Raw genomic sequence first — 68,640 nt, 5'->3', positions numbered from 1 at the left:
TGGAGACTCAGCCCTCACTTTCTCTCTTGGAGAAGGTGCCAGGGTAGGCCCCAAGATGAGACTCACTCACAGGCCCTGTCTGGATGACCTGGGAAACCTTGCGGTGTTAACAAAGGGTCATTTGGGCAGGGGGTAAGTATCCAGCCTCTCTGAGTCCACTTGGACAGCACGCAGGGAAGGTGGTCTGGGGCAAACAGACCTTAAATGGGTGCCCAGTCTTCTATCGGTGATTAGCACCAACAATGCAACAGTACATTTAACAATAGACCTTACCTAACAAGTTAGTTATACGTGACCTCACCTCAGCTTCATCTAAAATACCCTTTAGATCTAAAACCTAAAATAGGCTACGCGCCCTGAGCATCTATCAGATGCCATAATATTAAAACCTAATTGGACATGGGACACAAGCCTAGGAATGATCAACCTCAGGCTGGCCGCCTCAGATGAGGGTGTATAGTGTTTAAGGCCGAAACACCTGATGACTCTGAGGTACACTACTGATGATGTGTCCTAAAATTATTAAAAACTTACAAACATCACTAAATCAACAATTAAATCTCCTCACTCTATTCAAGAGAAATTTGGGGATTATACACCGTCTAATTTAAAATAAGTCCACACCTGTTCACTCCCTGCTTAACTGTAGCAGTGGGGAGAGGGAATAGGTGAGCAAACAAGGCCAAGTAAGTCTAGAGGGTGTCCTGCTCAGTCTAGTGGCACACTCCTCACTCTGCTGCCTGTTCCTAACCCTAATCTTAACCTAACCCTAACCTTTACCTTAACCCTAACCCCAGCCCCCAACCCTAATCATAACCTAAGCCCTAACCCTAACCCTAACCTTAATCCTAATCCTAATCTAGTCCTAACCCTAACCCAAGCCTCTAACCCTAACCCCAGCCCCTAACCCTAATCATAACCTAAGCCCTAACCCTAAACCTAACCCTAACCCTAACCTTAATCCTAATCCTAATCTAGTCCTAACCCTAACCCAAGCCTCTAACCCTAAACCCAGCCCCTAACCCTAATCTTAACCTAACTCTAACCCTAAAAAACCCTAACCCTAACCTTAACCTTAACCCTAGCCCCAGCCCCCAACCCTAATCATAACCTAAGCCCTAACCCTAAAACCCTAAAACCCTAACCCTAACCCTAAACCTAACCCTGTTTAGTCTAGCAGTGTGTTCTTCACTCTGCCCTCCTCTCAACAGCTGACTCAATAATCACAGATTTACAAATCATATCAAATCTACTACACCTCAACCTCACACCTATTCCTCATTCTGCTCACATCACTCTAATCATAGGATTTTCAATACACCTCAACCTCACACCTGTTCACTCCCTGCTTTACTGTAGCATTGGGGAGAGGGAACAGGTGAGCAAACAAGGCCAAGTAGGTCTAGAGGGTGTCCTGCTCAGTCTAGTGGCACACTCCTCACTCTGCTGCCTGCTCCTAACCCTAATCTTAACCTAACCCTAACCTTTACCTTAACCCTAGCCCCAGCCCCCAACCCTAATCATAACCTAAGCCCTAACCCTAAACCTAACCCTAACCCAACCTTAACCCTAACCCTAACCTTAACCCTAGCCCCAGCCCCCAACCCTAACCCTAATCTTAACCTAACCCTAACCTTAACCTTAACCCTAACCCCAGCCCCCAACCCTAATCATAACCTAAGCCCTAACCCTAAACCTAACCCTAACCCTAACCTTAACCTTAACCCTAGCCCCAGCCCCCAACCCTAAACCTAACTCTAACCCTAACCCTTAACTTTACACCTGTTCACTCCCTGCTTTACTGTGGCATTGGGGAGAGAGAACAGGTGAACAAACAAGGCCAAGTAGATCTAGAGGGTGTCCTGCTCAGTCTAGTGGCACACTCCTCACTCTGCTCGCCTCACTCTGCTCTCTTTAGGCCTACTACAGGACCAAAAGCCCGATAGCAATGCTTAACAAGCGCTGGCCCGTGCACTACCCTTGATCTTCCTACTCAACCATGCAGTCTGATGGATTGTAATGGGGGAAGTCATTGTACATAACAAAAACCTAACCCCTGCCAGAGCCTTCGGACCAAGCATGCTATTTGAGTCTCAGTGGTCTTCTCATGTGACATTTTAGTCCAGTATTAGCACCAGTAATACTCCAATAAAACCAAATAAACCAATAGATCATTACCCTGACCCAAGCCCCTAACCCCAACAATTTCACACCTATTAAGTCCCCTTTTAACACTAATAGAAGAAGCAAAACAAAGCCTAAAACAAGTGCATTCCTCATTCTGCTCACATCACTCTAATCATAGGATTTCCAATACACCTCAACCTCACACCTGTTCACTCCCTGCTTTACTGTAGCATTGGGGAGAGGGAACAGGTGAGCAAACAAGGCCAAGTAGGTCTAGAGGGTGTCCTGCTCAGTCTAGTGGCACACTCCTCACTCTGCTGCCTGCTCCTAACCCTAATCTTAACCTAACCCTAACCTTTACCTTAACCCTAACCCCAGCCCCTAACCCTAATCTTAACCTAACCCTAACCTTAACCTTAACCCTAGCCCCAGCCCCCAACCCTAATCATAACCTAAGCCCTAACCCTAACCCCTCACTCTGGTGCCTGCTTTTAACCCTAATCTTAACCTAAGCCTAACCTTTACCTTAACCCTAACCCCAGCCCCCAACCCTAATCATAACCTAAGCCCTAACCCTAAACCTAACCCTAACCCTAACCTTAATCCTAATCTTAATCTAGCCCTAACCCTAACCCTAAACCTAACCCTGTTTAGTCTAGCAGTGTGTTCTTCACTCTGCCCTCCTCTCAACAGCTGACTCAATAATCACAGATTTACAAATCATATCAAATCTACTACACCTCAACCTCACACCTATTCCTCATTCTGCTCACATCACTCTAATCATAGGATTTTCAATACACCTCAACCTCACACCTGTTCACTCCCTGCTTTACTGTAGCATTGGGGAGAGGGAACAGGTGAGCAAACAAGGCCAAGTAGGTCTAGAGGGTGTCCTGCTCAGTCTAGTGGCACACTCCTCACTCTGCTGCCTGCTCCTAACCCTAATCTTAACCTAACCCTAATCTTTACCTTAACCCTAACCCCAGCCCCCAACCCTAATCATAACCTAAGCCCTAACCCAACCCTAACCCTAACCTTAACCCTAGCCCCAGCCCCCAACCCTAACCCTAATCTTAACCTAACCCTAACCTTAACCTTAACCCTAACCCCAGCCCCCAACCCTAATCATAACCTAAGCCCTAACCCAACCCTAACCTTAACCCTAGCCCCAGCCCCCAACCCTAACCCTAATCTTAACCTAACCCTAACCTTAACCTTAACCCTAACCCCAGCCCCCAACCCTAATCATAACCTAAGCCCTAACCCTAAACCTAACCCTAACCCTAACCTTAATCCTAATCCTAATCTAGTCCTAACCCTAACCCAAGCCTCTAACCCTAACCCCAGCCCCTAACCCTAATCATAACCTAAGCCCTAACCCTAAACCTAACCCTAACCCTAACCTTAATCCTAATCCTAATCTAGTCCTAACCCTAACCCAAGCCTCTAACCCTAAACCCAGCCCCTAACCCTAATCTTAACCTAACTCTAACCCTAAAAAACCCTAACCCTAACCTTAACCTTAACCCTAGCCCCAGCCCCCAACCCTAATCATAACCTAAGCCCTAACCCTAACCCTAAAACCCTAACCCTAACCCTAAACCTAACCCTATTTAGTCTAGCAGTGTGTTCTTCACTCTACCCTTCTCTCAACAGCTGACTCAATAATCACAGATTTACAAATCATATCAAATCTACTACACCTCAACCTCACACCTATTCCTCATTCTGCTCACATCACTCTAATCATAGGATTTTCAATACACCTCAACCCTAACCCTAACCCTAACCCTAACCCTAACCCTAACCTTAACCCTAACCTTAACCCTAACCTTTACCTTAACCCTAGCCCCAGCCCCCAACCCTAATCATAACCTAAGCCCTAACCCTAAACCTAACCCTAACCCAACCTTAACCCTAACCTTAACCTTAACCTTAACCTTAACCCTAGCCCCAGCCCCCAACCCTAACCCTAATCTTAACCTAACCCTAACCTTTACCTTAACCCTAACCCCAGCCCCCAACCCTAATCATAACCTAAGCCCTAAACCTAAACCTAACCCTAACCTTAACCTTAACCCTAGCCCCAGCCCCCAACCCTAAACCTAACTCTAACCCTAACCCTTAACTTTACACCTGTTCACTCCCTGCTTTACTGTAGCATTGGGGAGAGAGAACAGGTGAACAAACAAGGCCAAGTAGATCTAGAGGGTGTCCTGCTCAGTCTAGTGGCACACTCCTCACTCTGCTCGCCTCACTCTGCTCTCTTTAGGCCTACTACAGGACCAAAAGCCCGATAGCAATGCTTAACAAGCGCTGGCCCGTGCACTACCCTTGATCTTCCTACTCAACCATGCAGTCTGATGGATTGTAATGGGGGAAGTCATTGTACATAACAAAAACCTAACCCCTGCCAGAGCCTTCGGACCAAGCATGCTATTTGAGTCTCAGTGGTCTTCTCATGTGACATTTTAGTCCAGTATTAGCACCAGTAATACTCCAATAAAACCAAATAAACCAATAGATCATTACCCTGACCCAAGCCCCTAACCCCAACAATTTCACACCTATTAAGTCCCCTTTTAACACTAATAGAAGAAGCAAAACAAAGCCTAAAACAAGTGCATTCCTCATTCTGCTCACATCACTCTAATCATAGGATTTCCAATACACCTCAACTTCACACCTGTTCACTCTCTGCTTTGCTGTAGCATTGGGGAGAGGGAACAGGTGAGCAAACAAGGCCAAGTAGGTCTAGAGGGTGTCCTGCTCAGTCTAGTGGCACACTCCTCACTCTGCTGCCTGCTCCTAACCCTAATCTTAACCTAACCCTAACCTTTACCTTAACCCTAACCCCAGCCCCCAACCCTAATCATAACCTAAGCCCTAACCCTAAACCTAACCCTAACCCTAACCTTAACCCTAGCCCCAGCCCCCAACCCTAACCCTAATCTTAACCTAACCCTAACCTTAACCTTAACCCTAACCCCAGCCCCCAACCCTAATCATAACCTAAGCCCTAACCCTAAACCTAACCCTAACCCAACCTTAACCCTAACCCTAACCTTAACCCTAGCCCCAGCCCCCAACCCTAACCCTAATCTTAACCTAACCCTAACCTTAACCTTAACCCTAACCCCAGCCCCCAACCCTAATCATAACCTAAGCCCTAACCCTAAACCTAACCCTAACCCTAACCTTAATCCTAATCCTAATCTAGTCCTAACCCTAACCCAAGCCTCTAACCCTAACCCCAGCCCCTAACCCTAATCATAACCTAAGCCCTAACCCTAAACCTAACCCTAACCCTAACCTTAATCCTAATCCTAATCTAGTCCTAACCCTAACCCAAGCCTCTAACCCTAAACCCAGCCCCTAACCCTAATCTTAACCTAACTCTAACCCTAAAAAACCCTAACCCTAACCTTAACCTTAACCCTAGCCCCAGCCCCCAACCCTAATCATAACCTAAGCCCTAACCCTAACCCTAAAACCCTAACCCTAACCCTAAACCTAACCCTATTTAGTCTAGCAGTGTGTTCTTCACTCTACCCTTCTCTCAACAGCTGACTCAATAATCACAGATTTACAAATCATATCAAATCTACTACACCTCAACCTCACACCTATTCCTCATTCTGCTCACATCACTCTAATCATAGGATTTTCAATACACCTCAACCTCACACCTGTTCACTCCCTGCTTTACTGTAGCATTGGGGAGAGGGAACAGGTGAGCAAACAAGGCCAAGTAGGTCTAGAGGGTGTCCTGCTCAGTCTAGTGGCACACTCCTCACTCTGCTGCCTGCTCCTAACCCTAATCTTAACCTAACCCTAACCTTTACCTTAACCCTAGCCCCAGCCCCCAACCCTAATCATAACCTAAGCCCTAACCCTAAACCTAACCCTAACCCAACCTTAACCCTAACCTTAACCTTAACCTTAACCCTAGCCCCAGCCCCCAACCCTAACCCTAATCTTAACCTAACCCTAACCTTTACCTTAACCCTAACCCCAGCCCCCAACCCTAATCATAACCTAAGCCCTAAACCTAAACCTAACCCTAACCTTAACCTTAACCCTAGCCCCAGCCCCCAACCCTAAACCTAACTCTAACCCTAACCCTTAACTTTACACCTGTTCACTCCCTGCTTTACTGTAGCATTGGGGAGAGAGAACAGGTGAACAAACAAGGCCAAGTAGATCTAGAGGGTGTCCTGCTCAGTCTAGTGGCACACTCCTCACTCTGCTCGCCTCACTCTGCTCTCTTTAGGCCTACTACAGGACCAAAAGCCCGATAGCAATGCTTAACAAGCGCTGGCCCGTGCACTACCCTTGATCTTCCTACTCAACCATGCAGTCTGATGGATTGTAATGGGGGAAGTCATTGTACATAACAAAAACCTAACCCTAACCCTAACCCTAACCCTAACCCTAACCCAACCCTAACCCTAACCCTAACCCTAACCCTAACCCTAACCCTAACCCAACCTAACCTAACCTAACCTAACCCTAACCCTAACCCTAACCCTAACCCTAACCCTGACCCTAACCCTAACCCTTAACTTCACACCTGTTCACTCCCTGCTTTACTGTAGCATAGGGGAGAGAGAACAGGTGAACAAACAAGGCCAAGTAGGTCTAGAGGGTGTCCTGCTCAGTCTAGTGGCACACTCCTCACTCTGCTGCCTGCACCTAACCCAACCTTAACCCTAACCCTAACCCTAACCTTAACCTTAACCCTAGCCCCAGCCCCCAACCCTAACCCTAATCTTAACCTAACCCTAACCTTAACCTTAACCCTAACCCCAGCCCCCAACCCTAATCATAACCTAAGCCCTAACCCTAACCCTAACCCTAACCTTAACCTTAACCCTAGCCCCAGCCCCCAACCCTAAACCTAACTCTAACCCTAACCCTTAACTTCACACCTGTTCACTCCCTGCTTTACTGTAGCATTGGGGGGAGAGAGAACAGGTGAACAAACAAGGCCAAGTAGATCTAGAGGGTGTCCTGCTCAGTCTAGTGGCACACTCCTCACTCTGCTCGCCTCACTCTGCTCTCTTTAGGCCTACTACAGGACCAAAAGCCCGATAGCAATGCTTAACAAGCGCTGGCCCGTGCACTACCCTTGATCTTCCTACTCAACCATGCAGTCTGATGGATTGTAATGGGGGAAGTCATTGTACATAACAAAAACCTAACCCTAACCTAACCCTAACCCTAACCCTAACCTAACCCTAACCCTAACCCTAACCTAACCCTAACCCTAACCTAACCCTAACCCTAACCCTAACCTAACCCTAACCCTAACCTAACCCTAACCCTAACCTAACCCTAACCCTAACCCTAACCCTAACCCTAACCCAAGCCTAACCCTAACCCTAACCCTAACCCTAACCCTAACCTAACCCTAACCCTAACCCTAACACTGCTGATGAATGCGGAAAATACAAGGTGCTCTGTCCTCCTCATCTATCTACTACAAAGCAGGGTCTGTAGTTCAACAGCCTGAGCTTCACTCTGTCTGTCTCCTAGAGTTAGATCTTCACATGGTTTAGAAAAGGTATCTGAAGCAGAACTGAAAATGACACCCTTAAATGTACTATTATTTAAAAGTATTCATTTTAGACACTTAATTGGTCTGGAAGGGAACTCAAGAGAGTGATCACACACCTCTTAAACATGTCCCGTCCTCCACTGCTCAGCTCTCAGTTCCACCATCCTCTGACTGTAGCTCAGACACACTGTATAGAACTACACTGTTCTTTAGCCACATGCTCTCTGTGGATGATGAGGAGTGTGCTGGTAGTGTTAAATTAGTGCAGAAGAACAATACAGATATAAAGATGTTTGTAGGTTAATATAAGCATTAATAAACCACAGGTTGAATATTTCTACATTAATGAGAAAACTCATCAGTAATATCTGAATGTGGAAAGTGAACCGAGTCAGTCCACAGTTAAACACTTCACCCATGTTTCATCAGTCAGAAAAAGAATCTTCTCAACTGACCAATCAGCCACTGCTGGTGCAGGAGGCGGGTTTGCCGGAATACGGGTGGGATGAGAAAAAACGTCCTCAACTTTAAGCTCCTCTGCAGGCCAGCTGGGGGCGCTAGCTGTGTAAGTGTGGTTCTCCTGCAGGCCAGCTGGGGGCGCTAGCTGTGTAAGTGTGGTTCTCCTGCAGGCCAGCTGGGGGCGCTAGCTGTGTAAGTGTGGTTCTCCTGCAGGCCAGCTGGGGGCGCTAGCTGTGTAAGTGTGGTTCTCCTGCAGGCCAGCTGGGGGCGCTAGCTGTGTAAGTGTGGATCTCCAGCCCCAGTAAAGTGGAGAAGCAGGAGATCCGCTCTGGTCAGCAGTCCACGCCTCCGCTTCTACAGTGCTGCTGGAGGAGAGGAAGAGGAGCTGCTCTGATGAAGGTAGGAGGAGGATTCATTAACAGCTGGTTCTGCTGCAGAGAAAAGCTCAGAACACGAGAACCAGTCCAGGAGAACCTTTATCCTCAGCAGAACAGGAGAGCTGATCTAGACCCTGAGGTCCTGTCAGTGGATGATGTGCAGTTTTTTTTATTACTGATTAACTCTGAAGATCCTCTTTATTATTTATTCTTTATTCTTTGGTTTGCCTGGAATTTCAGGTTCTTCAGTAAGAAGCTTAGTGTATAGATACGAGCTAATACTGTAAACACTGTGACAACACAGACAGACTGATGGTGTGTGTGTGTGTGTGTGTGTGTGTGTGTGTGTGTGTGTGTGAGAGAGAGAGAGAGAGAGAGCTGCAGTAATGTGTGTAAAGTTGGTGGGAGATGGCAGCTGGTTCAGGGGTTGGACAAAATGATACCAAGGCTGATTGATGACCACCTTCAATTAGCCTGAGAAAACTTACACTCCATACTTTCAGCTGTCATCATTAAGTATTCTCATCAGATTTAGTTTTAATGATGGAGGAAAATATATTTTGTAAATAGCAGCAAAAAGCAACCAGCTAATATTTAGTCTGAAATTGACGTAGAACATGTTCATCTTTACTGATTGGAGGAACCAGTATGAGAGCTGAGCATTTTGTTTTTAACTGGACCAAGACCAACGTTTGGTCCAAGGCACCTTTTACACCTGCTGTTTTAGACCAAACAAGTTAGGTGTGAAAGCAATCATATATTTGGATGTCATCCGTTTCCATGGAAACAGAGATGAAGGGTGTGAATAATTTGGGTTAATAAGGTTGAGATTGAGGTGTTTTTAAATGATGGGGGGGAAAGCAGACCACGAACAGATCCTTAGGATTGGATAACAGGAGTGGTAGATAACAGTCAATTCAATTCAGTATTTAAATATTTAAATATTTTTCTTCTTTTGTTGCTTATTCAGAAATAAACTGCAGTGAAGGAAGTCTTCTTACTATGAATTCAATTCCACAAAAACATCAGGAGACGCTACAATGAGGAGCACTGAAATCAAATTAGAACATGGCCTCTAAAAGAAAGTCCAGAACTCCAGTACGGTCTCCTGTTATTCTCAACACCAACACCTCCAACAGAGAAGCTCCAACAAATTCAGGCAAGGAGAGAACCCATCACTGCTCAGAGTGCGGAAAGAGTTTTAGAGGAGGGTATAGCCTTAAAACCCACCAGCGCATTCACACTGGAGAGAAGCCCTATCAGTGCTCAGAGTGTGGGAAGACTTTTACTGTACAGAGTCATCTTCAGGTACACCAGTACACTCACACTGGAGAGAAACCGTACCACTGCTTAGAGTGTGGAATCAGTTTTAGAAACTGCGGTTCTCTCAAAACCCACCAGCGCGCTCACACCGGAGAGAAGCCCTATCAGTGCTCAGAGTGTGGGAAGAGCTTTACTGTGAAGAACAGTCTTCAGATACACCAGAGAATTCATACCGGTGAGAAACCCTACAACTGCTTAGTCTGTGGGAAGAGTTTTAAACAACAGAGTCATCTTCGGCTACATGAGCGCACTCACACGGGAGAGAGGCCGTACCACTGCCCAGACTGTGGGACGAGCTTTAATCACCCCAGTCATCTCCGACTACACCAGCGTGTCCACACGGGAGAGAGACCGTATCCCTGCTCGGAGTGTGGAAAGAGCTTTACTACAAACAGTCAACTGAACACACACCAGCGCATTCACACCGGAGAGAAACCCTATCACTGCTCAGAGTGCGGGAAGAGCTTCAGACACTCCAACACTCTGAAGATACACAAATGCATTAAGAAGGAGGAGCAACCATGAGGTCATTGTAAGGTAGCTTCATCAGGAGGCCGGGGAGTGTTTATTAGATGTGTGTTATGTTTTATAAAATAAGATAATAAAGTGATTTGGACAAAAGTTTTAAACTACATTTATAATAATTATTATTAATAATAATAATAATAATGTGGAACGGTGTAAAACAAAGATTTGAAACAACTCACTGTAAAATTATACTTCTTAACAAAAAATGCTACACCTCATTTCCTTTTCTACTTTTCTTTTATTAATTAAACTTTTACCCTTTTTTACAGTCTGTCTGAAGCGCACTTGGGTGACACATGATGACCGCTGATTCAAGGCTTTGTCCTGTGGAAAGGGGCAGTTCAGCCCTGTGCTGCTCTGCTCTTTTGAGGTCTATTCACAGAAGTATGGTGATGGTTAGGTCGGGGGACTGCGAGGGACCTGGCAGAACCTTCAGCTTGCTCCTCCTGAAGTAGTCCAGTGTGGATGCTGAGGTGTGTTTAGGATTGTTATCCTGCTCTAGAAGCTCCGCCTCTCTTCATCGTCAGCTTTTTTACAGTTGGTGAGATGTTTGATGTTTTTAACTGAATCCATTCTTTCCTCACCAGTGAAGTGTTCCCCGTGCCATGCACCCCCACAAACCTCATCAAACACACCACACATTATTTTCAGCAATTAATGCACAACTACTTAGATGACAAGGCTTCAGATCTTGATTAGCAAATTAGATCATTTTTCAGCTTGCTGTTTCTACAGTGTAAATTATTAACAGTGTTATTAAGAAACGGCAGTTTTGGAGAAATCAGAATGAAATCTAGAAGATTCTCGTACAAGTCTGCTTGTGTATGTTGGTAAGGCAAGTAACTCAAATGTGAAGCACTGTGTGGCTTCGGCAGAGACAGTATGAAGCTATGGATACTTAAACATTATTGCAGACCAAGTACCAAGTGCAGCTGTGTAATGACAGTGGCCTCTTTCAGCAGGACAGTGCTCCTGCCACCCTGCATCATGGTCCAGGAATGTTTGAGGAACATGAACAAAAGTTTAGGGGGTGGACCTGGACTCCAAATTCCCTTTATCTCAGTCTAATCAAGCATCTGTGGGATGTACTGAAAATACAAGTCTGATTCATGGAAACCACCTCACAGCTTGCAGGACTTAAAGGATCTGCTGCTAATGTCTTGGTGCCAGATACCACAGGATGCCTTCAGAGGTCTTGTGGAGTCCATTTTTGAACAGGTCGGAGCTGTTTGGGCAAATTTATTTGTGTAGCTTTTTATTACTGTTGTTGTCACAAAGCAGCTTTACACAATCAGTAATTAGCAACAGACAGAAAAAAGAAAAAGAAATAACACAAGAAGACATGAAAGATCTAAGACCCTCAGTGAGCAGCCAAGGAGAATCTCTCTCAGAGCTGGAGGAAGAAACCTTGGGAGGAACCAAAACTCACAAGTGGGGGGGCAATCTTCCAGCAGGTCGGGCTGGGTGACCATTTACTCGGAGAAGTGGGGATCTACACAATACTAGGCAGGTGATGTTAAAGTTATGGCTGATTGGTGTATATACATTTTAAAGATGGCCTTTTTTTGCCATTCTAATTATCATTTTCAGAGATTTGAGTGTGGTCCCACTTCCAGCTGCTGCAGTCCATTATTCTGTGTTGTGTGACTGAACAGCTTCATATAAACAGACAGAAGCAATTAAGTAGAAACCTTTTTTTATTTAGTTTTGTAACTATTAACAGCAGTTAATAGAGTTCTGACTGGTACACATGTAGTAGTAGTAGTAATAATAATAATAATAACAATAATAATCATTTTAAATATAATTTAATGGCAGAACTGATGCCCCTGATAATAGTGACTGTGACTGAGGTCACCTGTTTCACAGGAAAGGCTCTTTTCTTTCCGCTGTGCATGAAAGTTGTGGAGCGTATAATAAGAGTCACTGGAGCTGATGCTCTCAGAGTCCAGTCCTAGTCCCTATTGCGGCCTACTCTGGGCCTGTTACCTCATACATGCTACAGTTTAAGAGGCAGGTTGATTGCACAAGGAATGTAATGTCCCAAAAAAACTGCCTCAAAATCAGTCAATTTACTCCCGCAATCAAACATGCTGTAGTGTTTGTATTCATACTTTTATCATAAATTCAATGTAAACAGGAGTATAACAGCTAATACTGGTAGAAACTTCAAAACATTAGAACTTTAGATTTATGTTTGTTATTTGGGAACTTTTGTGTGTATAAATTCAGTTAGAGTTTAGAATTTCTCTTCTAAATTAATTTAATAGAGGGAACACTTTAAAACAAACAAAAATAAATTAGAAATTCAGTCATGAAAGAATTTTAGTATGTTCAGTTGTCATTTATTAAATTTTATATGCGACAAAAAGTAAAACCTACATTTTTAGGTGTAACTGTTCAGTTCTCATGTTTCAGGAGCTGCTGGAATTCTTAAGTGGAGCTCTTCGGGTTAGGGTTTGTTCAGAAGTCTTGATTCCACACAGAATCTCAATGACAAAAAGCCTTTCTGAACAAAGAGCTCTGGGTCATGGTGTCCTAGTTAATTTCATTTCAAATTCACTCCTCTCGTCCTCTAGTACACTTTGCTGTATGGCAATGGTTGTCAGCCGTTACGGTGATTCAGAAGGGTTTATAAAGTGTGGAAGTTTCAAGTTACATTTAAAATAGTTCAGTTATTTAAAGCATTATCAAATTCTTGCTGGATGAGTTCTTAAGTTCGACCTGGACAGTCTGGTATGATGAAATCATATTCTGCAAAAATGCTGTATTGAATCCATAGTATTTAATGTAATGTATTGGTTGTCTAAGTGAAGTGATTGTAAATGTGTAGCATTACATCAATCTCTGAAATGTACTGTTTTACTCCAAAAGTGGGTTTTTGATAGTGGAACCATTTCTTGTGCCATACAGAACCATCTACAAATGGTTTTCCACTAGTTTGAAGAACCCTTTAACCAGGCAAACAGTCCAAATGATTCTTTTGAGCTGTCATGGTTCTATGTAGAGAACCTTTGAAGAACCCGTTTTTTGTGTGTAATAGTCTAAATCAGTGTCTGATTAGTGCTTGCTCTTTACTGTTGAAACCCTGCAGACATGAATAAACTGGACTCTCCACTGTAAACATCAGTCAGTCTCTTCTGTTTAGATATTAGAAACTGAAAAACCTTCAGCTTGTTCTTTTAGTCGCTGGTTTTAAGTTCTAAGGTTTTGTTCTGACAGCAGTGGTAATGGGCAGCACTTCAGGCGTGTTAATTGTGAAGCTAGTCTATAGTGAGTATTGTGTTGAGGGGACATGAATGAATGACTTGACAAAGAAATTAACACATTATTTACAACTAAAAAAAGTTACTCCAGTGTTCTCCATCTGTAGTCGACACCATGCCGTTTTGCTCATATTTGGAACTCCCGGTCTTAAATGAGAGGAGTTTCCGAAAAACTGCCTCTGTCACATCCTGCAGTTTTGTCCCAAGGACCTTTTTCTGCCGATTTTGGCTTTGGCTTACATTGCTACATGTAAGCTAATGCAACTGCAATGAATTGACAACATTGGGCTGGCAGTCTCTTACATAACTGCACTAGCTAACACGCTTTGCTAGCGTGGGGGTCGAGTGGTGTAGCAAGTTCAAACTGGTCGTTGGTGATGTTGGTCATGCTGATGGACAAGCTAAACCATCAAAGTCAAAAGAAAACATGCACTGTGTTGTCAAGAGGTAACCAGCATATCCAGCGTTTCCCCCTGGGTGACCAGAATTTCACCCATCTTGACCATCAAGGACCAGCTTGGGTCCTCTGCATCCAGTTGCCAGCAGAAGCTGGTGTTACAGTGCAGTATCTGTCTAATACTGAAATACGGTAGCGCTTTCCTTTAGCTTGCTTTAACAGCCCTACCTCTTTAATCCTTTTAGGAGGAGGAGGACAAACCACAGAGTGCTACAACCGCCATAACCAGCAGGGTTCTGAACATACCTACTTCCCACAGAAGATGATCAAAGCTTTTTGTAAGAAATCAAATCCAGCTTACAGTGGCAAATACGGGCATAATGACGACTACAGAATGATGATCTAAACTTCAGCGGTCCATTAAGTCTTTTACCATTTTGATAATTATGACATATTTGTGACTTTACAAACAAATATTTCAGGTCATTGTGACCGGTCTGTGCATTAGAGAAACATGTCAGTAATTCAGTCAGAGAGATCAGAAGGAATAGACACAAACCACCAAGCACTCCATGTGATCCTCCATCACAGTCGCTGTGTTGACCTCTACTTCACAATACTTCACGAGTCCTCATGACCGCCTGCAGGCCGCAGCACGAGACTGCCCCGGGGCGTGACACTTAGTATTAGTAATAGTATTAGTATTGTATGTTAAACACTGAAGACTGCTGACAGTCTGTGTTCAGTGTAAGTTTTGTGAGTTTGTCTTTTTTATTTTTGTAGCTTATTTAAGAAATCAGAATCTCTTTATCAGAATCAGAATCTCTTTATTTCACCAAGTATGTTACCCATACAAGGAATTTGTCTTGGTGAGAGCAACACGCATGACAAGTAACAAAGAAACACAGAACACGGTCTTAAACTAAAGGAAAATGACACTAAACAATAAATAGGGTAGGGGATAAATTAAAAAAAAGTAGAAAGTACTAAAGGTAATAAAGGTAATAAAGAGCTGAAAAATATATTTACAGAAAAGAACATCTGTACAGGTGTGCAAATAGTCATAGTGCAAAATAGGCAGAGTGCAAATAACTGTTCAGTCCGGTTTGGTACAGTTCAGTTGTAAGTTTAGAGGTTTACAGTGGGAGGTGACCACTGTGATTGAGGAGCGCTACAGCTCTGGGGAAGAAGCTGTTAGCATGACGTGTTGTGCTGGTTTTGATGGACCGCAGTCTTCTACCCGAGGGGAGTGTCTGGAAGAGGAGGTGTCCAGGATGTGAGGGGTCAGATGTAATCTTGCCAGCCCGCTTCCTCGTCCTGCTGGAGTAGATCTGCTGAAGTGATGGCAGGTTACATCCTATGATCCTCTCTGCTGTCCTGATGATGCGCTGGAGTTTGGTTCTTTCTTGTGAGGTGGAGGAACCAAACCAGATAGTTATGGAGGCTGTGATAATGGACTCGATGATCGCTGTGTAGAACTGGATCATCAGGGTCTGTGGCAGGTTGAATTTCTTGAGCTGTCTCAAGAAGTACATTCTTTGTTGAGCTTTCTTGATGATGGAGGTGGTGTTTTTCTCCCATTTCAAGTCTCTGGAAATGGTGGTGCCCAGGAACTTGAGTGACTCCACCATTGATACTGCAGTGTTGTTGATGTGGAGGGGGGGAAGGGTGGGTGGATTGCGTCGGAAGTCCACCACCATCTCTACAGTCTTTTCTGTGTTTAGCAGCAGGTGGTTGTTGCTGCACCAGGACACCAGCTGCTCAATTTCCTTTCTGTAAGCAGACTCATCACCGTTGGCTATGAGGCCCACCAGAGTGGAGTCATCTGCAAATTTCAGGATCTTTACAGCTGGATCTTTGGAGACACAGTCATTAGTGTAGAGGCTGAAGAGAAGGGGTGAAAGAACACAACCCTGAGGGACTCCAGTACTGAGTGTCCGGAGGTCTGAATTGTGCTTCCCCAGCCGCACCTGCTGTCTCCTGTCTGTCAGAAAATCCACGATCCACCGACACATGGAGTCTGGCACTGACAGCTGGGAGAGCTTGGCCTGAAGAAGCTGCGGCACAACAGTGTTAAAGGCCGAGCTAAAGTCCACAAACAAAACCCTAGCATAGTTTCCATGGCTGTCGAGATGTTGCAGGATAAAGTGCAGGGTCAGGTTGACCACATCATCGACAGACCTGTTTGCTCGGTACGCAAACTGCAGGGGGTCCAGCAGGGGATCTGTGATGGACTTCAGGTGGGCTAGGATCAGGCGTTCAAAGACCTTCATGACTACAGAGGTCAGGGCGACAGGCCTGTAATCATTCAGTCCGGTGATGGTGGATTTCTTGGGAACTGGAATGATGGTGGAGGTTTTGAAGCAGGCTGGAACAGAGCAGAGTTCCAGTGATCTGTTAAAAATGTCTGTAAACACTGGAGCTAGTTGGTCACAGCAGTGTTTTAGGGTGGATGGAGAGACTGAGTCGGGCCCGGGGGCTTTCCTCACCTTCTGTCTGCTGAAGAGCCTGTGAACATCCTGCCGGTTGATGCAGAGATGAGCAGGAGGCAGAGGTGAGAGGGCCAGTGTGGGGGTGGAGGTGGAGGGGGGTGATGGGTGGTAGACGGTCTGATTGTCTTTTGTGAGTTCAAATCTGCAGTAGAACTCATTCAGGTCGTTGGTGAGGTGTCGGTCGTTCAGGAGGAGGGGGGTCTTTCTCACCTTGTGACCAGTGAGAAGCTGTAGGCCTTTCCAGGCTGAAGATGGGTCGTTAGCAGTGATGTGTCTGTTCAGCTGCTCTGAGTACTTGCTCTTCGCAGCTCTAATCCCTTTCTCCAGTCTGTATTTGGCCTCCTTAAAGACAGTTCTATCTCCACTCCTGAACCCTTCCTCCTTTTCCCTCCGAAGCTGTTTGAGTTCAGCAGTAAACCAGGGTTTGTTGTTACTGTATCTCACCTGTGATTTAGTTGAGATACAGCTGTCTTCACAGAAACTGATGTATGACGTCACAGTGTCTGTGTATTCGTCCAGTCCGTCTGTCGCCTCCTCAAACACAGCCCAGTCTGTGGATTCGAAGCAGCCCTGCAGCTTCTCAGTGTCTCCACTGGTCCACCTCTTCACTGTTGTGATGACCGGCTTGTTGGTTTTGAGTTTCTGCCGGTAGGTTGGAATGAGGTGAACGAGGCTGTGATCGGAGAGCCCGACAGCTGCGCGCGTGACCGCGCGATAGGCATTCTTGATACAGGTGTAGCACTTGTCCAGTGTGTTGCCTTCTCGTGTTGGACACGCGATGTGTTGTCTGTATTTGGGCATCTCCTTCGTGAGGTTCGCACTGTTAAAATCCCCCAGAATGATGAGGAGTGAGTCCGGGAACTCCCGCTCCACCTTCGTGATCTGTTCCGCCAGCTGTTTCAGCGCGTCGCTCGTGCACGCGCTCGGCGCAATGTAGGTGCCGGCTAGGATGAACGAGCTGAACTCTCTGGGCGAGTAGAACGGCCTACAGGTTATGAACAGAGATTCCAGATGAGGGGAGCAGGATTTTAACAGTACCGTAGTGTCTCTACACCAGCGCTCGTTGATGTAGAAGCAGATTCCTCCTCCTCTGCTCTTGCCGCTGCGCTCCGCGTCTCTGTCCGCTCTGTGCAGCTGGAAGCCCGGGAGGTGCAGCGCGCTGTCCGGGGTCAGCTCGGTCAGCCAGGTCTCCGTGAAGCAGAGCGCAGAAGCAGCGGAGAAGTCCTTGTTAGTTTGGTTAAGCAGGAGTAGTTCCTCAGTTTTGTTGCTGAGAGATCGGAGGTTGGAGAGGAATAATGAAGGTAGAGGTGTGCGAGCCCCGCGCCGCCTCAGACGCACGAGCGCGCCGGCTCGTCTGCCCCTGCGCCGGCTTCTCCACAGTCTCCTGGCGAGGCCGAGCGCGGTCAGCGCGGCTGTGGCGAGGATCTCCGCACAAACTGAAGTTTCTTGTACAAATTCCGGGATGTTTTCAGGGGAAATGTTGTTCCTGAAGCTCAGTAGTTGTTCCCTGCTCCAACTAACTGAGTTAGACGTACAATAGACAACATTAACAAACAAAAACAAACACCACACGGAGGAGCTCGTCACCGTGGTCACCGTGGCTGCCATCCTCGGCGCCATCAGAAATAGTCCTGATGACAGTAACTGACACGTTTCTCAACTTCAATATTTAAATTAAATTACTCTCCTGTTCCTATATCGTGTCATAATTTAAAATGGGAAAATAAAATGTTGGTTTTCTGGGTCAGATTGTAAATCATGTCTGTGAACAGAATCACATTCTGCTGATGAAAAGAAAAATGAATAGAATATCGTGTTGGATTGTCTGCTTCTCTTCAAGCTCCACTGGCTTCTATGGCTGATATGAAGACTGTCAGAAGCACAGGAGGCCGGGTTTTCAGCTCCTCCAGTGATCACGTAATTGCATTGTAGTTCCCCTGCAGTCTGTCCAGGTGGGGGCGCTAGCTGTGAGAGATGCATTGTGGTCAGATTATAGCTGCGTGTTTGTGCGCATGCTTGTGCTGATGCTTATTTCCCGGCGGATGAGAGCAGACATACAGAGTTCTCTTGTTCTCTTGTGGAGTTCTGAATAAATCTATTAAACTTTCTCAAAATATGACCTCATGACGTCGGGACGAAAAGAATAATATACAGGTATATAATCTTTACATGCTAAAAAGCTTATTTTGGTAATTAGTTGATTATTTATTTTATACAAATTGACATTTCTATGATCATAAGACCTCAATGATCTCAAACCAACTTTTTGACAAACAGATTGAGGTGTTCTCTGAGGGACGTCTCTTGAAAGGAGGCTCATGACCACTTCAGTCTTTCAGTTGCAGTCATGAAACATCTTATTACAATTAAAAGTACAGTGTGGAGAGTCTGCAGATTCTCAGTGTCCCTCTGCTCCCACTACAAAGAAAAGCCTCACAGTTTAGACTCCAGGTCACATCACATGTTGTACAGTTCCCACATGTGGGACATCGATCACCTAGCCCAAGCGTCATCATAAGAGCTGAAAATCAGCCCCCGCCTTTGCTTAAACGTACATACAGTGGGGTAAAAAAGTGTTTAGTCAGCCACTGATTGTTTAAGTTCTCCTACTTAGAAAGAGGAGAGAGGTCTGTAATTTTCATCATAGGGACACTTCAACTATGAGAGACGAAAAGAGAATGAAATCCAGGAAATCACACTGTAGGATTTTTAAAGAATTTATTTGTAAATTATGGTGAAAATAAGTGTTTGGTCAACAACAAAAGTTCAACTCAGTACTTTGTAACATAACCTTTGTTGGCAATGACAGAGGTCAAACGTTTCCTGTAAGTCTTCACCAGGTTTGCTCACACTGTAGCTGGTGATTTGGGCCCATTCCTCCATGCAGATCTCCTCTAGAGCAGTGATGTTTTGGAGCTGTCAGCGGGCAACACAGACTTTCAACTCCCTCCACAAATTGTCTATGGGGTTGAGATCTGGAGACTGGCTAGGCCACTCCTGGACTTTGAAATGCTTTTCACTGAGCCACTCCTCCATTGCCCAAGCGGTGTGTTTGGGGTCATTGTCATGCTGGAAGACCCAGCCACGTTCCATCTTCAATGCCCTCACTGATGGTAGGTTTTAACTTAAAATCTCACAATACACGACCTCGTTCATTCTTCCCTTAACACAGGTCAGTCGTCCTGTCCCCTTTGCAGAAAGACAGCCCCTGGTGTAGGTCTACAATTTTCTTCCTGGTGCCCTTTGACAGCTCTTTGGTCATGGCCATGGTTAAGTGTGGAGTCTGACTGTTTGAGGCTGTGGACAGGTGTCTTTTATACAGATAATGAGTGGAGGACAGAAGAGAAGTTACAGGTCTGTGAGAGCCAGAAATCTTGCTTGTTTGTGGGTGAAATACTTATTTTCCACCATAATTTACAAATAAATTCTTTAAAATCCTACAGTGTCATTTCCTGGATTTTTTTTTCTCTTTTCGTCTCTCATAGTTGAAGTGTAGCTGTGATGAAAATCACAGACCTCTCTCATCTTTCTAAGTAGGAGAACTTGCACAATCAGTGGCTGACTAAACACTTTTTTGCCCCACTGTATATGGCACCACATTATAATGGAAATGTGTGAAAGGACCGTCCAGGTTCCAAATAAATGATAACCTACAATCAGGAACTCCTCCTTTTTCTACATTGTGAAATAGTTTTTGAATTTATCTTCTCCAGACATGAATGATGACCTCCTGACTTACACACATTAAATATGCATCTGCAAACACAAAGTCAAAGACTGATGAGGAATATGTCAGCAGAGAGAGAGTATCCGTGCTCAGAGTGCAGAAAGAAAGGAACCCTTTTCATTGGACCCCCTGCAATTTGCATATCGTTCCAACCACTCCACGGACGATGCCATCACCACTACCCTTCATCTCTCTCTCTCCGACCTGGAGAAGAAGGACACCTACGCCAGAATGCTGTTCCTAGACTTCACCTCAGCGTTCAACACCAACGTCCCACTGAACATCATCAGGAAGCTAAGCCTGCTGGGCCTCAACACCTCTCTCTGCAGCCGGGGCCTGGACCTCCTGACTAGAAGGCCCCAGTAGGTCTGTCTGCACTGTGTTTCTGTCTGTCTGCACTGTGTTTCTGTCTGCACTGTGTTTCTGTCTGTCTGCACTGTGTGTCTGTCTGCACTGTGTTTCTGTCTGTCTGCACTGTGTGTCTGTCTGTACTGTGTTTCTGTCTGTCTGCACTGTGTTGTACTGTCTGTCTGCACTGTGTTTCTGTCTGTCTGCACTGTTTCTGTCTGCATTGTGTGTCTGTCTGCACTGTGTTCTGTCTGTCTGCACTGTGTGTATGTCTGTCTGCACTGTTTCTGTCTGTCTGCACTGTGTTTCTGTCTGCACTGTGTTTCTGTCTGTCTGCACTCTGTCTGCACTGTGTTTCTGTCTGTCTGCACTGTCTGTCTGCACTGTGTTTCTGTCTGCACTGTGTTTCTGTCTGTCTGCACTGTGTGTCTGTCTGTCTGCACTGTGTTTCTGTCTGTCTGCACTGTGTGTCTGTCTGTCTGCACTGTGTTTCTGTCTGTCTGCACTGTTTCTGTCTGCACTGTGTTGCGTGCTGTTGGAGGACCGCTGTGCGGTCACTGTGTACTCTGTGTGTAGTTGAAATGACAGTAAAGCCTGTTGACGGGACTTGATGTGTACCATCATTCACCTGTGAGAGCTCTGGTTTAGAGCCTTAGGTAATCGCTGCACGTGCAGTTCTGAATTTTGCAGCCTCAGCAGGTTCACATCTTACCTGCTGGGTCTAACTGCTCGCAGAATTACTGATCTGAGCTGAAATATTCATTTATATAAAATACTTTACAGTCATCCAATTTCACAAAAATCAGAAACACTGGAATGCTGGAGTGTAATATTGTAATATTATATATTGTAATATTGTCATTTTTTGGTACTTTTTTGGTACTTTTTTATTCTGAGGTACTTCGGTAAGCAGTTGATGCTCCTCCAGCTCCTCTGGGTTCTGTGGTTATGTTGACGTGAACGACTTTTCAACTGACCAATCAGCCACTCGTACTGCAGGAGGCGGGTTTTCCGCAATACGCGTAGGATGAACACAATCTCATCTCCAGGCTCTGTGATCACGTGATTCCTGTTCTGCTGCAGGCCAGGTGGGGGCGCTAACTCCAGCCCCAGTAAAGTGGAGAAGCAGGAGATCCGCTCTGGTCAGCAGTCCACGCCTCCGCTTCTACAGTGCTGCTGGAGGAGAGGAAGAGGAGCTGCTCTGATGAAGGTAGGAGGAGGATTCATTAACAGCTGGTTCTGCTGCAGAGAAAAGCTCAGAACACGAGAACCAGTCCAGGAGAACCTTTATCCTCAGCAGAACAGGAGAGTTCTTGTTTTGAAATAATGTTGGTGAATCTAATTATCTGTGAATCACTTGATCAGTCCTTAAAACCTGCTGTTGATATATATATATATATATATATATATATATATATATATATGTTTATATTATATAATCCAAAGCTTAATGGCAGTTCTGTGTGGAAATGTGGTTGGAAAATAGCAGCTGGTCCTAAAAGATGAAATGATGTCTGGGAGCTGGTAATGTTTGGGTGGAGGTTGCTGGTCAGTGGGGTGTATCATTTATCTATGATGGGTGATTAAGGGTTTAAAAAGGGAGATGGTATTGGTTGAGAGTTGTTCAGCAAAACTCACAATCTTTGAAAGAATCATATGGTCCACAGACACCCTAACCCTAAGCAAACCATCAGCAAAACACAAGAAGATTCACTAAATAAAGGGTCACAACAACTGTCCATGTTTGATCACGGTGGGTTTTTGCTTTAGAATCTTTAGATAATGTGAAAGAGAAGAAGAAAATAAGTAATAAACATCTCTAAAACATAGTGAAAATATGAAGTTAAAATATTTGCACAGGTTATATGAGATCTGGCCAGCACCAACTCCTCTTGACATCAGAGATGGAGCTGGCTTGACATCTCAATAGTAGTAGTACAAATATATTAAAAAATAAGCCATTTTTAACAGTTTTAACAATCAATCAGTTTTAACAATCAATAAACTTACTGTTATTATTACAGGTTTTGTAGGTAAAATAACTAATCAAAGACAACACAAGACTCACACTGTTTCTGTTGAACTTGCTTCAGACCTCCCACCTCCAAACGCTTTCACCACAGTAAACCCACAGTTCAAACGTCTTCACTGCAATCTGAAATCCCTTGGCCAATAGATAGTTCATAGTCTACCATTGCAGGTTCAACCAAAGGCAAAACCCTCCCTAACCCTAACATTATCTCACTGTCAGTTGACTGTCCTGCTGAAAAGGAATGGGTAACATGTAATGTACAGGAGAGGTGACACATCACCCAGCCTGAAGTTAGGTTTCAAGTAGCATGGACGAGATATGATACCTTCACAACCCTGACAAACTTCTTCAGCTGGAGATTGATAGACTTTAATTCTGTGGCCAAAATCGTAACACACCTATAAAGCCACAAAAGAGATATCAAACCCTAACCCTATAACTAATAGCTCTGTGCTGACCACTGAGCCAGGCAGTGGACCCTTACTCATTAAGCACAAACCAAAACAATGTGTGGCATATTATGATTTAAAAAATATTTTTCTTGTTCATTTTCTTCTTCAGAAATGAATGGCACCCTGAAGCAAGTTTTCCTCCTAGTGTTCGCCTTCCTACCCACTTTACAAACACATCAGCAGATCCTGTCATGAGGAATAGGTCAAACGGTTGAATATGGCCTCCAGAACTGATGAAGGAAACCCCAGTAGTGAGTCCTCTACTACTCTCTTCACTGACACACCATACAGACGAACACAGGAAAATTCAGCCAAGGAGAAAAACCATCACTGTTCAGAGTGCGGGAAGAGTTTTAGAGACAGATGTGGCCTCACACAACACCAGCGCATTCACACAGGAGAAAAACCATATCAGTGCTCATACTGTGGAAAGGGTTTTGCTGTACAGAGTAGCCTGAAATCCCACCAGCGCATTCACACAGGAGAGAAACCGTATCAGTGCTCTGAGTGTGGGAGGAACTTTACTCTACAGAGTCATCTCCAGAGGCACCAGCACAGTCACACAGGAGTGAAGCTGTACCAGTGCTCAGAGTGTGGGAAGAGCTTTACTCGACAGAGTAGTCTCCAGTTACACCAGCACATCCACACTGGAGAGAAACCGTATCTCTGCTCAGAGTGTGGGAAGAGCTTTACTGCACAAAGTCATCTCCAAAGACATCAGCGTATTCACACAGGAGAGAAGCTATATTACTGCCATGTTTGTGGGAGGAGTTTTAATCAACTAAGTCATTTCCAGCAACACCAGCGCATTCACACTGGCGAGAAACCCTATCACTGCTCAGAGTGTGGGAGAAGCTTTACTCTGAAGAGTCATCTCAAAACACATCAGCGCCTTCACACGGGAGAGAAACCGTATTACTGCTCACAGTGCGGGAAGAGCTTCAACCAACACAGCCACCTCAGACTGCATCAGCGCACTCACACAGGAGAGAGGCCGTATCACTGCTCAGAGTGTGGAAAGAGCTTTAATCAAACAAGTAATCTTCAGCAACATCAGCTCATCCACACAGGAGAGAAACCGTATCCCTGCTCGGAGTGTGGGAAGAGGTTCCGACATTCAAACTCTTTAAAAGCACACAAGTGCATTAAGAAGGAGGAGGAAACGACCCATGATGATTGATAGGTTAGGGAGTTCCAATAGGGGACCTTCAGAGCCTCCTAGGCCTTCTGACCTTCAGAGGAGACATAATGAACCTAAAAATAAATGTCAGGGTTGCTCTATGAAGATAGATACAGCCAAGCCTTTGGTTAGGCCTGCAGGTGCTTAAATGAAGCACCAACATGGGAACACCTGAAACATCAGAACATGATTAGTCGATTTGTCTTTTACTGTAAGACCTGCGTTCCAGCTGATTAACTGTGCGTTATTATGATTCAGAATCATATTGAGTGAGTATGTATGTATTTATTAGAACTACTGCAAATCGTGCCTGTGTATCATCATCATTCACATTTCTATACATTTCAGCTTAATGAACATAATAAGTAGTGCTAGTTTATCTCATACAAACCTAAAAATTAGTCCTCACCAAAAATGTAGATAATGTGTTTATAAACAGTAAAATTATACTTCAGCTAAATCAATCATCCTTTCAAACAGTATACTCCCAGAATGCAAATGACGGATTGATTTAGGCTTCTATGCTAATAATTACATTTATACAACAATAAAAAAACTGTTTTTTATTTGGTTATAGAGTTAGACCAAACCATGTACAAATGCAAGTAGCACTAGTGAGCATTTAGTCATTTTGATTTTAACACGCTGTCATTTATTTACCACTGGTACAAATATGATAATTATTATTAAATAATGATTGCATGTTTAAAAATGTATTAATTCATAAATCATAAGCTTCATAACTTATAATGTTTACAATATAAAGAAACCCACGGGTGTTTCTTTATGTAAATGTGTTTCACCATGCATGAACTGAGCAGTGTATAATATGTCCTTTTTTTATTGCATTTATCTGTTGCATAAATTGTTTAAGTAAAGGTATACTGTAGTACATAGTGGTGGTTCTTGTCCAGTTCTTTTATAGTTTTTTAACCTGTATTAATGAAGCTCTGATAAATGAGACCTGTCTGTATGATGTCTGTTACTGACTTTAAATAAAACGTGAAATGTGTTTCAAAAAAGAAAAAAATTTAAAAATGTAAAAATGACGTTGGATTAACGCTTTTTTTCATGTCTAGCTCTAATGGTCATACAGTTTTTCTTTAGGGATTAACGTATCATTCCTTGACACTTTTCTCTGGCTTGACAGGTCATTTTCATCGAGTGCTTAACTAGAAGACCTTTACTTCATAAATATAAAGAAGTTTGATTTTATCTGCAGTCTGATGGAGTTTGTTCAGTAAACTTGATTGTGGTGTTTAGCTGCGTACAGAAGGACTGAGTGGAGTCTAGAGCTGCATCCTGAAGCCGTTCATTCTTGTGAATATAAAAACTGATTATAGATCAAATATGAATCTCCTTTCTCCTCCCTCCTTCAGCCCAGACCTGGAACTTCATCATCTTTAAGCACAGATCAGATCTTTAACTTTACTGTACTCAGAAGAACAGAGGAGTGAGAAGTGGCCTGTCTCAAGGTTCACACTTGTGCTTTTGTGTACTGGTGCAGCGTTCATGTGGTTTCTGTAAGTATTCAAGTGTTTATCATATTACAGGGCGAGAGCAGGCTGAAGTCACCTGTACAATACATGTGATTCATAGCTCCACTCGCAGTCTTAACATGGACAATGGACATGTGTCATGGTAGTGTACACTAAAGCAAAACCAGAAAGGGTGGACTTTGGGACAGACCAGAGGCTCCCAGCACAGAGCCCGGCGCGGTCCTCTAGACGGACGGTATTTTTCAGACGAGTTTAGTTAATAAACACATTGAGGGCCAGTGAGCTGTTCGCTGTGTGTGGAAGGAAATGTGTTCATGAAAGATGATCATAGGATACAAGTTTATCAGCAAGTCTTAACCGGTTTAATCAGTCTATTTAGTGCAAGTACACTATATGGACAAAAGTACTGGGACACCTGCTAATTCATTGTTTCTTCTTTTGGAGCATTGTTGTGAGGATTTGATTGCATTCAATGACAAGAGCGTTAGTGATGTCAGGATGTTGGATGATCACCACCCCACCTCATCATCCCCACCTCCTCCCAAAAGTACTGGATGGAGCTCCTCCACCATCATTCCAGAGAACACAGTTCTTCCACTGCTCCACAGCTCCTCAATGCTGGGGGGCTTTATACCCCTCTAGCCCACACCTGGCATTAGGCAGCATGGAGCCAATAGGGTCAGATAATAATAATAACAATAGTAATAATAATTGTGCTTATTGTTATTGTAATTTGTTATTTGGTGATCATACAGATTGTATTAATTATTTCCCTTCAGTTGCATGCAGACCCCTTTGCCAAGAAATTAGTGGCACCCCACCCCTGAGGAGGTGGCAGGGTGTAGACCCTCTGTATTAGGATGTGTGACAGCACAGAGAGCCCTCGTGATCTCAGAGAGTATTATTGAGACTGAGTTATATATAATAAATAATCATTAATAAATCAGATGATATTAGAATCATTTTAGGCACTAATATATTCTGTAGCTTGGAGATAAAAACAGTTTAGCTGATAAGAGAGATGGTGCTGGTCCTCAGGCTCCTCAGGCTCCTCAGGCAGTCTTATTACAGGTATAGTAGTAGACTGTAGAACAGCAGGAGGGGTTTCATTTGGGGGATAAAGGAGAAGTGTTGTGTTTAGAGGTGGTGAATCCATGTCCAGAGAGCACAAACACCCAACCCTTTCCCTGGACCTCTTCTGTCTGTTTCTGACCGCTGCCCAGTGCGGCTCTCGTGTGAACTATTAGCCAATCATAATTTAGGAGGCGGGGTTTGTCGGAATACGGGTGCGATTAAAAACCAGTGTGGTTCTCCTGCAGGCCAGCTGGGGGCGCTAGCTGTGTAAGTGTGGTTCTCCTGCAGGCCAGCTGGGGGCGCTAGCTGTGTAAGTGTGGATCTCCAGCCCCAGTAAAGTGGAGAAGCAGGAGATCCGCTCTGGTCAGCAGTCCACGCCTCCGCTTCTACAGTGCTGCTGGAGGAGAGGAAGAGGAGCTGCTCTGATGAAGGTAGGAGGAGGATTCATTAACAGCTGGTTCTGCTGCAGAGAAAAGCTCAGAGAGGCTCCGCTGGGGCTGAGAGAAGGGGCTTAAGCCCAGTCTGTGTTTCCCTCTTTGGTTCCGGGGTTCGGGTTCGGGGTCAGGTGGTGCTGTGTGAGAACTCACCTCAGGACTAAGACTCTTTTCGGTGTCCAGTAGAAGTATGTGATATTACTAAAGATACACTAGATGTTTGAGGACACCCCTTCTAATGAACTCATTCAGCTACTTTAAGCTGCACCCATTGCTGACACAGATGTGCAAATGCACACACAGCTTGTCTAGTCCCTGTAGAGAAGAAGTACTGCCAATAGAATAGGACTCTCTGGAGCAGATCAACATCATGACCCTATTGGCTCCATGCTGCCTAATAATGCCAGACGTGGGCTAGAGGGGTATAAAGCCCCCCAGCATTGAGGAGCTGTGGAGCAGTGGAGGAACTGTGCTCTCTGGAATGATGGTGGAGGAGCTCCATCCAGTACTTTTGGGAGGAGTTAAGGAGTGGCTGGTGATCATCATTCAACATCCTGAGCTCACTAAATGCTCTTGTAGCTGAATACAATCAAATCCTCACAGCAATGCTCCTCCAGAATCTAGTAGAAGGTCTTCTTCTCTGGACAGTAGAGACAGTTACTCCAACAGAAGCAGGATCAGCTCTTTAATACCCTTGATGGTGTGTATTTGTGAGGGAATAAATAATTTATCTTATGTTACCAGCATGTAACTCATCCGTGGCAGTGAACACACACACACACACACACACACACACACACACACACACTCACTCACTAGTGATTAGGGCAGAGCATTTGACCTTTCTTGTCCCAATCCCTCTTTTGTAATCATAAGGCCACTATAGATCTTTTTTGTAAAGTTATCTTTCATTCTTATGAAGGCTCCTCACAGTTCCTCCTCCTCAAGGGGATTCAGGTGCTGGCTGATGTGGTGGACTTTCCACTGGGTCAAACAATGCGTGGGAACCAGTCATGTGTTTAACAGACACTGCATACCTCCTGGAAAGAATCATATTCAAGTTCGTGATGCATTTACTGATTTTTAAACATGTTTTTCGTTGCTATTCTCCTCCAGAAATGAATGATGTCATCTCCTGGTCCTGGTGTCCACTGTAACACAGCTTGAACTGACCTCCACAAACAAACAACAGGGGATTTCCACCAACAGTAAATGTCAGATTGCTGAAACCAGGAACCCACGCATGTGAGAAAATGGCATCCAGCATAAAATCCAGTACTCAAACATCTGAAGAGAAAACCCACCACTGCTCAGAGTGTGGGAGGAGTTTTACTCACGTCAGCTCTCTCAAAGCTCACCAGCGCATTCATAAAGGAGAGAAACCTTATCAGTGCTCAGACTGTGGGAAGAGTTTTACTCAGTCAAGTACTTTCAGAAAGCACCAGCTGATTCACACTGGAGAGAAACCGTATCAGTGCTCAGAGTGTGGAAAGAAATTTAATCAACGAGTTAATCTCAGAATGCACCAGCGCCTTCACACAGGAGAGAAACCCTATCAGTGCTCAGACTGTGGGAAGAGCTTTACTCAACAGACTCATCTCCAACATCACCAGCTCATTCACACTGGAGAGAAACCGTATTACTGCCCAGACTGTGGAAAGAGCTTTACTTCTAGGCATCATCTCCAAGACCACCAGCGCATTCACACTGGCGAGAAACCCTATCAGTGCTCAGAGTGTGGGAAAAGCTATATTTTAAAGCGTTATCTCCAAGAACACCAGCGAGATCACACAGGAGAGAAACCGTACTACTGCTCAGAGTGCGGGAGGAACTTCAAATATTTGAGTTCTGTTAGGCGTCATAAGTGTAGCCGAAGAGAAACGGGAGGGAAAAATTCACAAGTTCTGAAGATGTTAAAATAAAAGTGCTGTTTTTCAGATTTATGTGGATCAGTTCCATTTCGTTTGGAACAGGTGACTGAAATGTGATCTTTAAAGTGAAAGATTAGACTGCTCACAGGCTTAAATTAATATTTGTATTCAGAATGTCTTATCATATTCTGTGTCACCTAAGTCTGAGAACCTTGGCCTGCATAGTCTGATATGAGGATGTCATGATGGGACAATTTATTGTTCATCAGCAGTTTCATGTTGTGGATTATGCCATGATACTGACTAGGGTTGCAAAATTCTGGGAACTTGGGAAATTTACCACAGGACTTAACGGGTAATTTTGGCTATTAATGGGAATAAAAGTAGAATATTCAAAGCTAAAGGTGAGAAATGTACATAAAGTTGGTAAAAGAAATCAGCAGCAGGTGTGAAACGTTCAGGTGTTTTAACTTTAACTAGCAGTTCTTTTAAGGAAGTAGTTGTTGCTGCTCATCAATTTGGGAAGGTTTATACGGATTATAGAAATAATTGGAAGTTCATCATCTATGGTAAGAAAGATTACCTGAATGTAATTACCTGTGCTGTGATGAAGAGACTGATGAAGTCACACAGGAAACATTACTTTAAGTTATTGCTGATCTCACAACCAATCCAAAAATCTGTTTGTCAGTCGTGCTCAATATTTAATCCTTCAGTTTATTTCAGATGAAACCGTGTTTACTCTCGGGGAAGAAAGCTGAGTGTCGCTGTTTTCAGACCAATGTGGAACGGGTTCATATTTCTGTCTGACTGAATTATCTACAGTAAAAAAGTTTAAATGCATTAAAAGATTGTAATATAAATTCATCTCCCATCAATGTACACACTTTTACTTTTCACTAAATATTAACCTGCTTTCAATGTTCTGTAGTTCTGTGAAAAACTGCAAAGCATTTCCACTATAATATACAACCAGACTTCTTCTTCTTTATCTATTTTTGTAAGGAATTTATTTTAAAACTTAAAAAATGAGGTGTACCACTGACCACGTGACATTTTGTAAAGCCACATCCAAATAATCTGGAAGGAAAAAAACACTAAAATCACTAAAACTAAATGTGTCTATAATTTATGGACATTCTTAATGTTTGAGCGATTTCAGGAGCTTTTATTTTTTACTATTTAAACAAAACAAAACAGAACAGTCACAATATTTGACCCTGATTAGAGGGTTTAATTTAGAGGATGAAGGGGAGCTGCTGATTGGCCTGTTTCTGACCGCTGCTCTGCTGCTCGAGCTCCGTTAGGTTCGGTCGTTGATGTGAGTTTGGTCTAACGTGGATTACTCGTGTGAACTATTAACCAATCATAATTTAGGAGGCGGGGTTTGTCGGAATACGGGTGTGATTAAAACCAGTTCCTCCCGGCTCAGGTTCCAGTGTGGTTCTCCTGCAGGCCAGCTGGGGGCGCTAGCTGTGTAAGTGTGGTTCTCCTGCAGGCCAGCTGGGGGCGCTAGCTGTGTAAGTGTGGTTCTCCTGCAGGCCAGCTGGGGGCGCTAGCTGTGTAAGTGTGGATCTCCAGCCCCAGTAAAGTGGAGAAGCAGGAGATCCGCTCTGGTCAGCAGTCCACGCCTCCGCTTCTACAGTGCTGCTGGAGGAGAGGAAGAGGAGCTGCTCTGATGAAGGTAGGAGGAGGATTCATTAACAGCTGGTTCTGCTGCAGAGAAAAGCTCAGAACACGAGAACCAGTCCAGGAGAACCTTTATCCTCAGCAGAACAGGAGAGCTGATGGTAGGAGTAGGCTTTGTCAAAGCATCATTTACAGATGTTGTTGTACAGACAGATGTTTCTCTGTGGATCATTAATGGGCCACTGATGTTATAGATAATTAGGGAAGCAACAAATGACAATTTTAATTATCAAATAATCTGCTGCTTATTGAAATGAATAATAGTTTATTGTGATTATGACTAACTCAGTGTGTATCAGCTTTTCTGTTTAGCTTGAGGTTATTTTTTATATTTGCCAGCGGTGAAGAAAATGAGGATGAATATTTAAAATGTACAGTTTTAATGAACCTGTGGTTAAAACTGGATCTGCAAAGTAAAATACAACAAAGCTTCATCAGTTTTCCATCATTCTTCTGATCATCTCCTCCGCTCGCTCTATCTTGCCGCTTTCCTCCTGGCTTTTTTTGTTGATTTTTGTTCTTGTTAGTTGAAAGCAGAAAGATGTCGGCTTCTTTTCACATTAATTTTCCACTCTAATTTCTTTTCTCTTTCAGATTAAAAACAAAAACAATGATTGTGAAATCAGAGGAGTGTAAATGATACCACATGGCGCCCAGAAGAAACCCCAGTACTCAGAAAAAGTCTTCTGGTACTCTCCAAACTAACAAATATTACAGACAAACTCAGAAAAATACTGTTGAGGAGAAAAATCACAACTGCTCAGACTGTGAGAAGAGTTTTACTCTAGCGAGTGATCTTAGAGAACATCAGCGCATTCACACTGGAGAGAAACCATACCAGTGCTCAATGTGTCCAAAACGTTTTGTCAGACTAAATTATTTACGAATTCATGAGCGCATTCACACAGGAGAGAAACCATATCAGTGCTCAGTGTGTGGGAAGAGCTTTACTCAACAGAGTCATCTCAATGGACATCAGAGTGTTCACACAGGAGAGCTGGCTTACAGCTGTTCAGTCTGTGGAAAACGTTTTAGGGAAAGTAGTAATCTTAAAAGACACCAGCTCATTCACACAGGAGAGAAACCCCACTGCTGTTCCGAGTGTGGAAAGAGTTTTCGCATTAGACAGACTCTCAGAAAACACCAGAGCATTCACACTGGAGAAAAGCCCTTTCAGTGCTCGGACTGTGGGAAAAGATTTCGTATCAGAGAGACTCTCAGAAAACACCAGAGCATTCACACTGGAGAGAAATCGCATCAGTGCCCAGACTGTGGGAAGAGCTTCACTGTAAAGGGTTACCTTCAGCAGCATCAGCGTATTCACACTGGAGAGAAACCGCATCACTGCTCAATGTGTGGACAAAGTTTTACTCTCAGGAGTCAACTCCAAAGACACCAACGCATTCACACTGGAGAGAAACCTTATTACTGCTCAGACTGTGGGCGGAGCTTCAGGTTTTTGATTTGTTTAAATCGTCACAAGTGCAATAATATTAATTTGCTTAATTAATACTTTGTGTTTATGTGAATATTTTTAATAATCTAAGTTGCTATGTTCTGCTGATGAATAAGGGTAGTAGTCTATAGTGATTCTTATTCATATATAACTGATTATATCTGAAATGCTAATATAATAAATAATGAATTTTTTTATATCAAGTGAATTTATAAAATGTCAAACCTCTGCTGCTGGAGTCTTGACATGTTGCTGCATAAAAAGCAAGGGCTTTCTCTTTGCACATCACCCATGAAAATGTGTGTACCTTCTCTCTTTCTGATGCTAGAAGCTGTACTTTGACTTCAGCTGTGGCGAGAGCTACCTGTAGATCCTGTGATCATATTTTAGGACTGGTCATGTTGGTCAGCTGTTCCTCTTGTAGATGATTTAGTGGACGGTGGAGAGTCTGATTTCTAACTGTTCTGAGATCTGTTTAAACCCCTTCCCAGACTCCTCTGCATCTCCACCCTTATTTCTGAAGGCCTCAGAGAGCTCTCTGGATCTGACCATGGTGATCTTCTTCACCCCTCACTTCAACCATCAAGATCAGACCAGACTAAACGTCTGAGGTATAAATCAGACTCCAGACTCCTCCAGAATAATCCTCTCCAACCATGTTCTGATCATCTGCAGCTGATCTTCTGCTCCTGACTGATTCTACACATTAGAAGGAGGAGTAAAGGGGGGTGAACTTTGAAAGACGTTTCTTCAGGTGTTTAGTTAAATCACATCTCTCAGCGAAGATCACGTGAAGATCAGATGATAAGAAGTGTAAATGTTCTTAAATGACAGCTTTTGTTTTGGGGTGTCAAATTCTTCCACATGACTGTAAATAACATAACAAAATTAATATTATTAATCTCAAGCTTAAAAAAACAGCATACGGTCTTGTACACCCCTGGTCAAGTTTTGCATAAATCCCATCCTTTACAAACACTAATTCAAATATGCTAAATTATGTAAATGTTAAATAAATTCCGAACTGTTAACAGTCAATTCAATTCAGTTCATAAATAAGAAGTGTCTCTATAATATGCAGAAAAATATATTTAAATTTCTTGTAGAGGATTTGCTCACTTGTTTACACCCATCAACATTTCATTTGAACAGGGGTGCGCAAACTTTTGCATATGGGGTTTACAGAAATACATTTGCAATTTAAATGATTCAGACCCACTGGTAATCAGGTTTATTGACAAAACATACAAACTTTCAGCTGTTTTAACCAAGTTAAATATCTGAGCATCACTAATAGAACAAGGTCTTTCTCCACATTCAGCTCTAATGGTTCACTGCTCATGACCACAGCTGGGGGCGCTAGCTGTGTAAGTGTGGTTCTCCTGCAGGCCAGCTGGGGGCGCTAGCTGTGTAAGTGTGGTTCTCCTGCAGGCCAGCTGGGGGCGCAAGCTGTGTAAGTGTGGTTCTCCTGCAGGCCAGCTGGGGGCGCTAGCTGTGTAAGTGTGGTTCTCCTGCAGGCCAGCTGGGGGCGCTAGCTGTGTAAGTGTGGTTCTCCTGCAGGCCAGCTGGGGGCGCTAGCTGTGTAAGTGTGGTTCTCCTGCAGGCCAGCTGGGGGCGCTAGCTGTGTAAGTGTGGTTCTCCTGCAGGCCAGCTGGGGGCGCTAGCTGTGTAAGTGTGGTTCTCCTGCAGGCCAGCTGGGGGCGCTAGCTGTGTAAGTGTGGATCTCCAGCCCCAGTAAAGTGGAGAAGCAGGAGATCCGCTCTGGTCAGCAGTCCACGCCTCCGCTTCTACAGTGCTGCTGGAGGAGAGGAAGAGGAGCTGCTCTGATGAAGGTAGGAGGAGGATTCATTAACAGCTGGTTTATTTTCTGGTTTAACTTTAATTCTTTTATTAGGATTTAAATCTCATCTGGAGAAAATGTGGAGGTTTAACAGAGTTCAGTGTTTCAGGTTTTAGTGCTGATGGATTTACTTCTTTCTTCTGTTTGTAAATCACTGCTTCAGACCTTAATACTAAATGTGAAATTAATAACAATGAACAGTCACAACAATACTCTAATAATAATAATAATAATAATAATAGAAGAGGTGAGACGAAGAGTTCTCGTGTCTGAAGCTCTGGGACTCGAACAAACACCCTTTCTCTGAATGGAGGAAACTGACTTCTGTGTTTCTTGTTTTCTTATATTTTGTCTCAGGATCTGAACCTGTTCAGTAGTAAAGCAGCAAGTCTCAGATCTTGTTTAAACATTGTCTAAAATAATCCCCCCCCCACACACACACTTTTCTTCATGACAGTTGATCTTTATTCTGTATCAGAATGAATGGATTAAGAGGTGTGTCCCAATACTGTTGTCCTTATCGTGTATTTCTGATTGGTCACTGAATTCCATTCCACATGTTATGGTTTAGCTGAGGTAGCTGATGATTCTTATGTAGCCTATAAGTTGCGTCCAGCGACCTGTCTATCAGTCTCTCTGCTTTGGTTGGTATAAAAATTGTTCTTTTAATAAGTTTAGATTTTTTCTATTCTTTCTCCAGAAAAGAATGATGTCCTGAAATCCTCTTCTGCTCCTGGTGTCCATTGTTCTACATGCTGTAAATTTCCCACCACAAAGACTGTCCGGCTTGAAGTCAGGAGCGATGAAGGGTGCGAATATGGCATCCAGCAGAAGCTCCAGTCCTCAGGAAACATCCTCTTGCAGATGGACAATGGAAAATACAACCAAGAAGAGAATTCACAGCTGCACAGAATGTGGGAAGAGTTTTACTCATCAGCGTTACCTCGAGGAACACCAACAAGTTCACACCAATCTCGAAGGACACCCGAGCGTTCACACAGAAAGGAAACCGTTTCAGTGTTCAGTGTGTGAGAAACGTTTTGTCCGACGCAATTATTTACAAATTCATGAACGCATTCACACCGGAGAGAAACCGTATCAGTGCTCAGTGTGTGAGAAGAGTTTTATTCGACAGAGTTATTTACAAACACACCAGCTCACTCACTCAGGACAGCTTCCCTACAGCTGTTCGGTCTGTGGAAAGAGTTGTAGTGAAAAGAGTAATCTTAAAAAACATGAACGCATCCACACCGCAGAGAAACCCTACTGCTGTTCAGAGTGTGGAAGGAGTTTTCGTATACGAGATACTCTCCGAAAACACCAACTCCTTCACACAGGAGTGAAACCCTTTCAGTGCTCGGAGTGTGGGAAGAGTTTTCATCAGCGAAGTACTCTCAAAACTCACCAGAACATTCACGCAGGAGAGAAACCGCATCAGTGCTCAGAGTGTGGGAAGAGCTTTACTGTGAAGAGTTACCTTCAACAGCACCTGCACATTCACACCGCAGGTAAACCGCACCACTGCTCAGAGTGTGGGCGGAGTTTTACTCTAAAGAGTCATCTCCAGAGACACCAACGTATTCACACTGGGGAGAAACCCTACCAGTGCTCAGACTGTGGGAAGAGTTTCAGTGATGAAAGCACTCTTAAGAAACATCAGTACATTCACACGGGAGAAAGACCGTTTCAGTGCTCAGAGTGTGGGCGGAGTTTTACCCAACAGGGTCATCTGCAAGAACATCAGCGGATTCACACCGGAGAGAAACCGTATTACTGCTCAGAGTGCGGGATGAGCTTCAGGCATCTGAACTCTTTCAGGCGTCACAAGTGCAGGGGAAGAGAAGCTGGGGAGGAACACTCGTAACACATGGAGGATTTCATGAGGAAGGTGGGTCACTGGGTTACTGACCACAGGGTTGTGGATTCAAATCCCATATTCACTAGACTGCCACTGTTGGGCCCTTAAGCAAGGCACTTTGCTCTCTGCACCCAGAGGACACTGTGGTATGGCTGGCCCTGTTCTTTGACCCTAGCTTTTTTTTGTACAGGGAAGAATTGTGCTGTTCTGTAAAAGTGTATGAGTTTAACGATGGTACAGGTTTATAAATTCATCTGGAAGCAGTGACTTAGGTGCATTCTCCAAAGTGAACAATTAAAAAAACGAGTTATCATTTAATACAGTGTGAAATAAGCGTGGTAAATCGGGATGTATTCCAGCATTGCCAACGTTATGTGAGCATGCACTGTAGTCACATCGCCGGACGTGCAATATCAAGATCATATATCTGCTACAACTTTTTTTTTTGCTCCATATTAATACCTGTGGGTTTAGAATGGGGGTAAGAAAAGCTCCTGTAACTCCTGTAGGTGTAACATGTAGATTTTTAATATTCACGTTTTTTCCCAATATCATGCAGCCGCATGAGTGGTACAATTCAGCTCCCAGTTCCTCCCAGTTGATCTGGAAGATTCAAACACCTGAATATGATTCTGTAGGTTTTTATGGTTCTTGCATAGAACATCATCTCTATTTCCTCAGAACACTCTCTGGTCTTCACTTTCACAGCTTTCCTTTAGATTCCCAGTCTAATCCAGCTGTTCTCATTAGAGTGAGATCTTTCACCTGTGTGAACTTGGTTTATATTAATATCAATATTATATTAAAAAAAGAATATATTAATATAAGATACTGTAAAATGTTTATCTGTAAATGTAGTAGTGTTCTCCAAATTAACATTATTGTAGAGTTGTTTAATTTGCCACTGCATGATGTTTCCATTTAGCATGAGTAAGATGCACTAATAAATTGCTGTACTAAAACATTTGGAGATTTTTCATTTACACCTTTTAAACTTGCTTAAAAATGAGTTCAGCCATTAAAAAAACCCAAAAAATACACAGTAAAATCCTGTGGGAATTTAACCCTGGGCCAGTCGTGGACTGATCATGTGAACTGCCAATCATAAGAGAGGTTTGCTCTCAGTGTATGTTTTCAGTCAAGCTGGGGGTGCTAGCTGGAAGTGTGGTTCTTCAACCCCATTCAAGTGAAGAAGAGAAGATCCTCTCTGGTCAGCAGGCCACGCTCCCGAACCAATGAACCTGAGACCTTCATGCTCTGTGGTGTGTTGAGGAGACTAAAGTACCCTGGAATACTCCAGTCACACCAATCTTACAAACTGTGGCTTGTTGGGGGTGATAAGGTTGTTGGGGTTGTGACTCATTTATACCAATTTCCGATCTCTCCTTGGAGACCTGGATACTGAGCTTGAGAAAGTGAGCAGTGGGATGATCAGAGACCAACTCAAGAAGGAACACAACACGAACATCAAACCTGTGATGTAACAGTTCTGGGGTTTTGGAATTGGCCCGTTGGACAGCTCTGGATGTTTTAGGAAGGAGGAACAGCAGTTTGATGTTTAGTTGATCACTTTCATTATTCAACAATGAGAAGACCAGCACAGTTTAACAGTCCCTTCAAAATGAAATGACTGCAAGATCGCCGCCGGTTGAAAGTCCTGTGCGATGGTAAAATAATGGAACAGATTAGAAAAGGTTTTAGGTGCAGACTACATTAGCAACGTTTTTACGCTGTACAGAAACCAGCCGCTCAGTAACATCCAAACCAGAGTTCTAGAACAAACACGCTGAACTGCTGAATTTCACGCAGTTAAAATGCTGACTGGGCCACGGTTCTGTACTGGAGACACTACTAGATCATCTATTCAGGGGTTAATTAATTCATAACCCAAACAGAAGCTTCTTAGTTTTATTTAGTTGAAAAATAATAAATACAAAGTAAAAAAATTGAACACATAAGACTTGTGATGCAGGAACGGAGAAAAGAGGATCTGAAGAATCTGCTACAATCAGCTGTCAGCAACCTCCTTTACCGCCAGTGCAGAGCATAGGAACCTCCCTCCACTTCCCTGAGGGGGAGTTCTGTTCAGGTCAGGCTGAGAGAAAGGCGGTGCTCCTCTTCTCTGATGCTGTGGTCCAGTCTCTGGGTTTCGGACTGAAGAACTGGAGAAACGAGCCGCTGGGACACGACAGCCAGAGACTGGCTCAGGTCTTCTCTTAGAGACTGAAGCCTCACACTGTTCTTCAGCGAGCGGTCAATGAACTCTGATCGCTCCTGATGATCTTGAGCCAGCACCTGACGCAAATACTCAACCTACACACACACACACACACACACACACACAAATCAGTGCTGCATTCCCCACCAAACAGTACCCATCTTAAACTACACGACTCTTGTCTTGACTTCTCCACACCTGTTCCGTCAGTTCACAGACACGTTCCCTCAGTCTCTTCAGCTCCTCAGCTTCAGCTGGAGTGCCACAATCCTGCACACACAACACAAAACACACCTGAGAACGTCCCCCTACAGTACAGACCTGTACAGTAACTTCTAATTACCAGCAGCTCGTTACTGACAAACACTGTAAACACTGCGTGATTAAGAGCATCTATACCTGAGTCCGGGCGTCAGACTGCGAGAGCTGATGCTTCAGTTTAGTCCTCTCCAGCTCAACCTGGCACAAACCAAACACACTGATGATATCCACTGAGCTCACACACACACACACACACACACACACACACACACACACACACACACGGCCTCCTCCTCAATGTACCATGTAGAACCCATCTAGTGTGAAGGTCTACCGTGTAGGTTTAGCATGTAAAAGGTCCAGTGAGCAGAGGTCAAGGAAGTATGGGTCCAGCATGTAAAGGTTTGGTAAGTAAAGTCATATTCACACATCATATTCTGGGAGTCATATTCGACTCAGATTTATCATTTGAGCATCATATAGCTGATATTAGTAGAACAGCCTTTATGCAGCTTAGGAACATCTCCAAACTAAGACTCCTCCTCTGCTTTTATTACCTCAAGGCTAGATTACTGTAATGCGTTACTGTCAGGTTGTTCCAGCAGGAACCTCAATAAACTTCAGCTGGTGCAAAATGCTGCAGCCAGAGTCCTTACTAAAACTAGAACATCTGACCATATCAGTCCAGTTCTATCAGCACTGCACTGCTCCCAGTTCAGTTCAGCACTGATTATAAAATTCTTCTATTAACATATAAAGCCCTACATGGCCTCGCCCCTGAGTACCTGCGGGATCTTATTATAGATTACGAACCATCAAGACTCAGTCTCAGTCTTTAAATCTAGGCTGAAACGCATCTGTTTAGTTTAGCTTTTGGTAATTAATGTTTCCCCTTAGATGAAGGTTGCAGGTCCAGGGGTTGCTGTCGCTGGAACTGTCGTCTCGCTGCGGATGGACGCTAGCGTTTCAGGGTGCTCCCGTGTCTGTGTTACCTTCTGACTCTCTTCTTTTAAATAGTCAGACCTGCCGGAGTCGTCAGACACACTCTGATACTGATCAGCATTCTCTGATCTCTATAAAATCCTCTCAGATCTAACTCTGTCTCTTTACCTTTCCCAGTAAATGACCACTCAGCCCGACCTACATTTACATTTATGGCATTTAGCTGACGCTCTTATCCAGAGCAACATTCAAGGTTATTTATATCACAGAGGAGGGCCAATGTAGTGTAAGGAGTCTGTCACCAGTCTGTCACGCAGCATAGTCACCCAGACCAGGAATCGAACCCTGGTCTCCCACATGGTGTTGTAACTCAGTGGTAGGTAGTGGTGTTATCTGTTGTGTCACACCAAAGACCTGCTGGAAGACTGACTGCTGAGGTTCCCTCTACCTGCGTCAAACCAGCTGCCACCTACCAGTCCGACCATCAGGCCCCCCTCCCACCACCACCCATAGCAGACCAGCGGCTCACCTGCCTACCACTGCTACCTGTTTAGTGAACATGTTAAAATATAAATGGACTCTTAAACATCTGTTAGTAAAAGGTTTTGTTAGTAAAGGTGTAGTGTGTAAAGGTATAGCGTGTAAAGGTTTGGTTAGTAAAGGTGTAGTGTGTAAAGGTTTGGTGAGTAAAGGTGTAGTGTGTAAAGGTGTAGTGTGTAAAGGTTTGGTTAGTAAAGGTGTAGTGTGTAAAGGTATAGCGTGTAAAGGTTTGGTTAGTAAAGGTGTAGTGTGTAAAGGTGTAGCGTGTAAAGGTGTAGCGTGTAAAGGTGTAGCGTGTAAAGGTTTGGTTAGTAAAGGTGTAGTGTGTAAAGGTGTAGTGTGTAAAGGTTTGGTGAGTAAAGGTGTAGTGTGTAAAGGTTTGGTTAGTAAAGGTGTAGTGTGTAAAGGTATAGCGTGTAAAGGTTTGGTTAGTAAAGGTGTAGTGTGTAAAGGTGTAGTGTGTAAAGGTTTGGTTAGTAAAGGTGTAGTGTGTAAAGGTTTAGCGTGTAAAGGTGTAGTGTGTAAAGGTTTGGTTAGTAAAGGTGTAGTGTGTAAAGGTGTAGCATGTGAAGGTGTAGTGTGTAAAGGTTTGGTTAGTAAAGGTGTAGTGAGTAAAGGTTTGGTGAGTAAAGGTGTAGTGTGTAAAGGTTTGGTTAGTAAAGGTGTAGCATGTAAAGGTGTAGTGAGTAAAGGTTTGGTTAGTAAAGGTGTAGTGTGTAAAGGTTTGGTTAGTAAAGGTGTAGAGTGCAAAGGTTTGGTTAGTAAAGGTGGTGTGTAAAAGTTTGGTTAGTAAAGGTGTAGCGTGTAAAGGTGTAGTGTGTAAGGGTTTAGCGTGTAAAGGTTTGGTTAGTAAAGGTTTAGCGTGTAAAGGTATAGTGTGTAAAGGTTTGGTTAGTAAAGGTGTAGCATGTAAAGGTTTAGCGTGTAAAGGTATAGTGTGTAAAGGTTTGGTTAGTAAAGGTGTAGAGTGCAAAGGTTTGGTTAGTAAAGGTGTAGCGTGTAAAGGTATAGTGTGTAAAGGTTTGGTTAGTAAAGGTGTAGCGTGTAAAGGTTTAGCGTGTAAAGGTATAGTGTGTAAAGGTTTGGTTAGTAAAGGTGTAGTGTGTAAAGGTTTAGCGTGTAAAGGTATAGTGTGTAAAGGTTTGGTTAGTAAAGGTGTAGTGTGTAAAGGTTTAGCGTGTAAAGGTGTAGTGTGTAAAGGTTTGGTTAGTAAAGGTGTAGCATGTAAAGGTGTAGTGAGTAAAGGTGTAGCGTGTAAAGGTTTGGTTAGTAAAGGTGTAGTGTGTAAAGGTTTGGTTAGTAAAGGTGTAGAGTGCAAAGGTTTGGTTAGTAAAGGTGGTGTGTAAAAGTTTGGTTAGTAAAGGTGTAGCGTGTAAAGGTGTAGTGTGTAAGGGTTTAGCGTGTAAAGGTTTGGTTAGTAAAGGTTTAGCGTGTAAAGGTATAGTGTGTAAAGGTTTGGTTAGTAAAGGTGTAGCATGTAAAGGTTTAGCGTGTAAAGGTATAGTGTGTAAAGGTTTGGTTAGTAAAGGTGTAGAGTGCAAAGGTTTGGTTAGTAAAGGTGTAGCGTGTAAAGGTTTAGCGTGTAAAGGTATAGTGTGTAAAGGTTTGGTTAGTAAAGGTGTAGTGTGTAAAGGTTTAGCGTGTAAAGGTATAGTGTGTAAAGGTTTGGTTAGTAAAGGTGTAGTGTGTAAAGGTTTAGCGTGTAAAGGTGTAGTGTGTAAAGGTTTGGTTAGTAAAGGTGTAGTGTGTAAAGGTGTAGTGTGTAAAGATTTGGTAAGTAAAGGTATAGTGTGTAAAGGTTTGGTTAGTAAAGGTGTAGTGTATAAATGTTTGGTTAGTAAAGGTGTTGCACGTAAAGGTATAGTATGTAAAGGTTTGGTTAGTAAAGGTGTAGAGTGCAAAGGTTTGGTTAGTAAAGGTGTAGCGTGTAAAGGTGTAGTGTGTAAAGGTGTAGTGTGTAAGGGTTTAGCATGTAAAGGTTTGGTTAGTAAAGGTGTAGTGTGTAAAGGTTTAGCGTGTAAAGGTATAGTGTGTAAAGGTTTGGTTAGTAAAGGTGTAGTGTGTAAAGGTTTAGCGTGTAAAGGTATAGTGTGTAAAGGTTTGGTTAGTAAAGGTGTAGTGTGTAAAGGTTTAGCGTGTAAAGGTGTAGTGTGTAAAGGTTTGGTTAGTAAAGGTGTAGTGTGTAAAGGTGTAGTGTGTAAAGATTTGGTAAGTAAAGGTATAGTGTGTAAAGGTTTGGTTAGTAAAGGTGTAGTGTATAAATGTTTGGTTAGTAAAGGTGTTGCACGTAAAGGTATAGTATGTAAAGGTTTGGTTAGTAAAGGTGTAGAGTGCAAAGGTTTGGTTAGTAAAGGTGTAGCGTGTAAAGGTGTAGTGTGTAAAGGTGTAGTGTGTAAGGGTTTAGCATGTAAAGGTTTGGTTAGTAAAGGTGTAGTGTGTAAAGGTTTAGCGTGTAAAGGTATAGTGTGTAAAGGTTTGGTTAGTAAAGGTGTAGCATGTAAAGGTTTAGCGTGCAAAGGTTTGGTTAGTAAAGGTGGTGTGTAAAAGTTTGGTTAGTAAAGGTGTAGCGTGTAAAGGTGTAGTGTGTAAGGGTTTAGCGTGTAAAGGTTTGGTTAGTAAAGGTGTAGTGTATAAAGGTTTAGCGTGTAAAGGTATAGTGTGTAAAGGTTTGGTTAGTAAAGGTGTAGTGTATAAAGGTTTAGCGTGTAAAGGTATAGTGTGTAAAGGTTTGGTTAGTAAAGGTGTAGTGTGTAAAGGTTTAGCGTGTAAAGGTATAGTGTGTAAAGGTTTGGTTAGTTATGGTGTAGTGTGTAAAGGTTTAGCGTGTAAAGGTGTAGCGTGTAAAGGTTTAGCGTGTAAAGGTGTAGTGTGTAAAGGTGTAGTGTGTAAAGGTGTAGTGTGTAAAGGTTTGGTTAGTAAAGGTGTAGTGTGAAAAGGTGTAGTGTGTAAAGGTTTGGTTAGTAAAGGTGTAGAGTGTAAAGGTTTGGTTAGTAAAGGTGTAGAGTGTAAAGGTTTGGTTAGTAAAGGTGTAGTGTGTAAAGGTTTAGCGTGTAAAGGTGTAGTGTATAAAGGTTTTGTTAGTAAAGGTGTAGCGTGTAAAGGTGTAGCGTGCTCACCTGCTGCAGGGTGAAGCGGAGCTGCTGTCTCTCAGTCTTTAGTTTCTCTATGCGCTGCTCCTGGCGGCTATTTGTCTGCTGTAGCGCCCTCTGCTGGAGCTCCAGCTGAGCCACGGCTTTTTGCATAGTTCTGATGCGCTCTCCTCCTCCCTCCTTCTCCACTTTACTGACCTCTCCTGTTTGTCTCTCCAGCTGCTGGACTCTCTCTTTATACTCGATCAGCTTCTTCTCCATCTTCTCCAGAGCAGTTCTGATCCGCTCTCTGTCCTTACCCAGCTCGTCCACTCTCTCTCTCAGAGAAAACACCTCTGACTCACTGTCTCTCAGCCGCTTCTTTAGCTCCTCTTGTTCTCCATCCTGCAGGGGGCTCTGTTCTTCCGGAAGTTCATTCACTCCTTCACTCATGCTCTCTCTCACCTCTGTATCCATGAGTTTAACGGCTCTCTCGCTCTCCTCCAGCTCACTCTGTCGTTCCCTCTCCTCCTTTCTCAGCAACTTCATCTCCTGCTCCAGTTCTTCCAGCTGCTCGTTCTTCTCCTCCGCTCGGTTCCTCAGTTCCTCCACAACTCTGATCTTCCGCTCGACCACCAGGCTCAGGTTCCTCCTCTGCTCCTCCAGCTCGATGTTTCTCCCTAGTTCTCTGACTGAGTCTCTCTCTCTCTGCTCTGCTTTTATCTGTAAACCCTTCAGCTGGTCGTCCTGCTCCTCTGTTCTGCTCCCTGCTCCATCCTCCTCATCCTTCTGATCAGTCTCTCTCACCCGCAGCTTCTCCTGAAGCTCTTTGTTCTCCTTCTGAAGACCGTGAACTCTGAAGGTGGGCGACATGAAAATATTTTATTACCGTGATGGTAGTGATTGTGATGGTGGTGACTGTGATCATCGTGATTGTGGTGATGGTGATGATTTTGATAGGCGTGATTGTGATGGTGGTGATTTTGATGGTGATGACTGTGATAATTCTGATTGTGGTGATTTTGATAGTCGTGATTGTGATGGTGGTGATTTTGATAGTCGTGGTTGTGATGGTGGTGATTGTGATGGTGGTGACTGTGATAATTGTGATGGTGATGACTGATGGTGATTTTGATGGTGGTGACTGTGATGGTGGTGATTTTGATAGTCGTGGTTGTGATGGTGGTGATTGTGATGGTGGTGACTGTGATAATTGTGATGGTGATGACTGATGGTGATTTTGATGGTGGTGACTGTGATAGTGGTGATTTTGATAGTCGTGGTTGTGATGGTGGTGATTGTGATGGTGGTGACTGTGATAATTGTGATGGTGATGACTGATGGTGATTTTGATGGTGGTGACTGTGATGGTGGTGATTTTGATAGTCGTGGTTGTGATGGTGGTGATTGTGATGGTGGTGACTGTGATAATTGTGATGGTGATGACTGATGGTGATTTTGATGGTGGTGACTGTGATAGTGGTGATTTTGATAGTCGTGGTTGTGATGGTGGTGATTGTGATGGTGGTGACTGTGATAATTGTGATGGTGATGACTGATGGTGATTTTGATGGTGGTGACTGTGATGGTGGTGATTTTGATAGTCGTGGTTGTGATGGTGGTGATTGTGATGGTGGTGACTGTGATAATTGTGATGGTGATGACTGATGGTGATTTTGATGGTGGTGACTGTGATAGTGGTGATTTTGATAGTCGTGTTTGTGATGGTGGTGATTGTGATAGTCATGATTGTGATAAACGTGATCAGTGAAACAGACTATGACCAGGGTTATGGGACTGGAGTGATGATAAAGCTCTGAATCTGAATTAGATCTCACCTGAGCCGCAGATCTTCTGCTTGTTTTTGAGCCGCCCTCACGTCCTCCTCTCTCCCCCTCATCAGTTCCTCCTTCTTCTCCTTTAGAACGGTCCTCAGACGTTCCCCCTCATGGTGGCTCTCCTGCAGGAGCTCCTTTAGAGTGACCATCTCCTGCAGTCCAGCTCTCAGACCTTCTCTCATCTTCTCTTTCTCCTCCTCTCTCTCACTCACCTTCAGCCTTTCCACCTCCCGCTCTTCAGACAGCCTCGCCACCTCTCGCCGCAGAGCCTCCAACTGCAGAACCATCTTCTCCCTCTGCTTCCTCTCTTCCTTCTGCTGCTCCTCCTTCTGGTTCATCCGGTCTCTTTCTCGCTGACACGCCTCCCTCAGAGCACAGAGGTCTTGGTCCCTCCTCCTTACCTCCTCCTCCAGCGTGAGATGTTCTCGCTGAAGCTCCTCCACCTTAGCCCTTGCAATTTCTTCCTCCATTCCACTCTCTCTTAGCTGCTTCAGCTCTCCTTCTGCCCGCTTCAGAGCCTCCTCAGCACATTCCTTCTCGTTCTGTCCGTCCTCTGCTCTCGTTTTCAGCCTCAAAATCTCGCTGTCGCTTTCGCTCAGGAGGCGCGACAGTTCGTCCAGCTCTACCTCCAGTCTTTTGCTCCTCTCCTCTGCCACTCGCACTCGCTCCCTCTCTCCATCGGCCCGGCTCTGCTCTAGGTGGAGGGTAAGCATGTGGTCGGAGAGATCTCTCTCTCTCTCTCTGCGCAGGGTTTTCTCATTTTCCAGCTCCACCTGCACCACCTTCACGTTCTCCCTCAGCTTCAGCACCTCGTCCCACTTCTCCTTCTCCTCTTTTCCTCTTCGCTTCATCGTTTCTCTCAGTCTAAGCAAGTCCTGCTCTCTCACACTCAGCAGCCGGGTCTGCTTCTCCAGCTCTTCCTCTTGTTCTTCTGCTTTTCTTCTCGTTTCCTCTTGCCTTCTCTCCATCTCCTCCATCCTTGCTCTGGTCTGCTTCAGTTTTTCCTCCATCTGCTTCAACTCTCTTTTCAGCTTCTCCTCTGCTCTGCTCCTCCTCTCCTCTTCCCTTATCCTCTCTTTCTCCACCAGCTTCTTCTGTTCCTCCTCTTTCTTCTCCATCCTCAGTTCCAACTCCATCTGTTCTTCTCTCCTTTTATCCTCAGATTTGTTTTTCTCCTCAATTATTCCCTCTATCCTTCTCCTGAGCCCCTCTACCTCTCCATCCCTCCTCTCCACCTCTCCTTTTAGCTTTTCCTCCACCCTCATCCTCTTCTCCTCCGCCAGTTTCTTCCATTTCTCCTCTCTTTCTTCTCTCTCTTTAATTATTTGTTCCAGCTCGGTCTGTTCTTCCCTCAGTTCCTCTATCTCGGAGTTCTTCTCCCTCAGTTGATCATTTTTCTCCGTCACCATTTCCTCCATCCTACTCCTGAGTACCTCCAGCTCTGCTTTCAGCTTCTCCTCCACACTGCTCTTCTCCTCAATCAGCTTCTTCCATTCCTCTTCTTTTTTTTTCATCCTCAGCTCCATCTTAGTCCTTTCTTCCCTCAGTTCCTCTAACTCTGCGTTCGTCTTCCTCAACTGATCCTCTGCCTTGTTTCTCTCCTCCGCTATTCCCCCCATCCTGCTCCTGAGCTCCCCCAGCTCTGCTTTCAGCTTCTCCTCCACTTGTGTCCTCCTCTCCTCTGCACGTATTTCCTCTTCCTCCATCAGCTTCTTCCATTCCTCCTCTTTTTTTTTCATCCTCAGCTCCATATCTATCCTTTCTTCCCTCAGTTTCTCTAACTCTGCGTTCTTCTTCCTCAACTGATCCTCTGCCTCGTTTCTCTCGTCTGATATTCCCTCCATCCTGCTCCTGAGTTCCTCCAGCTCAGCTTTCATCTTCTCCTCTGCTCGGTTTCTCCTCTCCTCCGTCAGCCGCCTCCACTCCTCCTCTCTTTCTTCTTTCTCCTTCATCCTCAGCTCAATCTCAGCCCTTTCTTCCCTCAGTTCCTCTAACTCTGCGTTCTTCTTCCTCAACTGATCCTCTGCCTCGTTTCTCTCCTCTGATATTCCCTCCATCCTGCTCCTGAGTTCCTCCAGCTCAGCTTTCATCTTCTCCTCTGCTCGGGTTCTCCTCTCCTCAGTCAGCCGCCGCCACTCCTCCTCTCTTTCTTCTTTCTCCTTCATCCTCAGCTCAATCTCGGTCCTTTCTTCCCTCAGTCCCTCTAACTCTGCGTTCTTCTTCCTCAACTGATCCTCTGCCTTGTTTCTCTCCTCCGCTATTCCCCCCATCCTGCTCCTGAGCTCCCCCAGCTCTGCTTTCAGCTTCTCCTCCACTTGTGTCCTCCTCTCCTCTGCACGTATTTCCTCTTCCTCCATCAGCTTCTTCCATTCCTCCTCTTTTTTTTTCATCCTCAGCTCCATCTTAGTCCTTTCTTCCCTCAGTCCCTCTAACTCTGCGTTCGTCTTCCTCAACTGATCCTCTGCCTTGTTTCTCTCCTCCGCTATTCCCCCCATCCTGCTCCTGAGCTCCCCCAGCTCTGCTTTCAGCTTCTCCTCCACTTGTGTCCTCCTCTCCTCTGCACGTATTTCCTCTTCCTCCATCAGCTTCTTCCATTCCTCCTCTTTTTTTTTCATCCTCAGCTCCATATCTATCCTTTCTTCCCTCAGTTCCTCTAACTCTGCGTTCTTCTTCCTCAACTGATCCTCTGCCTCGTTTCTCTCGTCTGATATTCCCTCCATCCTGCTCCTGAGTTCCTCCAGCTCAGCTTTCATCTTCTCCTCTGCTCGGTTTCTCCTCTCCTCCGTCAGCCGCCTCCACTCCTCCTCTCTTTCTTCTCTCTCCTTCATCCTCAGCTCAATCTCAGCCCTTTCTTCCCTCAGTTCCTCCAACTTAGCATTTTTCTCCCTCAGTTTATTCATCGTCTCGTTTCTCGCCTCCGTTATTTCCTCCATCATTCTTCTGAGCTCCTCCATTTCTCCGTCCCTCCTCTCTTCTTCTCTTTTTATTCTTCTCTCCTCTTCTTTCTGCTCTCTCTCCATCCTGTCCCAGTCTCTGACTCTCCCCCTCTCCCTTTCCTCCAGCTGTGAGTTTTCCTCCTCCAGCACAGTCACTCGTTCCTCTAGTCCTTCTTTTTCCTTCACCTCTCTCTCGAATGCCTCCATCTGTTCCTTTATCGAATGAAGGGTGTATCTCAGCTCCTTAATTTCGCCCTCCTTCTTCTCCATCTCTCCATCTCTCTCACTCAGCAGCCTTTTCAACCCATCCCTCTCTTCCTCCACTCTCTCCACCTCTCCTGCTCTCCTCCTCCACCTCTCCGCCTCCTCCCTCGTTTCCTGCAGCTGCTGGTCTGCCTCCACTGCTCTCTCGCTCGCCAGCTCCTGGTTTTCCTTTGTCAGTGCCTCCAACCTGCTCCTCAGCACCTCCATCTCCCCGTCTCGCTGCCCCAACTCCGCACTCAGCTCCTCCCGCTCTCTCTGCCACCTCTCCCTCTCCCTCTCTGCCTCGCTCACCCGGTGCTCCTCCATTTCCTTCAGCAGCCTCTTCACCTCTGCCTCACTCTCCTCCCTGTCTCTCTCGCTCCTCCTCCTCTCCTCCCTCGCTCCATCGCGTTCCTCCTCCTTCAGAGCCGTCTCTCTCTCCAGGGCTGTCCGCACACACTCCACCTCACCTACACACACACACACACACACACACACACACACACACAACGCTGTAATGTAGGGAACAGGTCCGTATGCAGTAGTGTATGAAGCTGTCTCCTCTGAGGCTGTTTAACAGGCTGTGTCATTAGCGTGGACTCAATCAGAGGTAAGAGAAGAGGGGATCTGCTGGTGTGTGTTTAACGACACAGTATGAGGAGTGTGTTCTCACCCTGGAGCACCTCTTTGGCCTGCAGGAGTGTGTGGACCTGCAGTTGAAGCTGTGAGCGCTGGACCCCAAGGACAGAGACACGATCCTGAATGTCACTCAGCTGCTGCTGCAGACTCCCACTCAGACCCCTACAGACATCATCATCATCATCATCCTCAACTACATCATCATCATTTACAGCACAAGAATAACATCATAAATATCAATAAAACAAAAGCATCAATCACAACAATAATAACATTATTATACTGACATTATCTGCTTTCAGTGCTTCAAATATTTCTCACACACACACACACACACACATTCAGCCAGGGGAGTTTACCGTAGCTTGTCTCTGTCCTTCTTTATCTCGTCCTTCTCTCTCTCAACAGCATTCACCCTCTCCTCCAGCTGCTCTCTCTCTCTCTCCACCTCCTCTCTCTCTCTCTCCGCTCTCCTTTCTCGCTCCGCCGCTCGGCCCAGCTCCACCTGCGCTTCACCCAGATTATCACACACCTCCCTGTACTGCTCACACAGCTCCAACACACACACACCCACAACCAGAGTGTGTATATATACACACATACATACACACACACACACACACACACACACACAATATTTAGAAGGAAATAAGTATTTCACGCCCCACTGACTTTAAAAGTTTTCATACAAAAGAAAAACTGAGAAAATTACATAAAATAAGAAAAAAAATGTACTTGAATTTCATTGAAGGAAATAAAGTATTTGACCCCCCAGTAAAACATCATTTAATACTTGGTGGCAAAACCCTTGTTGGCGAGCACAGCAGTCAGACGCTTCTTGTAGGTTTGCACACACTTCACTTCAGGAGTCATTCTGGCCCACTCCTCTCTGCAGATCATCTCCAAATCCTTAAGGTTTTTAGGCGTGCATTTGGAAACGTGAAGCTTCAGCTCTCCAGAGATTTTCTATGGGATTGAGGTCAGGGGACTGGCTAGGCCATTCCATGACCCTGATATGCTTCTTATGGAGCCACTCCTGTGTTTCCTTGGCTGTATGTTTTGGCTCGTTGTCGTGCTGGAAGACCCATCCACGACCCATTTTCAGTGCCCTGGCAGAGGCAGGGAGGTTGTCACCCAGGACAGCTCTTTAGTCTTGCCCATGGTGGAGATGTTGGAGTGTCACCGAGTCTCTTGGCAGGTGGCCTTTTACACAGGTGACAATTTGGGACAGGTGTCTCTCATGCAGGTAACGACTTCACTGAGATGAGGGTGTGTCAGTGGTCTGTGGGAGTCCACATTAGTCATGTTTTTTAGGAGATCAAGTACTTAGTTTCCTCAATGAAATGCAAAATATTATTTTTTTATTTAAATATTATTTCATTTTCTAGATTTTCTTTTTGATAGTCCATCTCTCACTGCTAAAATGAAGCTCCCATAAAAATCGTAGACTGTTTCATTATTTGTCAGAGTACAAACTTTCAGTATCAGTGGGGGATCAAATTCTTATTTCCTCCACTGTGTATGTGTGTATGTATATATATATATATATATATATATATATATATATATATATATATATATATATATATATATATATATAGAGAGAGAGAGAGAGAGGGAGAGAGAGAGAGTAGTGGAGAATCTTAACTAATGCAGTTTTCTTTAGGGACTACTTTCTGTAGCCGCACTACACCCTGCAGCATGTATCCCTCCACCATTTTAATGATCTGATTTTAAAAGCAGGTTCTAGAGCCGAGCTCTTCTCAGAACTCTGGTAGAACCGTGTCTCAGGCATCAGGCAGCGTCTTCATCACCATTAGGTGAAGAACTTTCTGTGAGGAGCTTTTAGTAGAGCTTCAGACGTCTGCTTCCCTTCACTTCCACTGTAGAACCACAGCTCTGACTGGAGGAGCTTATCTAGAACCTCCACTGTAGAACTCCAGCTCTGACTGGGGGAGCTTATCTAGAACCAAGCATTTCACACCAAACCCCACTCTGGATGAGTCTGTTCTCTCTCTACCTGTTCATTCTTCTCTCTCTCCTCAGTTAGAGCAGAGGTCTCTCGCTCCCGCTTCTCTCTCAGTGTCTGTATCTCTCTCTGCAGCTCTCTCTCTTTATCTCGGAGATGCTGAAGGACATGCAGCTCCTCCTCCCTGCCAACCCTGAAACACACACAGCCCATCACCTGTAATGCAATCTGAATTTTTAGGGTCCACTTTTAAATGGTGCAGCAGGGACATTCTGGTGCCCACAGGGTCAGACCTTAACTCTGCTGTTTCCATGGTAACAGCCTTCAGCTCCCTCTGCAGAGCTGCCACCTCGGAGCTGAACTTCTGCAGCTTCACCTGTGCTTCAGACACCTCCTCCTCCAGCTACACAAACACACACACACACACACGGGACTGGTTCAGAACCATTTTTCCATGTCTGTTTTGGTGTGTGTGTGTGTGTGTGTGTGTGTGTATACACTATATATTAACCTGCAGCATGCGGATGTTGAGCTCCCCCTTATCCTGGACCAGGGCTTCGTTTAGGGCAGACATTTTCTCCAGAGCATCTCTCACATCTGCAGCTTCTCTCTTCAGGAGAGTGTGAGCGGAGGAGAGCGACAGCAGAGACTGACGAGCCTGAGAGAGAGAGAGAGAGACAGGAAGGGAGAGAGAGAGAGAGAGACCGAGAGAGGGAAAGGAAGGGAGAGAGAGGAAGAGAGAGAGAGAGAGAGAGAGAGAGAGAGAGAGAGAGAGAAAGGAAGAGAGAGAGACCAAGAGAGAGAGAGAGAGAGAGAGAGAGAGAGAGAGAGAGAGAGAGAGAGACAGGGAGAACAATATGTAATTCAATCATCAATCATTCATTTAAGCAGCAGCTCCACAGTGTCCAGCAGAGGGAGCTGTGATGTTTAAGGGGTTGATCAGCAGTGAAGGTGGTGTGGGTCAGTGCGTGGAGCTGGGGTGGAGCTGGGGTGGAGCTTTCTGTGTCTCTCAGCCTGTTTACCCTCAGCAGGGCATCCTTATTTTCCTCCGCCTCCTTCTCTGCACGTGATCTGCCCAGCCGCTCGCTCTCCAGCGCTCCCTGCAGGCTGTACAGCTCCACGCGGCTGTGGCTCTCTCTTTCACGCAGCTGTGTGTTTTCCAGAAGCTCCTCCTCCACACTGAAACACCACAGATGTCCATTCATTACAGTAGTTTAGCCCCACCCATTCAGCCGACAGCAGTGTAGCCCCACCCATTCAGCCGACAGCAGTGTAGCCCCACCCATTCAGCCAACAACAGTGTAGCCCCACCCATTCAGCCTACAGCAGTGTAGCCCCACCCATTCAGCCTACAGCAGTGTAGCCCCACCCATTCACCCTACAGCAGTGTAGCCCCACCCATTCACCCTACAGCAGTGTAGCCCCACCCATTCAGCCAACAACAGTGTAGCCCCACCCATTCACCCTACAGCAGTGTAGCCCCACCCATTCAGCCGACAGCAATTTAGCCCCACCCATTCAGCCGACAGCAGTGTAGCCCCACCCATTCAGCCGACAGCAGTGTAGCCCCACCCATTCAGCCGACAGCAGTGTAGCCCCACCCATTCAGCCGACAGCAGTGTAGCCCCACCCATTCACCCTACAGCAGTGTAGCCCCACCCATTCAGCCAACAACAGTGTAGCCCCACCCATTCACCCTACAGCAGTGTAGCCCCACCCATTCAGCCAACAACAGTGTAGCCCCACCCATTCAGCCAACAACAGTGTAGCCCCACCCATTCAGCCTACAGCAGTGTAGCCCCACCCATTCAGCCTACAGCAGTGTAGCCCCACCCATTCAGCCAACAACAGTGTAGCCCCACCCATTCAGCCTACAGCAGTGTGCACGTCACTAAGCAGAGGTGTGTGTGTGTGTGTGTGTTACCGTCTCTGTCTTGCTCTCTCCTGTTCTCTCCTCAGCTCCGCCTCCCTCCGCTCGCTCTCCTCCAGCTGCTTCTGTACACACACCACCACCTCCCTCTCACTCAAGACACAGAGACACACACACACAGACTTCAGTACAGACTGAAAGCGAGCAGATAAAGTGCTGAAGTAATATATATATATATATATGTGATTAAATATTAGCTAAAATGAATAATTTAGTAAATACAATGACGCTCAGGACGGAACGGATCAGTACCGGTGGAAATCGTGGGGGCAGTGTAGCCAAAAGTTCAAGTGAAACTCTGAGAAACTTCTTTCACTGCCTACATTACCACCACCTCCCACTACCTCCTCCAAAACCCTGAATGGGTGGGGCTAAATCCTGTAACCTGAAACAGCGGGTTTCTTACCTGCTGAGTTGTGTGTTAGTGTGCTGTAACTCCGCCTCTCTGATGCTGAGCTGATCCTCTAACTCCACCCTCTTTTTCTCCAGCTCTGCGATTCGCTGATCCAGTGAGTGTGTTTCCAGCTTTATCCTCTGTAAACTCTCTTCAGCCTCCTAACACACACACACACACACACACACACACACACACACACACACACACACACACACACACTCTTCAGAAAGCTGTAAATCCCTCTGTCTGTATATCACTGACTGTTATGCAGACTAACCTGCAGCTCCTGGTGCCTCCACTGGAGGACGCTCTCAGCCTGAGCGATAATAGCCAGTATGCCAGGCAGACCATTAGTAACATGGTCACACACACTGGACTGTCCCTCTAGCTTGTGAGAACTGAGCACCCTGTACTGGACATCAGGAAACACACACCACCCAGTTTAACACATTTACCCCCTTCACTAAAGTCAGACCTCAGAGAACCGCTGTTTTAAGACTGGATCCTGTGGTTCTGCTGAAACTGCAGCAAAACGCTGCTGAAGCTCTGCGTGAGGGTCAGTGGAGTGACCTACCAGCTTTCTGACAGCCTGCTGGACCGACTCTAGGTTCCTCTCAGTCTCTCTGCTTTTCTCCCTCTCCTCCTCCTCTCTCCGTCTCCTCTCCTCCTCCTCCTCTCTCCGTCTCCTCTCCTTCTCCTCCTCCTCCTCTCTCCGTCTCCTCTCCTTCTCCTCCTCCTCCTCTCTCTGTCTCCTCTCCTTCTCCTCCTCCTCCTCTCTCTGTCTCCTCTCCCTCTCCTCCTCCTCCTCTCTCCGTCTCCTCTCCCTCTCCTCCTCCTCCTCCTCTCGCCATCTCCTATCTCGCTCCCCCTCCTCCTCCCGCCTCTGTCTCTCGCTCTCCAGAGCTTGGACTGCCACTGTTAACTCCTCGATCCTGTAAACAGCAAGAACACCACGTCAGCATCAACACACTCCCTCACTCTGAAACTCTCTCATAATCACAGCTCCTCTCCTCTTCCACTGCACTCGCGGTCTGATTCTCAGGTCTGTATGTCTGCAACGCAGGACACGATCATGAAGTCCCGCATTTCACAGTTTTCAAATCATCTTCTCACACAGACTAAAGATAAAAAAAGCCTTTTTTGATTGAATACTTCTGACAGTCTGACAGTGTGGACAGTGCGCAGTCTGACAGTGTGGACAGTCTGACAGTGTGGACAGTGCGCAGTCTGACAGTGTGGACAGTCTGACAGTGTGGACAGTGCGCAGTCTGACAGTGTGGACAGTGCGCAGTCGGACAGTGTGGACAGTCGGACAGTGTGGACAGTGCGGACAGTGCGCAGTCTGACAGTGTGGACAGTGCGCAGTCGGACAGTGTGGACAGTCGGACAGTGTGGACAGTGCGGACAGTGCGCAGTCTGACAGTGTGGACAGTGCGCAGTCTGACAGTGTGGACAGTGCGCAGTCGGACAGTGTGGACAGTCGGACAGTGTGGACAGTGCGGACAGTGCGCAGTCTGACGGTGTGGACAGTGTGCAGTCTGACGGTGTGGACAGTGTGGACAGTCTGACAGTGTGGACAGTGCACAGTCTGACAGTGTGGACAGTCTGACAGTGTGGACAGTGCGCAGTCTGACAGTGTGGACAGTCTGACAGTGTGGACAGTGCGCAGTCTGACCAGCGTGGACAGTCTGACCAGCGTGGACAGTCTGACCAGCGTGGACAGCTTCCTGGTTTATTATGGTGTGTGTGTTTGGTCTCCAGTCCGACCGTCCTGCTGTACCGAGCTGGGTTTGTACAGCAGGTTGGAAACTCGGAGGCTAAACGCTGGCGTGTACTGGTTGTGCACGGACAAGAGAACGTTGCTTTTGCCTGATTGGCCAGTGCAGCTATATGTAATTTACATAAAGGTTTAAGCTAGCTCAGTTTTTCTTGCCACAACATGAGTTGTTTGTGCAGCCGGCTATCCCACAATACCTGTGCATTTTCTTGCTACTGATGGTTAAAAAAAAAATGAACGGAGGCGAAATCTCGGCTGACGAATTCATGAGCCATGGACACGTAGCGTTCTGCTCCTGCACCTTTACTGTGCCCTGTACGGTAAAGTGCTGTAGGCTGAGAGGGCGGGGTTAAAGTGCTGTAGGCTGAGAGGGCAGGGCTAAAGTGCTGTAGGCTGAGAGGGCGGGGCTAAAGTGCTGTAGGCTGAGAGGGCGGGGCTAAAGTGCTGTAGGCTGAATGTGCGAATGCACCAACCTGGTCCTGAGCTGCTGGGTGTCGTCCTCCTGGTCATCTGAGCCAGCTTCCCGGTCCAGTTCTTCCAGGGTCATCGGACCCGTGGAGGAGGAAAGTGGGGAGGGGCGGGCCACCACAGGAGGGAAACTCAGAGAGAACAATGTGGACGACAGACGAGAAAACTCCGCCCTCAACTCCCATAGGTCCCTGATCAACACAAACAACCAATCACAGCTGAGATTTACACAAGACATAACTTTAGACACTAACCATCCGCACACTGTTCACCCTCACACCTCCACTGACAGTCCTCCCCTGTACATTACACCATCACCTCGGAGTTCAATCAGGTAATTACACAATTAAATACAATTACATCACTGACTTCAATTATATCAAACCAACATCACACGGCAACTTAAACATTAAGTAATGGAGTAAAATCATCAAATGAATTAACATTTCAATTAGTGATCTGCGCGTGGAGCGGTTAGCCTGCTCGCTAACAGCTAACAGAAGCAGTGCTCTGCGTTATTCAGAATAGCTCCTGGATCTGTGTGTTAATCAGACGGTTCTCGGTCCTCCTCACTTGTCTGTGGCAGTTTTTACAGTGTGGCACTGTCGCCTCAGAGACACCGCTTTACCCCACAGCATCATCAGCCTGGACCGCTCTGCAGATACACAACCAACCAGGACCTGCAGCGCACGCGCACACACACACACACACACACAAAATAAAGTAAGGAAATTTGTGTTTGGTAGATTCTTTCTTTGTTGCTTGTTGGCAGTAAATCCTAAACTGTTGGGAAGTCTGTTGATGTCTGTTTTAAATGGAGCCACATTTGTAGGAACATGCATTTGTGGACTGAGCAGCAGAGCTGAGTACGAAACAACTGCCAAATCCTCTCTGCCACACAGCTCATCCTGCCATCGACTGGGCTGGTGTTTGGTGGACTGGATGATTGAAGTCTGAAGAAATAAGACATATTAAATTTAACAATTCATTAACTGAACAAACAGGATCTTCTTGGGGTGTTGTCTTCTTGGGGGCACCCACTTCGCGGCCCGTCTCTGACATCCCCCCTTGTATGGGACTTGGCCTTCAGTTTGGAGATGGTACCAGGGCTCACTCCAAATAATGCTGCGACTTGGTTTTGCTTGAAGTGGCTCTATCGCACGGGCCCTTTCCAGATCAGCCAAACGCGGCATGCCGATTCTTGGAGCAGACACCTACTGACCACAGTGGCAGGGCCCATGCTCACCTAGGAGTACCAGAAGCTCAGAAATCAGCTGTGTGGCAATGGCAGAGAGGACACTCCACTCTACTGCTCATCCCACAAATGCATGTTCCTTACAAACGTGGCTCCTTTTAAAAGGGAAATTAACAAGTCAAGTGGGTTTATTGTCATTTCAACTACATACAGAGTACACAGTGAAACGAAACAACGTTCTTCCAGGACCATGGTGCAACATAGACAGTGCATACAAGACACAAGTGCAACACAAACAAACAAGTGCGGACAGAACACAAGTGCGGAACACTAGACTAGATTAGACTACAGAAGCAACAAAGAAATCATCTACCAAACACACCTTTCCTTACTTTTAGTGCTAAGTTTATATATATATATGTGTGACGCTGCTGAAGTTATATATATATATATATATATATATATATATATATATATATATATATATATATATATATATATACACATATATACATATATATATATATATATACATACACACACACACTTCAGCAGCAGCATCACCACTCTGCAGCTGCTTTATCACTGGACACATAGTGAGTGAAAAGATTAATGCTATGATTTTAAAATCTGATTTTAATGAATCATTTAATGCTTAAACTTTCAATTATGTGGAATTTGTTAGCAGTGTTCTGAGTAACAGGGTCACAATCAGTTTAGAAAAGGCACAGCATCCATTAACTTTTGACCAGAAGTACCTCTTTCTCTTTATGCCAATCAATCTCCCTCTGCCCCGCCTCTTCCACTGCTCTCGACCAATCTGTTGTCAGCTTTCTAAGGTCATCCTGCAGGGTTTGGTTGGCTTCTGCTGATTGGCTGAGCTGAGAGCGCAGTAAAGCGTTCACTTCCACCAGTGCTACACTTCTGAACTCACACACACACACACACACACACACACACAATATTAATATTAAAACTAACACTGAACAGCTGAATCTGCTGTTAAATCAGGAAAATAAGGAAAACAAATCACTTTTTATACATTATTATTATTATTATTAGGATTAGATTACTATATAGTTCTAGTTTAGATTAGGTTCTATCTCTAAATTAAATTAGACTATACATCATGTGTGTGTGTGTGTGTGTGTGTGTGCTGTAGATACACAGTGTACATTTACTCCAGTATTAAGGTACTGCACTTCAGTCTGTGAGCTGTTTCAGCAGAATACACCGCCCCGAGTTCTCAACCCTGCAGAGCCCAGCAGCTTCAGTCTCACATCACAGAGTCTCACGTGTCTAGGAGTTACAAACCCAGCTTGTTTTTATTTCAGGAACACGGTCAGGCCGGTCCTCTACAGGTAGTACTGTACTCTGCTCTGTACAGTAGACCATGTAGACAAGTCTTATTATATTATAATAACTTCTCATATTTAGGAAAGTTAGGTTTATCCACTCCGCTCTGTCACCATTTTAAACAGCTCTCTCACCTCTGCTGTTCCTCCTCCAGCCTGATGAGGGTGCTCTCCAAAGTGTTGCTGTGCTCATCCCGCAGCACTCTCTGCAAAACCACAGGAAATACCACAGAGCATGTTTAATAGTGCATAACACAACAATAATAATAATCTGCAATTAATGAATTTAGTATCAATATTAGACCAAAATCATTTTTTCAGGTAGAAATCAGTGGGTTACCTCTCTCGCCCTGCGCTCCCTCTCCTCAGTTAGAACCTGCTGCTCCAGCCGCTCACAGCGCGCCCTGTACTCCAACACCTACACACACACACACACACACACACACAGCACTGACGGGGGGCGTTGGGGAGGTACTGAAGGGGGGCTTTGGGGAGGCGCTGAAGGGGGGGGGGCGCTGGGGAAGCAGTAAATATGGTTAAGATCCAGTAAATGACTGCAATGGTTCAGACTGACCCACCTTGTGCTGCAGTTTGTGAATGAGCAGAGCCTGCCGAGCCTCCCTCTCTCGGCCCTCTCTCACTCTCCTCCTCCACTCTCTTTGATCACCATCCATTCCCAGCGATACGGAGGGGTCCACCACCTGAGAGAGCTACCCACACACACACACACACACACACACACACACACACACACACACACACACACACACACCTCATCATCATCATCATCATCATCATCTTCAAACCCACACTGATGCCACATCGGCCCACATCACACAATCAGGGATGCACAATGTTATCTGAATTATATCTGTATCGGCCGATAATTGCTTTTTAAAGAATCATCGTATTTGACCGATATGTATGGTAAGTAGGTATGGAGCGAGCACACTTTGGAGGAAGCAAAGTAAGAAACTTCAACACCACAAATTGAATCTGTTAGTTCAGCCGGTAGACCAGCTCCTCCAGAAATGTTATTATTATTATTATTATTCACTAGTTCATTTGAAAAAGAGGTTTAAAGCTGTGACCTCTGTAAGGACCAGTTAGCTAACTAAATGTGGCTAAACATTTTCCAGCTCCTCCAGAAATCAAAGACATTCCACAAAAACAACTGCAAATCAACAGCTGTTACAGCAAAGCTGGTGGAATTCGTTGCTCTCGATGATCAGCCCTTCTCTGTTCTGGAGGACATTGGGTTTCTACAGCTGCTCGAGCATCTTGAGCCACATTACACCATACCCAGCTGTCAGTATTTCCGACGTAGCCCTGCCGGAGCTGCACAACTTGGTAGCGACTCACATTCACAAGCTCAGTGACGAAAATGTGACCTCCATTAGCCTTACCATCTGCACATATGCACATCTGATGTGAGTCATGTGAGTATCCTTAGTTCATCCGCGCAGTGGAAAGACAACCATGTTGAGTTACAGAAGGCAGATTTGCATGCCCAGGTATGCTCTGCTCTGTGGCATTTAAAAAAATGTTTGAAACATGGAATATTTCTAAGGAGAAGGTTGATGTTGTACTGCGAGACAAAGCTCGTAACATCGTGAAAGCTATGGTGGCATGCAGGGTTCTGAGTTTGCCATGTACGGCCCACACATTACAGCTCGCTGTGAGCGACGGGGTGTTCTCCCAGCGCAGCATCTCGGATGTAGGACTGGCTGAAGGATAGTTGGCCATTTCAGACACTCGCATTTGGCCAGTTCTCGTCTAAAAAACATCCAGACAGAGTTGGGTATGCCGTCAAAGAGCTACAACAGGACGTTTCAACTAGATGGAACAGTACGTTCTACATGGTGCAAACCTTGCTAGAACAGAAGAGCAATTGGCGCTTATTCCGCAGATTGAGTTACCAGTTACTCTGACGGCTTCTCAGTGCCGTTTCATCGAAAACATAATCACACTCCTTCTCCACTTGAACAGGTGACCAGAGAGATTAGCCAATCTGAAGCCTCGGCATCAAACGGGATTCCCTCAGTCAGTGCATTAAAACGTCTGTTGACTAAAAGTGCTCACGCTGACTGTAAATCACGTTTCAGTGAGATTCACACGGATCCCCTGCACTGTGTCTTCATGTTATTTCTTCTTTCTTCTCTGTCTCTGTTCTTTATTAAGTACTAATTATGTAAAGCTGCTTTGTGACGACAACAGTTGTAAAAAGCTCTACAAATAAATTTGACTTGACTTGACTTGTGTCGCCACAACTGTAGCAGACGTGAAACTACAGGCACAAGAAATGTTCCAAACTCATATGGAGAAAGCATCGAGGGAGCGAACAGAGCAAACAAGCAAGCCACAGCTTGACCGCCCACAAGAGAAGAGAGCTAGAACAGAGGCCGAGCAGAAATTCTCTCTCTTTGATATGTATAACAAAATTCTTGAAGAAACGCAGACACCTGAAGAAAACACTCAGAGAGCACACAATTATTCAAAAATAATTGGCTACAATATGAATGTAATATGCTCGTTTCAAATGTGGACATTATTAACACATTAATAAAATATGGCAGCAAAAATTGCCTTTTTATTACATTTTATTAGTCTTGTTCAGGTGCAGGGATTCCGGTCAGAGGCTCAAATACCAAGGAATGAAAGCCCACTGCAGTCCTGGAATAACAACAAGAGTCGATTCCCTACTGATGCCAAAATAGCGTGCAAGTTCCTGTCAGCTCTGTGCGCTAGCTTTGACTGTGAGAGGTTATTCAGTGCAAACAGCAATGTGATTAATAATTAAAGCCGAGATGCTTCTGTATTCGTTAAGAAAAACCTTCCTCTCGTTCTTCAAAAATAGACTGACGGAAAAATACTGACTCGGATTCTTCCACCTCAAACAGCGTGGAGAAGCAGAAGGTCAGTGCTGAAGGCTTCTTATTTCTGTGTACTGAAACAAGGTCAACTGGTGTTTCTTAACGTCCATCTATTTCATCATTAGTTTGAGTAAATCTATTATTTTATTTAACTTATTTATTTAAAACACTTTGATTTGATTTATGTATTATTAGTTTATATAGAGCTATTATCTATTATTATTCACTAGTTCATTTGAAAAAGAGGTTTAAAGCTGTGACCTCTGTAAGGACCAGTTAGCTAACTAAATGTGGCTAAACATTTTCTCGGGAGACACTTTTCATTTCATTGTCATTTCATTGTTTGCATACAGTTGAAAGCTAAAATGTTAAAATAAATGTTACATTTTAATTATAATGTTAAACCGGGCTGTCTAATCTCTCTGTAAGTTATAAATATGTATATTGGCATCTGCATCTGTAGATATGTAAGTGTGTAATATCGGCATCGGCCCAAAATTCCCATATCGGTGCATCCCTACACACAAGCAATCTTTACAGAGAAAGTTCATATTTATTCAGATTAAAGTGACAGTTCAGTCAAAAATTAACCTTACCCACCAACCTCCCAAACTCCACTGTACCTCACCAATTAGCACTGGAACCAGAGTGTAACTTGTGCTCTACTGAAGTGAAAAGTGAGGGGCGTGTTTTGACTGTCACGGTTGGGTTTTCCTCACCCGGTCGGTTAGTGCTTCCGTTCGTGACTGGAGTTCCTCTCTCTCCGCTCGGCTCACTGCAAGCTCCTCTTCCAGTCGGGATAACTCCTCCCTCAGCTCCACCCGCTCATCCTCCCAGCCAATCAACACCTCAGACTCCATCTTTCAGCACCTGTTAAATCAAAAGGTTTTTTTAAATAAGTTCTTCTGCTGCTACACGGAACATTTACAGAAGCTTTCCTTTAATGCAAATAACCATTAAAGCAAGAAAAAGGTTCTTTTAGTCATGATTCTAGATACTGTAGAACACTCCAGACCCACCATCACATCTACAACACACTCCTGACTGACCCACCATCACATCTACAGTACACTCCAGACCCACCATCACATCTACAGTACACTCCTGACTGACCCACCATCACATCTACAGTACACTCCAGACCCACCATCACATCTACAGTACACTCCTGACTGACCCACCATCACATCTACAGTACACTCCTGACTGACCCACCATCACATCTACAGCACACTGCTGACTGACCCACCATCACATCTACAGCACACTGCTGACTGACCCACCATCACATCTACAGCACACTCCTGACTGACCCACCATCACATCTACAGTACGCTCCTGACCCACCATCACATCTACAGTACACTCCTGACTGACCCACCATCACATCTACAGCACACTGCTGACTGACCCACCATCACATCTACAGTACACTCCTGACTGACCCACCATCACATCTACAGCACACTCCTGACTGACCCACCATCACATCTACAGTACGCTCCTGACCCACCATCACATCTACAGCACACTCCTGACTGACCCACCATCACATCTACAGTACACTCCTGACTGACCCACCATCACATCTACAGTACACTCCTGACTGACCCACCATCACATCTACAGTACACTCCTGACTGACCCACCATCACATCTACAGTACACTCCTGACCCACCATCACATCTAAAGCACGCTCCTGACTGACCCACCATCACATCTACAGTACGCTCCTGACCCACCATCACATCTACAGCACACTCCTGACTGACCCACCATCACATCTACAGCACACTCCTGACTGACCCACCATCACATCTACAGTACACTCCTGACTGACCCACCATTAGATCTACAGTACACTCCTGACCCACCATCACATGTACAGTACACTCCTGACCCACCATCACATGTACAGTACACTCCTGACCCACCATCACATCTAAAGCACGCTCCTGACTGACCCACCATCACATCTACAGTACGCTCCTGACCCACCATCACATCTACAGTACGCTCCTGACCCACCATCACATCTAAAGCACGCTCCTGACTGACCCACCATCACATCTACAGTACGCTCCTGACCCACCATCACATCTACAGTACACTCCTGACTGACCCACCATCACATCTACAGTACACTCCTGACTGACCCACCATCACATCTACAGCACACTCCTGACCCACCATCACATCTAAAGCACGCTCCTGACTGACCCACCATCACATCTACAGTACGCTCCTGACTGACCCACCATCACATCTACAGTACGCTCCTGACCCACCATCACATGTACAGTACACTCCTGACCCACCATCACATCTAAAGCACGCTCCTGACTGACCCACCATCACATCTACAGTACGCTCCTGACCCACCATCACATCTACAGTACACTCCTGACTGACCCACCACCACATCTACAGTACACTCCTGACTGACCCACCATCACATCTACAGCACGCTCCTGACTGACCCACCATCACATCTACAGCACGCTCCTGACTGACCCACCATTAGATCTACAGCACACTCCTGACCCACCATCACATCTACAGCACACTCCTGACTGACCCACCATCACATCTACAGCACACTCCTGACTGACCCACCATCACATCTACAGCACGCTCCTGACTGACCCACCATCACATCTACAGCACGCTCCTGACTGACCCACCATCACATCTACAGCACGCTCCTGACTGACCCACCATTAGATCTACAGCACACTCCTGACCCACCATCACATCTACAGCACGCTCCTGACCCACCATCACATCTACAGCACACTCCTGACTGACCCACCATCACATCTACAGCACACTCCTGACTGACCCACCATCACATCTACAGTACGGTCCTGACCCACCATCACATCTACAGGACACTTTTTTGGGGGTCTTAGTTACAGTAGCAATGTGTGGTACTACCTCCACCATGTTTGGAAGCTGTACTTTAGCCAGGCTAGCTTTCACTGTGATATGAATCTGATCTGCTATAACGCCACCTAGAGGAGATTCAGAGAATATAGGAGTGAATTCTGGGACTTCTACACACACCTCAGTCATCACACACACACTGTTAGGGTACAGAAAGAGTCTTTAGGGGGCATCTGGAGGAATGTCTGCTGGATTGGTGGTAAAACTGGTGTATGGTGTTGCTATGGGAACAGGAGATCAGTGAAAGCAGCAGTTCCCGGAGCGGAAATGTTAACGATGAGGGTGAGGGTGTGTGTGTGTGACTCACCTGCCCTTCAGCACAGCCTTCCTTTACACTACAGCTCGTCTGATTACCTCAGAAACCAGCGCGTGAACCAGACTGACCAGGAACGAGCACAGATAACTACAGAGTCAAACAGAGTCAAACAGCAGTAAATAACAGAGTCAAACAGAGTCAAACAGAGTCAAACAGAGTCAAACAGCAGGAAATAACAGAGTCAAACAGAGTCAAACAGAGTCAAACAGCAGGAAATAACAGAGTCAAACAGAGTCAAACAGCAGGAAATAACAGAGTCAAACAGAGTCAAACAGCAGGAAATAACAGAGTCAAACAGCAGGAAATAACAGAGTCAAACAGAGTCAAACAGAGTCAAACAGCAGTAAATAACAGAGTCAAACAGCAGGAAATAACAGAGTCAAACAGAGTCAAACAGCAGGAAATAACAGAGTCAAACAGAGTCAAACAGCAGGAAATAACAGAGTCAAACAGAGTCAAACAGCAGTAAATAACAGAGTCAAACAGAGTCAAACAGCAGGAAATAACAGAGTCAAACAGAGTCAAACAGAGTCAAACAGCAGGAAATAACAGAGTCAAACAGAGTCAAACAGAGTCAAACAGAGTCAAACAGCAGTAAATAACAGAGTCAAACAGCAGGAAATAACAGAGTCAAACAGAGTCAAACAGCAGTAAATAACAGAGTCAAACAGAGTCAAACAGCAGGAAATAACAGAGTCAAACAGAGTCAAACAGAGTCAAACAGAGTCAAACAGCAGGAAATAACAGAGTCAAACAGCAGGAAATAACAGAGTCAAACAGAGTCAAACAGCAGGAAATAACAGAGTCAAACAGAGTCAAACAGCAGGAAATAACAGAGTCAAACAGAATCAAACAGCAGTAAATAACAGAGTCAAACAGAGTCAAACAGAGTCAAACAGCAGGAAATAACAGAGTCAAACAGAGTCAAACAGAATCAAACAGCAGTAAATAACAGAGTCAAACAGCAGGAAATAACAGAGTCAAACAGAGTCAAACAGAGTCAAACAGAGTCAAACAGCAGGAAATAACAGAGTCAAACAGAATCAAACAGCAGGAAATAACAGAGTCAAACAGAGTCAAACAGAATCAAACAGCAGTAAATAACAGAGTCAAACAGCAGTAAATAACAGAGTCAAACAGAGTCAAACAGCAGGAAATAACAGAGTCAAACAGAGTCAAACAGAGTCAAACAGCAGGAAATAACAGAGTCAAACAGAGTCAAACAGCAGTAAATAACAGAGTCAAACAGAGTCAAACAGAGTCAAACAGCAGTAAATAACAGAGTCAAACAGAGTCAAACAGAGTCAAACAGCAGGAAATAACAGAGTCAAACAGCAGTAAATAACAGAGTCAAACAGAGTCAAACAGAGTCAAACAGCAGGAAATAACAGAGTCAAACAGAGTCAAACAAAATCAAACAGCAGGAAATAACAGAGTCAAACAGAGTCAAACAGAATCAAACAGAATCAAACAGCAGTAAATAACAGAGTCAAACAGAGTCAAACAGAGTCAAACAGAGTCAAACAGCAGGAAATAACAGAGTCAAACAGAGTCAAACAAAATCAAACAGCAGGAAATAACAGAGTCAAACAGAATCAAACAGAATCAAACAGAATCAAACAGCAGTAAATAACAGAGTCAAACAGAGTCAAACAGAGTCAAACAGAGTCAAACAGCAGGAAATAACAGAGTCAAACAGAGTCAAACAAAATCAAACAGCAGTAAATAACAGAGTCAAACAGAGTCAAACAGAGTCAAACAGAGTCAAACAGCAGGAAATAACAGAGTCAAACAGAGTCAAACAGCAGTAAATAACAGAGTCAAACAGAGTCAAACAGAGTCAAACAGCAGGAAATAACAGAGTCAAACAGAGTCAAACAGAGTCAAACAGCAGGAAATAACAGAGTCAAACAGCAGGAAATAACAGAGTCAAACAGCAGGAAATAACAGAGTCAAACAGAGTCAAACAGCAGGAAATAACAGAGTCAAACAGAGTCAAACAGCAGGAAATAACAGAGTCAAACAGAGTCAAACAGCAGGAAATAACAGAGTCAAACAGCAGGAAATAACAGAGCGGTGGTTTAGCGGGGGAATGGGAATATCCCTCAGGGCTCGGGCGAGTGGTTTAGGGTGTGAAACAGCAGCGCTGGACTGTAAACGGTCTAAACCCGAGATCCAGCAGCGCTGGACTGCAAACGGCCTAAACCCGAGATCCAGCAGCGCTGGACTGCAAACGGCCTAAACCCGAGATCCAGCAGCGCTGGACTGCAAACGGTCTAAACCCGAGATCCAGCAGCGCTGGACTGCAAACGGTCTAAACCCGAGATCCAGCAGCGCTGGACTGCAAACGGTCTAAACCCGAGATCCAGCAGCGCTGGACTGCAAACGGTCTAAACCCGAGATCCAGCAGCGCTGGACTGCAAACGGCCTAAACCCGAGATCCAGCAGCGCTGGACTGTAAACGGTCTAAACCCGAGATCCAGCAGCGCTGGACTGCAAACGGTCTAAACCCGAGATCCAGCAGCGCTGGACTGCAAACGGCCTAAACCCGAGATCCAGCAGCGCTGGACTGCAAACGGCCTAAACCCGAGATCCAGCAGCGCTGGACTGCAAACGGCCTAAACCCGAGATCCAGCAGCGCTGGACTGCAAACGGCCTAAACCCGAGATCCGGCAGCGCTGGACTGTAAACGGCCTAAACCCGAGATCCGGCAGCGCTGGACTGTAAACGGCCTAAACCCGAGATCCGGCAGCGCTGGACTGTAAACGGCCTAAACCCGAGATCCGGCAGCGCTGGACTGTAAACGGCCTAAACCCGAGATCCGGCAGCGCTGGACTGTAAACGGCCTAAACCCGAGATCCGGCAGCGCTGGACTGTAAACGGCCTAAACCCGAGATCCGGCAGCGCTGGACTGTAAACGGCCTAAACCCGAGATCCGGCAGCGCTGGACTGTAAACGGCCTAAACCCGAGATCCGGCAGCGCTGGACTGTAAACGGTCTAAACCCGAGATCCGGCAGCGCTGGACTGTAAACGGTCTAAACCCGAGATCCGGCAGCGCTGGACTGTAAACGGTCTAAACCCGAGATCCGGCAGCGCTGGACTGTAAACGGTCTAAACCCGAGATCCAGCAGCGCTGGACTGCAAACGGCCTAAACCCGAGATCCAGCAGCGCTGGACTGTAAACGGCCTAAACCCGAGATCCAGCAGCGCTGGACTGTAAACGGTCTAAACCCGAGATCCAGCAGCGCTGGACTGCAAACGGCCTAAACCCGAGATCCAGCAGCGCTGGACTGTAAACGGTCTAAACCCGAGATCCAGCAGCGCTGGACTGCAAACGGTCTAAACCCGAGATCCAGCAGCGCTGGACTGCAAACGGTCTAAACCCGAGATCCAGCAGCGCTGGACTGCAAACGGTCTAAACCCGAGATCCAGCAGCGCTGGACTGCAAACGGTCTAAACCCGAGATCCAGCAGCGCTGGACTGCAAACGGTCTAAACCCGAGATCCAGCAGCGCTGGACTGCAAACGGTCTAAACCCGAGATCCAGCAGCGCTGGACTGCAAACGGTCTAAACCCGAGATCCAGCAGCGCTGGACTGCAAACGGTCTAAACTCGAGACTCAGGGTCAATAAATAAACAGTGTTAGCATTAGCAGCTCGGCTAACAGGGCAGCGGGAGCCGCGGAGCCGACCCGCCTCACTGTCAGAGTGTTTACCTGGACACTCCGCTCTCTCCATTGACCCTCATCACGTCCGTTCGCCGCCAGTCTGTTTACCAGCCCGCAGCGCTGGAGCTCATCGGTCCTGGGTGGGTTTGGGCTGCAGACCGGGCTCTGAGGAGGGACTCTTATTGTGAAAGGACAGAGCGGGAAGTTTCTCTGCGCGTCTCCGAGCAGCGCCACCTGGTGGACGGAGGCGCGCATGTATCGCTTGTATTTTTAGCAGGACAGAAAAGAAAGCACTGTTTATTAATCTGTGTTTATATAAAACTGCGTTTCATAAACTGAAGAAATCATACTTTACCATTACATTATTTAATACTAGAGTAGTATTAGTATTTTTATAAATCTTATAATAACAAAAAGAATTATAGAGCAGATGATAATGATCACTAATATATCATAAAATATATCAATGATGACGATGATGGGCCTTTATTGTCATGGTTACTTAAACAGTGGAACCAGTGCAGGGTTGGTGTGAATGGACAGGAGGCAGCAGGGGGGAGAGCAGTGCTACAGTACGTGCTTTTGTAGTTCTGCTCCTACACATCAGTCTGGGTATTAGGGTACATGGGACTAGGGGGTAGGGGACTAGGGTAGAGATTTGGGACTAGATGCATGTGTGTGTGTGTGTGTGCGCGCGCGCGTGTGTGTGTGGGACTGATCTGCTGTAAGCTGCTTATGACAGGATGTTCAGATTAGGATGTGAATGAATAGAGAGGTATTCTGAGGACCCTGCTGAGTGTGTGTGTGTGTGTGGAGTGTGTGTGCAGTGTGTGACCAATACCGGACAGTAAGAAGGTGTTTGGAGGACGTGTCGGGGGGATGTTGGGCTCCGGCACTCTGACTGAGGGAGAGTGACCCTGAGAACTGAACTGTTCTACAGCAGCTCTGCCTCGGGGGGGCTCGGAGTCGGGCTCGGCCTCCAGGTGAACAGCTCAGCCGGCTTTTCATTTCCCCATAATGTCTGAGCGAACAGTGAACAGCCGGCGTGATTCCTCATGCAATTATTATT

The 68,640-nt window shown here is 45.3% G+C and overlaps 3 protein-coding genes across 5 annotated transcripts; 2 read left to right on the top strand and 1 right to left on the bottom strand.

Moving 5' to 3' along the window:
• The first annotated feature begins 8,254 nt into the window (after window positions 1-8,254).
• LOC140560791 (uncharacterized) lies at window positions 8,255-25,415 on the top strand. 2 transcript variants are annotated; one of them, XM_072685337.1, is made up of 4 exons: window positions 8,255-8,548; window positions 9,497-10,348; window positions 10,830-10,838; window positions 23,403-25,413. In XM_072685337.1, exons 2-4 carry the CDS (start codon window positions 9,595-9,597, stop codon window positions 24,269-24,271), a joined length of 1,632 nt encoding a protein of 543 aa, XP_072541438.1. In that variant the 5' UTR covers window positions 8,255-8,548; window positions 9,497-9,594; the 3' UTR covers window positions 24,272-25,413. The 2 variants fall into 2 exon arrangements, with proteins under 2 accessions (XP_072541438.1, XP_072541437.1); XM_072685336.1 differs by lacking the exons at window positions 8,255-8,548; window positions 9,497-10,348; window positions 10,830-10,838 and adding exons at window positions 20,599-20,625; window positions 21,691-21,817 and having other exon boundaries at window positions 23,201-25,415.
• An 8,496-nt stretch (window positions 25,416-33,911) lies between these two features.
• On the top strand, window positions 33,912-36,956 carry LOC140560790 (uncharacterized). Its single transcript, XM_072685335.1, has 2 exons — window positions 33,912-34,126; window positions 34,835-36,956. Exon 2 carries the CDS (start codon window positions 34,937-34,939, stop codon window positions 35,996-35,998), a length of 1,062 nt encoding a protein of 353 aa, XP_072541436.1. The 5' UTR covers window positions 33,912-34,126; window positions 34,835-34,936; the 3' UTR covers window positions 35,999-36,956.
• A 930-nt stretch (window positions 36,957-37,886) lies between these two features.
• On the bottom strand, window positions 37,887-67,752 carry LOC140560789 (uncharacterized). 2 transcript variants are annotated; one of them, XM_072685332.1, is made up of 24 exons: window positions 67,620-67,752; window positions 63,896-63,991; window positions 61,361-61,511; window positions 58,347-58,478; window positions 58,109-58,186; window positions 57,904-57,974; window positions 57,172-57,337; window positions 55,792-55,898; window positions 55,224-55,409; window positions 53,548-53,905; window positions 53,251-53,385; window positions 52,983-53,131; window positions 52,571-52,669; window positions 51,669-51,825; window positions 51,158-51,304; window positions 50,940-51,049; window positions 50,698-50,839; window positions 49,037-49,230; window positions 48,712-48,839; window positions 44,860-48,508; window positions 43,070-43,877; window positions 38,610-38,669; window positions 38,409-38,480; window positions 37,887-38,305 (listed from the first exon to the last, which is right to left on the bottom strand). In XM_072685332.1, the coding sequence occupies exons 3-24, from the start codon at window positions 61,499-61,501 to the stop codon at window positions 38,078-38,080; spliced, it is 7,317 nt and encodes a 2,438-aa protein (XP_072541433.1). In that variant the 5' UTR covers window positions 61,502-61,511; window positions 63,896-63,991; window positions 67,620-67,752; the 3' UTR covers window positions 37,887-38,077. The 2 variants fall into 2 exon arrangements, with proteins under 2 accessions (XP_072541433.1, XP_072541434.1); XM_072685333.1 differs by having other exon boundaries at window positions 49,037-49,218.
• Window positions 67,753-68,640: the final 888 nt, after the last annotated feature.

Source organism: Salminus brasiliensis, chromosome 8 (assembly GCF_030463535.1).
Source record: "Salminus brasiliensis chromosome 8, fSalBra1.hap2, whole genome shotgun sequence".
Taxonomy (NCBI): domain Eukaryota; kingdom Metazoa; phylum Chordata; class Actinopteri; order Characiformes; family Bryconidae; genus Salminus; species Salminus brasiliensis.
This window is presented reverse-complemented; position numbering and strand designations above follow the sequence as displayed.

Coding starts and splice junctions, on each gene's coding strand:
- LOC140560791 (XM_072685337.1), top strand. CDS start 9,595: ATGGCCTCTAAAAGAAAGTCCAGAACTCCAGTACGGTCTCCTGTTATT.
- LOC140560790 (XM_072685335.1), top strand. CDS start 34,937: ATGAAGGGTGCGAATATGGCATCCAGCAGAAGCTCCAGTCCTCAGGAA.
- LOC140560789 (XM_072685332.1), bottom strand. CDS start 61,501: ATGGAGTCTGAGGTGTTGATTGGCTGGGAGGATGAGCGGGTGGAGCTG. Junction 50,840..50,939: donor ATGGAAACAGCAGAGTTAAG/GTCTGACCCTGT, acceptor TGTGTGTTTCAG/GGTTGGCAGGGAGGAGGAGC. Junction 43,878..44,859: donor GCAGAAGATCTGCGGCTCAG/GTGAGATCTAAT, acceptor GCCCACCTTCAG/AGTTCACGGTCTTCAGAAGG.